Source organism: Fundulus heteroclitus, chromosome 19 (genome assembly GCF_011125445.2).
Source record: "Fundulus heteroclitus isolate FHET01 chromosome 19, MU-UCD_Fhet_4.1, whole genome shotgun sequence".
NCBI classification, from domain to species: Eukaryota; Metazoa; Chordata; class Actinopteri; order Cyprinodontiformes; family Fundulidae; genus Fundulus; species Fundulus heteroclitus.
The window spans coordinates 20038054-20110142 of record NC_046379.1 but is presented as its reverse complement, the minus strand read 5'-3'; the positions used below and the strand labels follow the sequence as shown (position 1 = coordinate 20110142).

General features: G+C 38.9%; 1 long non-coding RNA gene across 1 annotated transcript; it reads left to right on the top strand.

The window, feature by feature from the left end:
• The first annotated feature begins 35422 nt into the window (after positions 1–35422).
• LOC118566931 lies at positions 35423–35679 on the top strand. Its single transcript, XR_004933365.1, has 2 exons — positions 35423–35491; positions 35590–35679. It is a non-coding gene; the product is annotated as an uncharacterized LOC118566931 (long non-coding RNA).
• Positions 35680–72089: the final 36410 nt, after the last annotated feature.

Here is a 72089-nt window from a genome sequence, read left to right as displayed (position 1 = left end):
AAGGACACATAATTCTCAGTTTATTCTGCTAATGTATGCGTTCTTGGCTTATTGGAGCACCAGAAAAGGTAAATTGGTTCCAAAAGCCCTTTATGCTCCGCTGACGTTACAAGGACTATTTGTTTTGACTCCCCCGCATCACCTTAATCTCTTAACTTGCAGAGTCGTTTATTTGGAAAGCTGCTTAATAAAGCTCAACTATTTGTTGCTCCAGATTACAAGCCCCAGTTCTCTTGTAAATGGGCTGTTAAAGCAAAAAGGAGCATTTACTGAAAATGCAGTGAAGTTAACTTTTAATGTATGCCTCCAAAGTAAACTTTTAAAAAGTGCTTTTGCACTTGCATTATCTCTGTAAACCGGTTAAAAGAAACAAGTGTGAACTTTGTTTTTTTTTTTTTTTTTGTGGAATCTGGCCCATCTGTGCTCTCCAGCCACACAATGGAAAAAGTTGTGTGGAAAGCACAATGTTGTTGCTCAGCAGAAACAAATCCCAATAGAGGTGCACCAAAAAAAAAAAAAAAAAATACAATATCCCCCCACAGCAGTGGAGGACCCTGCTGCGGCACACCGCTCCCCCCGGCTGTAACCTGGTAGCACGTTGCATGGGAGAAGTGGAGCATAACGAACAACAGCGTAGACACTATCCGACACAACTGCCATTAATATTATATCGACTCACATTTCCAAAAGACCAGATCAGTGCGCACACTCGCACCCATCAACATCTATTACAGATGGAGTGTAGCTCTCCTCATGAATATTACACCGCTCTCCGCGTTAAAAGCTTCTCACTTAGTAGCATTGCGGGCAAACGGCTCCACAGCTGTCGAAACAGCCATGGAAGGTGGGAGAAAGGGGCCGGGCTGAGCAGAATGCAACAGTAATTTAAACGCGTGTTGGTGAGTGTCGATATGTGTTCAAAAATGATGGGCAGGAAATTATTTTTATTTTTATACTGCCGCACGCAACTGGTCACAATCGTGCTGCAGTGAAGGACAACACAAGGTGGCTCATAATATACTAATCAATCAACTACAGAGAAAAACGTTCCACACATTTAAATGTGTTAAATGGTATTTAACTTAAATGCCATTTACATAAACAAGCTGGATCATGGGATACATCTAAACCGTACAATTTTGCAGGTCAAAATTGTACAATTGTGCCTTGAAATTATTTGTTCCATTATTAGCGCCGCACTATAAATTGCACTGTTGATACTGATTATCCCTCATTTGGCCGCCTCATGTTTGTTCACCATTAATTAGTACCACGTCCAAGCAGTATTTTGCTTGCACATACCAATGCTGATATTGCGATATATTGTGCAATATATCATGTTTATGTTGTTATTCAACAATGTCTTGGCACACACAGTAAAGGAATAATACTATAAGAGACATGAAAAAGGTTTCATATGTAGGACATTTTGGTGCTGGGTGTCACAACCTGGAGGGCACCACGATGGAACATTTCTATAAAATAATATACTAATAGTAATAGTAATTAAACTATCATCCTCAATTGTACTGCAAATAAAGTAATAAAGGCTTTTTATTACTCATTTGCATGTCTAGTCGATGGAAAATTATAATCAATACAGTATGAAATATTATGTGATAAGGGCATAGACTTTGAAATCAATGGTTATGAAATGGTTTGTAAGAACAGAGAAAACAAAAATGGAGGAGGAGTAGCTTTATATGTTGATAAGAAGATTAATTATAAGTTGATTGAAACAATGTCAACTGTGATGGACAACATGTTTGAATGTGTGACTATAGAAATACTCATGGAAAAAAGGAAAAATGTCTTAGTGAGTTGCATTTATAGAGCCCCTGGATCAAACATTGAAGTATTCAACAACTGGATAGAAGAAAAATTTATAACAATTAATCAAAAAATAATATTTTTCTGTGGGGATTTCAATATTGACCTTCTCAATCCAAATAGACATAGAATGACTGAAGAATTTATTAACACCATGTTCAGTTTAAGCTTGTATCCTAAAATCACCAGGCCCAGTCGCATTACATCGCACTGCGCTACCTTAATTGATAATATTTTTACAAATGTGCTGGAAAATAATTTAACTAGTGGAATATTAATGAATGACATAACCGATCACTTACCAGTGTTCATAGTCTACGACTGTAAGTGCAAAACAGACAATCAAAAAATAGAGACGCATTACAAACGGGTTACGTCTGAAGAGACACTAAGAGCTCTAGAAGCCGAGTTGTTGGCCTATGATTGGAGATTAATATATAAAATGAATGATGTGAATTCAGCATATGATGAATTTTTAAAAATATTTAAAATATTATATAACAAGCACTGCCCAATCAAACAATATAACAGGAAAAGCAATCAAAAAAATGAACAGTGGATCACAAAAGGAATACAAAAGGCATGTAAAAAGAAAAACAAACTTTATAGAGAATTTCTAAAACATAGAACGTCTGAATCAGAAAACAAATATAAGAAATATAAAAATAAGTTAACTAATATTATAAAAACATGTAAAAAGGACTATTATTATAAATTACTGGATAGGAATAAAAACAACATTAAGGAAACATGGAATATTTTAAATAGAGTCATTAGAAAAGTTAACAATAACAAATATCCAGACTATTTTATAGATAATGAACAGAATATAACTGATTTGAAAAGTGTCGTCAATAAATTTAATAGATTTTTTGTTAATATAGGACCTCAACTAGCAGAAAAAATACCGACTACAAAAACTGCAACTCAGCAATATCTAATTGAGAATAATCCCAGCTCCTTATATCTCAACCCTGTACTAGAAGAAGAAATCATAAACATTGTGAATAACTGTACAAATAAGACTTCCACTGACTGTGATGATCTGGACATGAAAACTATTAAAATAGTAATTAAAGGAATCTCTAAACCACTAACTTATATTTGCAATTTATCATTTCAAACAGGATCATTTCCCAACAAAATGAAAATAGCGAAGGTCAAACCAATGTATAAAACTGGCAACAAACACCTCTTCACTAACTACAGGCCTGTTTCTCTTCTCCCACAATTTTCTAAAATCCTGGAAAAACTCTTTAAGAAAAGACTGGAACAATTCATAGAAAAACATTCGCTACTTATCAGCAGTCAATATGGATTCAGAGCAAACCGGTCAACATCGCTGGCCGTAACTGACTTAATAGAAGAAATAACCAACGCAATAGATAGTAAGAAACTGGCAGTAGGGATATTTATAGATTTAAAGAAAGCTTTTGATACAATAAATCATGAAATCCTACTTAAAAAATTAGAACGCTATGGAATTAGGGGAGTAGTTTCTGACTGGATGAGGAGTTATTTAAAGAGCCGGAAACAATTTGTGAAATTGGGAGATGTGGAATCTGATTGGCAGGAGACTGTCTGTGGAGTACCACAAGGATCAGTATTGGGACCAATTTTATTTAATCTTTATATAAATGATATCAGTAAAGTGTCCAATGCATTAAAATTTATCTTATTCGCTGATGACACAAAGATTCTAGCCTCAGGAGATAATTTAGAGCATCTTTTCTCAACAGTCACTTCAGAGATTAGTAAGTTAAAGATATGGTTTGACCATAACAAATTATCCCTAAATTTGGACAAGACGAAATTCATGGTCTTTGGGAACAGTTATAAAAATATTGAAATTCAAGTTCAAATAGAGGACGTAACTCTAGAAAGGGTTTTTGCTAATAAGTTCCTCGGTTTAATAATAGATGACAAAATCAGTTGGAAACCTCATATTCAACATTTACAGAGTAAACTCAGTAGAAGTATATCCATATTGGCCAGAGCTAGACATGTATTGAATGCTAAATCACTTCATACTCTATATAACTCTCTGATTTTACCATATTTATCATATTGCTGTGAAGTGTGGGGAGTTAATTACAAGAGCTCTTTACATCCGGTAACCGTCCTACAGAAACGAGCCATTAGAATCATCCATAATGTCGGTTATTATGAGCACACAAACCCGCTCTTCATAATATCCAGAATTCTCAAATTTGACGACCTTGTAGAATTTAAAATGGCTCAATTTATGTTCAAGGTATCAAAGAAGTTGTTACCTGAGCACATACAGAGCACGTTTTCTGAAAGAGAAGGGGGGTATAACTTAAGGGGTCACTCAATCTTCAAGATCCGCAATTTTAGAACAACAAGGAAAAGCTTCTGTATTTCAATTAAAGGTGTAAAGTTATGGAATAAGTTACATGAAGATTTAAAACAAAGCAATAGTTTAACACAATTCAAAAGAAGGTACAAAGAGGTAATTTTCAATAGATATACACATGGGGACAGAAAGCAATAAGGTGTGTATTGAAGATAATAACTTGGTGTAAGGGTTTAGAAAGATAAACCAGCATAAAATGGGAAAATGTATAGGTAAATATTAGTAACTGTTACTTCAAACTGCCACTTTGATTTTGATTTTTTTTTTCTAATGACAGTAGAACTCTAAAGTCTCAAGTGTTTAGGGGTAGGAGTTTATAAGTTCTCACTTCTTCCTACCCCGTTTTGAGCATGATATGTTAACTGAAACAAAAATCTGTATTTTCTCTTCTTTCTTATGCACTTCTTGTTACTGTGCACTATTTTATTTTTATATTTGTATCATGTTCGAATAAATAAATAAATAAATAAAAAAAAAATATTGCTGCACGCCACATATGACCAATGACAGAAGTCGTTTTTTAATAATTTAGTGCACAGTGAAAGAGATTTTTTTTTTTCGTTTTAAAAAGTTTTGACTGCGTTGCCCACCTTTAGTTTTAAAATCCTATAGAGATTTAAATCTGGTCAGAGTTCACCTGAATTATTCTTCACTTTACTCTACTGTCAGAAGAGGAGACAGTTAAGAGAATTTTTTTTATTCCATTTTGTAAGCAAAAAAAAACTCATGAAAAAAAAGTTATTTTGAGTGCATTTACACCGTTATGCAACTTTAATTTGAGACAAATGCGAAAAAACTATGTCTGCACTTTGACTTTTATAGTATTGAAACAAGCTGCCATTTGCATTTTAGGTCTAGTTTAAAACAAGGCGTTCATAAAGAGGTGAAAAGACTCTGATGTCTAAAAAACATAATTGCAATAAAAAGCCCTTTAATTAGGACTCTGCTTGGGGCCAGTGGGGAATTCAGAGTTTCCACTGCAAATTTCAATGTATTATTTTTTAGGTTTTGTGTGACTGAACGAAACAAAATACTACAATATTTGTGGAGTACATAAAAAAATGACACGACTTTCACTACTTTTAGAAATAAAATAAGAAAAGTATGATATGTGTTCCAATCTTCCCACTGTGTTGATATTTGAAGAGCCGCATTTCTGTCACAGTAAACATAAATACCTGTGGTGGGGTTTCTATCAAAACACAGATCCATTTTATACAATGTTTTGCTAAAGTTATTAGAAGCCACTGAGGCCTCAAAGAGACACGTATGAAACTCTGGTAGTAAATGATCTTATTCAGCGACTTTGAACTAAAAGTCGCTGAAGTAAACTTCTGTAATGATCCATAGCCAAGTCATCTTTGTTTTTAAATTAGCATTTTAATTGTTGCGTAAAAGTTCGAAAGCCGAGTTTCAAGGGCACACCGCCATATGTTTTAAAGCATCTAAATGCCATCCTTAGATGAAAACACATAACGATCATGATAAAACTTTGGAAATATTGAAGATTTCAGGGACGTCATTTCTGGGCTAAAAGATTAATTTAACTCATTTTAAAGTCACAGGGAAGGCCTTCTGCAAAGATGTGGAAAAAACGGTGGAAGGTCAGATCCCGAGTGCCGTGGTCACTGCACAATTATAAAAAAAATGAAACTAAAATGTAAAAATTAAGTTTAAACAGTAAGAACTGATAAAAAAAAATATTTTTTACACTCTGTGCTTCCTGTCCTCGTCCTGCACTTTCTCTATATTAATGAGTTCATAATGTAGGCCTTCTCATGCACACTCACACGGACTCAATTACTCCCTTGTTACCCTTTAAATAAAAGCATTTCCAAATGAAAACTTCTCCTTAGGTCTCTATAATATTTGAACAAACCTTTCCCTCCTCGTTGCCTCTCCTTGGCTCCTCTCCTCTGAGGCGTCCAAAGGCATCTGGTGGGGTGTGCCGGCCTTCTGCTCCCCTATAACCAAACTTCTTCTCTGCTCTACTGTAAATACGCTGCCGGTTCACACGGCTCCATGCCCTCCTTGAGTCCTTGGACCCACCGTCCTCTCTGCACTGGCAGCAGAGCATACGTCGGGTTCTTCAGGGATGTCCTTGAATCGTTATAAAGAGCTTTTTTAGTGCTTCCGATCCACCAGCACTGCCCACTGAATGAAAATGCGAACATAAAAGACTTCCAGAGCACTTTATGCACTGAAGGGTGTGCTTTAAAGACACAAAAGAATCTAATTTACTGTTGAATTGACTTTCAAAATAATAGTTAATTTGAATTGTAAAATTAAGACACAATAGCGGCACACTTTACCCAGCAGTGTGATTTTACGTAACCGGCAAAAAATATCCTGTAGAACGTTTCCTACCTTCAGCAGACGATTTATTTGCCTTTTCAGGGCTTCTTAAACTCCATTAGCCCTTGTAGTGCTGAAATCACATTTCATTACATGATTACTGTTTTTTTCCCGCCCAGTATATCTCAGCAATTCTGCTTTGACCAGAATATCATAACGTTTTATGGTACATTTCATAAAGCCAGAGTTGAAGCTACATTGACAATGGGAAATGTAATAGCCATTGTAGGCCTGTGTAGGGAATATATAATTGAGTCAAATCAGCACATAAAGAGGAATATTTCAGCATATTTGTGGGATTTTACATTGTCCTCTGAAGTAAATGTACACAAAAAGATTAAAGATGGATTCATCTTCAAAGCCATTTGAAGAGTTCTTTGTTTTATTATAGGATGATCAATGGTGTCATTACTTGACTAGCCTCCACAGAGGGACCTCACAAATAAAAAAAGATCTTTACAGAAGGAAAAACCAACAGATAACATGGGTGCTAAACCACGACTAACGGGAGAAACTTAATCCTTAATCCCTGACATAAACCCTGGTCAAGAGGTTTACACATCTGGGTTTGGTGGCCCGTTAAGAACTGAGTCCAGCCACAGTCCACAGCTTGTCGATTGCTCCCAAGCTCTTGGTCTGATTTTGTTTCACAATCCTTCAACCACACTTTTTCCTTCCATTAATCTTTCCAATAATATATTTGGATACAGCACTCTGGAATGGCTAACAATAACCTTTTATAGTCTGTCCCTTTTTGTTACCGTCAGCTGGACAACTCTCAAGTCAACGACCAAGGGTTGGACGTCCAACCCTTGGTCGTGTAACATGTCCATTACATCACATTTTTGTATTAAAAAAAGTTTGTTATTGGTCTTACTTAATATTCAAATTTTCTGAAGATGTGCAAGTTTGTTTTTCATTAGCTACAAGCTATAGCAACCATAATTAATATAAATATGTCACTGTGTGATGAATGTACACTATATGACCCCTAACCCTAACACACAATTTAAAAGAGCCATTCAGACCTAAAACTAAATGAAAGCACTCTTTTTAGAATCTGTCTCACTTTAGACGGAAATCTTGGCACACATTGTAGTGAATATACTGAAATCTTACTTTAGATATTTATCGTTATAAAAAGTGACCTCTGGCAGAACAAGAGAAAAACAAATGAAACACTTTATTTTTAATAAATATTAATGCACAAATCCATACTATAATTAAACACACATTTCCCCCATAGGAAATAATAGCTATAAATTGCCGGCCACATATCACAGTTTTTCACTAATCCTCTTCATCAGTCAAACAAATTGTAATACAGAATTTAATGAAAGAGGAGTCGTCCTATGAGGGTGAGAGTAATCTCACTTTACAAGGAAACATAAATCCCCGAGGTGCCAGAACACTCCTGCACTCATTCCCTGCAGTTTTAAAGGTTAAGAGCCCCCTATAAATAAGCAGGGCACCACATTAGGTTTCTGATCAAGAGATGGATAGATGAGGCCCTTGAGCGCAGTTGGAATGTGTCATGTTGCATAGATTCCCCGACTAAACTGACAGCGATTACTCCCTAATTAGTCCACAGAGACAAAAGAGACGTGACGAAGGTGAACCACTTCTGTCAGTTCTATCACAGCAGTGCTGTAGTCGACGCTCGGAGCCGAAACCTACTCGTGTCAAAAAAAGTGACTCGTTTGTCTCGTTGTTTCTGCTTTTTAAAACAAGATTTACTCAGCTGTGCTTAAATTATGGCATTTAGTGTCTGATTTTTGAGCAATTATAGTATCCTTGATATTTTTTGTGCTTGGAGAATATTACGGTTCAGCTCATTGTAGAAATATAGTAGAAATAAAGGATATTTCTATTTGTGTTGTAGAAACCATTTTACCATTTTGAAAAACAACCTTACCTGGACTGCACTGATCAGATTGAAATGTATGTAGCTGCCTTGTTTAGATGACACTTGGGTAAAAATCCAAACCAAAGAAGTTGAGGCATTCTACTAACTTAGCAGACAGCAGCATCAGCTTTACTAGAGTGGATGCCAAGAAAAACATGCTGCCTTTTCTGGACTGTTCAGTACACATTGAGGAAGATGGTAGTCTCAAAGCTGAGGTTTACCAGAAGCCTACAAACACAGATCAATATCTGCATTTTGATTCACAACACCCACTGGAGCACACTGCAAAAACGGAACTAAAAGTAGGTAAAATCCTCTTGAAAATAGTATATTTTTCATTGATTTGAGCTGATAAATCGGAGTATTTGCCAATAGAATAAGATTTTTGCACATAAAATAAGAACAATTCATCTCCATCATCTTATTTCAAGTGCAGGATGTCTAATTATCTTATCTTAGGGGTAGAAATTCTTATTCCATTGGCAAATAGTCTTATTTAGCTGCTCAAATCAAGGAAGATTATACAATTTTTAAGAATATTTTACTTACTTTTAGTTCCCTTTTTGCAGTGCACAAACTCTTTGTTATCAGAACCATGAATTATCGAGCCGACAACATTTCCTCTGCCACAGAGGAGAAACAAACAGAACATAAGCACGTCAGAAATCCCCGCAAGCCTGTGGTTACCCAAACTGGACGTTTTTCAAGACTTAAAACTGGCACAAACAACAACACTGTTTCTAACACAGAGGAGAAAACAGAGACACAAGAACATTGTCATTCCATATGTGTCAGGAGTTTCTCCAAACACAACATGCCAGTAAATTTCAAATCTAATTACACCCTCAGACAAAAACTGGTCCATCCCAAAGACAGAACACCCAAACCACAGCTGAGCGACGTTGTGTATGCGGTCCAATGCAGCGAGGATTGCTCAGACTCCTACACTGGAGAAACTACACAAGAATTACATAAACAAATGGCACAGCACAGGAGGGCCAGCAGCTCGGGGCTAGATTCAGCAGTCCACCTGCACCTCAAGAACAAAGGGAACTCTTTTGATGGCAATGATGTCCAGACTTTGGAAAGGTAGAACAGATGCTTTGAAAGAGGGGAAGCCATCTTGGTCAAATAAAAAAAGCCATCACTAAACAGAGGGGGAGGATTGCGTTTTCAGCTCCCCAGTGTTTACAGCTCAGTCCTCCAACACATTCCCAAGAGATTACATCAGCATCTCATCAGGATTCAGGTGATCAAGTCCTCCACTCACACCAACCAATAGCCTCTAATGACCCAAGACAGTAGCGGTGTGTCATTGATTTGCATCTGACTGAGAGAATGCGCCTAGTAGGATGAGCCTCCATGTCCTTAAAAACAGCAGCGCTCCAACTGCAGGTTGCTCAAGTGTGAGCCGCCAGAATTGACAAAGACTCCTGGACAGGTGTTGAAATGTTTTCAGAAAAACTGAGCGAAAGTCATATTGCTTCTGACTCAAGCCTGTTTGCTGTTGCGATGACCTTGAAAACTGAAAACTTGCTCATCTAAGGCTCTCCATTCACAGCCAGTTTAGGTGGATCAGTATGTCTAAGCTTTCAGTAGTCCTAAATTCCTTCTCATTAGTCCACATGATGGGTTAGACAGTGATCCATAAGATGTTTAATGCTGCTGCTTTAAACCTTTTCCACATCTTTATCCCCAGCCTCTCTGATGTGTTCACTGATCACCATTAGGCATTTTAGTTTCTTTGACAGACCTTTGAGACAATCACAGAGCAACTGTACTTTGCTTCATTTAAATTACACAGAGGAGGATATTTACTAATTTGATGACTTTTTAAAGCAATTGGTTGTGCTGGGTTTTAGTTAGGGATATAGAGTGATGGGGAGCTAGTGTTGAGAATTAAAAATATATCTTAGTTGGGGTTACTGAGGAAAGCAGAGGGGGGTCTGTCCTTTCCTGTTCCAGCGTAAGATAAACATGGAGTTTTATTGCCCTGAGGGGGTGGTCAGCAGGAGAGGGGGTCAGTCATCCTACCTCTGAGCCATGCAGGAGGAGTTTAAAGTTAATAAAAGGAATGTCTTGGTAAAACTTACTTCAGACAGATAGACTTATCCACCGGTGAGAACAACATCTTGTAATGGTATGTAACTCTGTCTCCATATTTAATTTCTATGAATTAAATATGTATTTAAACCGTTCTACCTCTGATCAAGGATTCCTTAATTTATTGTCAAATCTTAAACCGGGGTAAAAATGGGCCTTTAGTAGCGAAGCAGGATTAGGCCAATAATAAAATATCACAATTTGGTTAGCCGTGACCCGGATTTTGACATTAAGATGGAGGAACATTTTGAATTTGGGCACGAAGAAGTAATCACTTACAGCAAAACAGGGTCGACCCGAAAAAAAGTAAGGAGATTTTGATTCTCCTATTGGCTAAAGATTAGATGTAGGCTAAATCAAGTGTTGCTGTAAATGAGAAGCTTTCTTCTCAAAATATCAGAGGCTGAACGGTATAACTAGGTTTGAATGGAATTTATGTTGAAACCGAGAAATGACTGAATGGGATTTATGTGTTTGTTTACGTCAGAAAAACTTAGAATTGGATATTAACCTAAATGCCAAGAAGCCTTGAAATGGTGAGGCGAAAAATAAAATAAAACGAAATAAAAAAGATAAAAACATAGACAAAAAAAAGGGATATGTTCTAGGATTGGCCAAACGACAACCAGACTGACAAACTGGTAATTTTAGGGCTGAGGTGTGCGCTGCCTCTTGAGAACTAGGGACACTCAAAAAGTAGCAGGGAATAGGACGGCCGAGAATACGTATCTTTAAGTTGAGGCTAAGAGCAGCAAGACCTTAAGAGTGAGCTGTTATAGAAGATAAGAGATTAAAAAAAGGGATCCCAGGAAAGCAATAGAAGTTTGTTTTCTAGTTTTCGAAAAACGGGGTTTTTCGAGAACACGACGATTAGACGAGGAGATTTTAACATAAGGAAACGTTTCGTCGAGTGGAAGGGTATTAAAAGGAGAAGACCCTCTGCGCGCGCCAGGCTGTCTGTCTGAAATGTTATATTTGTTATGTCTTGTCTGATGTTTTGAATGTCTCGGTAATATGGGATCCATGGTTTTGAGAGAAGGAGAGATTGGTTGTACCCTGCAACTCAGCGGAGAGTGGGGGTGCGTGTGTATGTGTGTGTGTGTGTCTTCATGAGGGTGTGAATTTCTCCGCGTGCATGGGCCTCAAGATTAGAGCAATGACTGGGGTGCAGTTTAATTTTGTAAGTAAAAGTGATAAGTAAAATATGGGTGAAAATAAAAACTAAAGGGGAATTTGGAAATCATTGGAAAAAGGGTTGATGCATTAATAATGTTTGTTGAAGTGCAGGAGAATTTCAATGCAGTAAAACGTTTGAGGTATTGGCTGCAAGCTGTATGTGTGAGTTGCATTGGAGAGCATGAACTGCTGCGTCTTGGTGAGTTTTGGAGAAAACTTTTTTATTTTTTAACTGTAGCCTAAAAGTTAGAAAGTGGTTAGAAGTTTGGAAAAGTTGTTGAAAATTTGGCTGAACATTGAACATCTGTTTGAGGCATTATAAATTGGGAAAACACAAAAAAGGGAAAATGCCTTCTGTTAGAGTGTAATTTTAACTACCATTATCTATTGTAATGATCTTGGCACTGGTGCTGGTCTGATCCTGAACTCAGCACACCTGCTCCACTACACCCTGCATGCAATCATCCTTCACCAGGTTCACCTGTTCTCAACAGCATAAAATTTGCCAACAGACCTGCCACCAGTGCCAGATTGTCTTTCTAGCCATCCCGGTAAGACCTATCCAGCATTCTTTGAACTTTAATCTGCCTGCCTGTTTCCCGACCTGTGTTCTGCCTTCTGTTACCGAGTCTGCCTGATCCTCTTCTGACACTGCCTGCCTGGATTTCGGACCCCATTCTGACTCTGACTGCCCTTCTGGAAACCGGATCGGATCTGCCTCTGGACCCCTGTCTCTGCCAAGCCTGGACTGCCTGCCTGTGTGCCCGACCCTTTCTGCCCGTGAGTAACTGAGCCAGCCTAACCCCTGTGTACCTCTGCATCCAGCCTGTTATCGGACCCGGACCGGACCTTACCTTGCCCTTGGATTGCCCCTCTGTACCGCCGCTGGACCTCTGCCTTCTCGACTCCGACCTCGGACTGCCCTTGGACCACGAACCCGGAAAATCCCCACCATCTCTCGGACCGCTGCCTCCTACTCCGCTCTTCAGCTAAAGCCGGCGATCAGCATTCCCTCTTAATAAGGTTAGTGATCTAGCTCTTGCACGGTGAAGTGCAGCTTCCACAGATCACTAACCTGTGTCTCTGTCCCCAGGGGTTTCCAGTCGTAGCGCGGGCGGAAGCGCTCCGAGTTGCCGTGCTCACGCTTGTAAATAAAACGTTACTTAAAACGCCACTGACTTGTCCTGGTTGAATCTTGGGTCCAGTTTCGGTTCGTGACATCTATTGCAAAATAGCGTTTTAAAATGCCTAATGAATATATATACTTTCAGACATGAAATATAATTTGCGATTAAATAGTGATTAAATGGTTTTCATTGTTTGATAGCCCTAGTTATAATACATAAATACATAAATATAATTCATCAGACTTAAATCTGGCTGATTAATAGGGAGCAGAAAATGGCCACCCTATAAACTTTTGCTCATTTGCAGGCCTGGGAAAAAACACAAGTAAGCAGAACTACACAGAGTTAGAAGTTAAGGTTAAACTGTACCTTAATAGTGTGTGCAAACTGATATTGCGGTTGATTTGATCGATTTTGTTAACACTGCATTTAGTCATGAGTCAGTTTTGAAGTGATCCTCAAATGAACCAGCTAAAATTGAGGAATTTATGACTAATGTTATTGGTTTGCATTGTTTTATTATAGATACTGATATTGCAGAGCGCCAAAACCTAGTAGAAATAGACAATATTACGGGATCATCACAGGACGGTCCCCAAATTATTCATTATATGTAATCACATTTTCATGGTCCCACAGAATGCAGATGCCCTTGTTAAACAGTAATTTAGAGCCCGAGGAATCTTTTTCTTTGTTCATTTGGTGATGTGCAAATTCTGGTGAATGAACTTTTCAACATCAGTTGCTGGTGATTGTTTGTGGCCGGCAGAATTTGACTTCAAAATTTACTAAACACAGGCGCATTACTGATTTTAGAGCTGTTTTAAAATGTACCTTTGGTGTTTTTTATATTTTTTCCTTGATAGATGGAGTTACACAGCATTTTCTTTATACACTTTAGCAGAAGGTTCCTGAGTTTGACTGGGACTCTTGATATCTTCTGAAAAAAAAAAATCAGTAGGATGGATCTAACACACAGGTGTGGATCCTAAATAAATCAGTCCAATTTAGGGGAATTATTTAGAGTAATAGTGTTACAACAACAAAAACAACGTGCCCTCTTCAATATCTCAGCTGATGAATTTCAATCTTGATACGCTCGCTCAGACAATATTTGATACACCATTTGCCTGTGACTCAAAGGAAGGGTGATACACAATGCTTGAGTTTGTTAATTACTAAAAGTTGGTAAAATTACAGTTATTGGAAAACAATATAGGAAGGAGTGACACTAAGCAGCTGATTCCATTGAGAACTGTCTCTATTTTAATTTAAAGTGGGGGAGCTCCCTCCCCTCTGTTTTTCTTTTTCTATCTTAATTTTGTTACAGGTCTGTTCGTTCTGGAGTATGGACACGGCTGACATGAGATGCAGATCAGTGCCGATTTGGGGTTGGAAGAATGAAACTGAGCATTTACAGCCGATATGTGTGTCGTGGGGCACCCATCACATCTGGGACAGTTGCTTACGCTGGACACTGGGCCAAGGACTGTTTCACATCACTAAATCCTGGCAAGAAGTCCTAATACCACCTCACCTTCAAGAAGGTCAGTGCCCCAGAAAGGGGATAACGCTCCCATGAACAATGTTTCCTCACCCTGGAACAATGGCCAACGCCTATGAACAGCACAGATCCTAAGCTGTCAAGGGAAAATGACTGTCTGCATACACTGGAGTTGAATGTCTCATCCAGTTTCTGAGTCGTGGACCAGAACTTTGTCACTGAGGTGCATCGACAGCGAATCACTGCAACACGTGGGGGACGAAATGTGGAGTTCCATACATGGAAGCTGTGAGTGCGACGTCTAAACTCCAATCTCTTTTCTGCCTGATCTGCTGTACATGTCAGTCCAGTCCATCTCGAGGACCACAGACTGATAACAGACTTTTTGTTAAGGTAAATGGATTGGTGCAGGTAATAACTTCTTAAGGCAGCCGATTGAGCAAATACCAGCAGTACAGGTTTGCGGTTTTGAAAAATATACTACTGTCTCTTCAAATTTTTTACTATATAACTGATATGTTCCTTTTAAACATGAGTTTTAATTCTATTATGTCCAGGACCGTATTGCTCATAATTGACAGCAGAAGGTATATTTTACCATCACAATTATTAGCAGACAATCCACAAGGGTGGGAATACTTTTATGTGCTACACTTATACTTAGGTCTCTGTGAGTTCTGGTTGACAACTGCATGTCATAAATTTTCACAAGGGGGGTTGCAACGTCCTGAGGAGACAGGTTTATTACATGGGCCTCTCGGTAAGCACAGATGTGTCCTGCTTGGGACATTCTGTTTCTAAACAACATAGGTTAAACGGATCTGTAGGGTTATTTCTTAAATAGCTCTCAAGTATTGAGATTTTTCTATTGTACAATATAACTGTTGCATGCTAAAACTTATCAGATTTTCACCAGACTTTGCCGTTACCAGGTGTTTTATTCAGGTAAAACCCAATATTTTATCAGTATGTAAGTACCTTGGAACGTTCAGCATTCTCATACCATCAACTTGCTGTGAGCACATTAGAATAATCATTATTTCAATGGGTACACTGATCTTATACAACTTTTGATGGACTTCTTGTAGAACTGTGGGATTATGAAATTGCATTATGTTTTGATCTGAATCCGGGATATGGGGCAGTGTTTTTCATACTTCAATTCAGATAATTATTTGCAGTTAATTGATTCCCTGTGGTGACTAATACTATTCTTTGTTAATGTTTTGTAACAAAATTAATTTTGTTCCAAGCAGAGGGATATGACATAAACATTTATATGATAACACTATATTGTAAAGCTATACAGATCTTAAACTTTATATCAACCCTTGGCACAAGTAATTTAAGGGAAGGATTCTTGTGCAGGACACCACAGAGGTATGTAACTGCATTGTAAATCAGATAACGGTTGTTTAAACAAAAAGAAACCCCCCACAAAAGACCTTACCCATGGCTCTCCGGAATGTTTGTTAAGTGACTCCCAAAACAGAACTGTAAATTACATTTAATTAGCGGAGTGTCAGACACCACGAATCTGCTAAAGATAGATTATATGAGGGGGTTCTTGGAAAAAGGCTTAAACAGTTTAAGCAGGCCAAAAAAGTGAATGTTAAATTAAACAGAAAAACTACATAAACTACAAAAAACTGGATAAAACAGAGATCAACAGAGGGTAACTTAATGCATATTTAGTTTACTTTAAAATCATTGGTTTGTCAGGTAGGTTTGTTAAGGATTCAAAGCCACGTATATCTGTTGCAGTAAACTGGATCAGGATTTGTAACAACTGGATAAAACAAAATGAGGGTTTGCTTTTCCTCTCAGATTAAAAATAGGAACTTTTTTACAGCATAGACATCTGAGGAAATGGTACAGAAGTGAGGTGTGGTGACTGCTGAATGGTAATCTTTAATCTTTAATCCAGAGAACATTCTGACATTCTTACAGGAAAATGTACTTTGATTTCAAATTAAATTAACTAATTTTGGATTCCACAGACATGGCGATTCCCACCGGAGGTATAAAGTTTTTGTGCAGGCATTCTTTTGCAGGACAATCAGAGGCTCAGCGTCAGGAAAGAGGAATTGCGATAAAGTGTCTCATTAACTATTACATTTCTAAAATAGGTTTCTCATAGGATGGAGAAGAAAACAACAAGAAGGTTGGTTCAGATTAATGGGGAGAATTCTAAACACAATTGACTATAGTTCTGTGCACAGACGTAAATTGGAAATGGGGTGAAAAAGCTGTGAAGTGTTTTCTTGTGGGAGTGTTCAGTTAATTTCATTACAGGATATGATTCCATATGACTGAAAGGAGCTTTTCGGGACTGAAGTCAACCTCCGGAATTACAGGTAGCACACGACATTTGATATTTAAACGATTGTCGTGTAAGTTTCAGGTTGTATTGGAGACATTAAATTAGGAGAAACGGGAGGGGAAGTACACTCACCCCCGACTTCGGAGTGCACGCTAAGGTTATCGACAAGCAGATGTGGTGGGCCAGAGGTCAGGGGCCCATCAGACTCCAGGAGCCGTGTGTACCAGCCACCAGAGGGTTCCAGGGAGACATGACCGGAACAACTTATCTCGCAGAGCCACCCACGGAGGGGCAGCTGGAATTTTATTTTGTTTTCGTTTTTTATTTTTAATAAAGATTAACATACAGTTCTGTGGAGACCGCGGTTGGAACACTGACTCTTTACACCATCTTCTTTAAAGGCGAGAAGAAGACATCTTCGAGATGCAAGACATCATGACAACAATTGAATGCATTGTGTAAAAGAAAAAAAAGAAAATGAGAGTTTTGTAACCACTGCATATGTCTTATAAGTTCCATATTCATAAGGTGTTCAATATTAGTATCGTTAGAATCTTGGTTCTGCATTGCATGAAAATCTGTTTTTTATTCTGTGGTTTGATCTGAGTGTAGTGCTTTCATGGGTTATCTTTATTTCTAAGAAGCATTTTGTTAATCTAGGTTAGGACTCTTAAAGTCATATTTAGATCATATAATAGTTTCTGGTAGTTGCATATTTATCTTAGCTTTGCACCTCTCGGATAAAGGTGCTTACTTTTCTTAATTCTAGTAGGTTAGAGATTCAGATAGGTTTAGTAGCTTTTTAGCTTATACTTGGGTTGTTTTACATTTAAGGGGAACATTTGAACTTCATTTGATTTCATAAGTCGCCAACAGAGGGGACAGTGGGTTACAATATTACATCTTACTATTTACATTTTGTTTAAGGGTTTCAAGACATAGACTTAGTTTAGCCTAGTTATTGGTTTGATCCTTGAGGGATCAAAACAGAGGGGTTGTTGAGAATTAAAAATATATCTTAGTTGGGGTTACTGAGGAAAGCAGAGGGGGGTCTGTCCTTTCCTGTTCCAGCGTAAGATAAACATGGAGTTTTATTGCCCTGAGGGGGTGGTCAGCAGGAGAGGGGGTCAGTCATCCTACCTCTGAGCCATGCAGGAGGAGTTTAAAGTTAATAAAAGGAATGTCTTGGTAAAACTTACTTCAGACAGATAGACTTATCCACCGGTGAGAACAACATCTTGTAATGGTATGTAACTCTGTCTCCATATTTAATTTCTATGAATTAAATATGTATTTAAACCGTTCTACCTCTGATCAAGGATTCCTTAATTTATTGTCAAATCTTAAACCGGGGTAAAAATGGGCCTTTAGTAGCGAAGCAGGATTAGGCCAATAATAAAATATCACACTAGTACACATACATGCTGTACTGTTCATATTTTTATTTATAAAATATGTTTAAAGCCATGCATTGTATTTTCTACTTCTAAAGTAATACCTTGCTCATGTTGATATATTATATAAAATCCAAATAAACGTCTCTGATTGTTGTGGTACTAATATTTTACAAAAATGAAATTACATTACTTGCTACATTTAAAGCTAGTAAAGGTAAAAAAAAATGTTGCCCATGTGATTGTTCTCAAATTAAACCAACTTTTAGAAAATTGTACTTTAACACTGTTTTCTTTTTGTCACACTGCTGAAACTGTGCAATAAGTATGAGTTAGATCAACCAAAGAAAAAACATAGCTTTTAATGTTTTATCAAGAAAATCAAACAGAGGCAAAAAATCATTACACTGTAATGAAAGCTTTGTGAGATCGTATCCAGTCACATTGTGGTGCTGAGTGATAATTTGATTTCTTTTTAGTTCTTCCATTCGGTCCGAACACAAAGTTGAACTCTGCTTAATCAAATCAGTCCTTAATTGGTTTTCATTTTTTAACAATTTCCCCAAATGCTTTGAGGAGTATCATAATTCAGATTTTAACTTTGAAAACAAATATATTTTACAAATTAATTGGATCCTAATTTGCTTTCTTATTCATCTGCTAAGATGAATCTGCCCGCTCCGGAGAAAGACTGGTAAATGGAGAGAGGCCTGGCATGCCGAGGCTCTCAGAATCTCATTAATGCACTCGCTCTCTTACATTTCCTCCATCTCCCTCGTGGTGCTATCAGAGGGGTGAATCTGTGCGTCTTCCCTGCAGCTCTACATGAGCTCCATCTCCTCGCCCGCTCTGTCTGGCTGGAAACTCGCAACACACACTGAAGCTTTTCGCTCTCTGTTAGACACTTAGCTGCGGTCAGACGGAAAATCCATACAAAGACTGGGAATGAAAAAAAAAAAAAAGTGAGAAAACGCCTTTAAATGCAGTGTAGCCCATTAGGTTTGCTCAAAGCTAGCGGGATGAAATCCACACAGACTCACTTAGAAGAATAATGATTATTATCTCTCCTCTCATTTTCAGGGGTCTAGGATGACCTTCTTTGTCCGTACAACCCAGTGTGCTGCCGCCGCCGCTGCCAGGTTGCACTAGCCAGAGGGCACCAAGGGTCCGCAGAGGCTCTGTGATGGATGGAGCATGCTTATTTATGGAGGGAAAGCTCCGCTCGGTAGTATGTCTGGTTTGCTGTATGGTCCAGTACATGTGTATGCATGTGTGTGTGTGTGTGTGTGTGTGCTTGTGCAAAGCTGGGACGGGTAAAACAGTGCGTGAGATGAGGTGGGCCTTTGATTCGGAAGCGTGCCGCAACCTTGACCTTGCTTCTGGGCAAAATCAGGCCAAACTCTATGTGTTTTTATATATATATATATATATATATATGTGTGTGTGTGTGTGTGTGTTTGTGTAGGAGCGAAAGAGAGCAAGAAAGAGCAAGAACATAGCTGACAGGGTTTTAAAGGCCAGAGGATAGTCTAACCTTGGCAGAGAATGCACTGGACACCAGCCAGCTTCATCTTCACCTTGATCCCTGAGCCTCGTAAATCCTTCACCAGGCCCTGCAAAGACCGCGGCATATTTCACTTCATGACCTGATCATATTTCTGATAAATTTTCCCCATTACACCCCAAAAAGAGCTCACTGACTATCACCCCCAGTGAATGTTCATGAAGCAGCACTTCCTTCCAGGGGCTGTGGGTGGCACTATTGTGCCACAGTAGCCTGAGTGGCCGGATCCAGTCATCAATAGTCAGACGAAGGCTGTAAAACCCCGCCGAACAACGGTGCAATTCACTCATAGTGGGTTCTTGATTCCCAGCTTCCTGCCTCCACCCACCCCTGCAGCTGTGATGGATGTACTTGCCCACATAGGTACTTATGAAATGCTTAACAACATGAAACAACAACAACGTAACAATAATCATCTTATTTCTCACCGTTCCTCAAACCTGCCATATAGACTCTTTGGGTAAAGGAAATTATTGCTGAAAAACAGTTACTAAAATGGGAGGCATTACTAAAATGGAAAGTATGAGAACATTAAATAAAAGAGAGCTAGAAGAACAATAAACATGAAGAATTAAAAAAACTGAGCAATTACATAAAAATGTTTTGCCATATGTGTCACTTGGGTATAACATAATGCACAATACCGAAGCTGAATAATTTACTAAGCAGCTCAAGCTCCGTCAGATTGGATTGTGCATCAGTTTTTAACTCTGGCCACAGATTCTCCTCTGGATCTTGATCTGGACTTTGACTGGGCCATTCCAACACAAGAATATGCTTTGATCTAAGCTGTTCAGGCTGTATGGTTTGGGATGTCCTGCTGGTGTCATGAGGCTTTAGAGTTTTAGGTTTATTGTTCAGTGAATTCACGGTGTTTGATTAGTTGTTGTTCCATTAATCTTGGTATCTTCTGTCCATTTTTATCCAGTATTTCCTGTGTTATATTGTTTACGAAGTTTCTAGCCATTGTTTCTCCTTGCCTCAGACATTGCTTTGCCACAGCTTCGCTTAAATATTCTCACCTGTGCTACTAATCACTTACCCCTGGTGTGTTAACCCCCCAGTTTCTTTGATCATTGTCAGATCTCTGTTTCAATTGTCTGCTCCTTTTTGTTTTCTTTTCTATCTCTTGCTGTTTGCTGTAGCTCCTTATTTTTCTTTATTGAACACCCCTAACAGGTGCTACTTAACACATCATGGCAGCCAAAAGTTGAACCCCCCTTAGCTCAGTTTTATTTTTATTTTTTTTGCAGCTTCTAAAAGTTTTTCTTATAGGATTTCGCTGCATTTAGCTTCATTCATCTTCCAGTCAGGTCTCAGTCTATGAATAACAACAACATCTCCACAACAGGATGCTAATACCACTGAGTTTCATGGTGGGGATAGTGGGTTATTGGAGTGCGTGCAGTGGTAGTTTTCCTCCACGCATAGGGTTTTACATGTATGCCAAAAGCTCCAGTTTTGGCACCTCCTTCCATGACATTTCTTTTGGCTTTCTTACAATAATACCTTTCTTCTTGGCTTTACTGGGAGAAAAGGAATTAGAAGTTTTTTTTCCTTTTAACGATAAATTACTGGCATTCAGCTGAACCTATTCTTCAAAATTACGCAACATTAATAAATAGCAAGAGGATTTTTTTTTTTGCCTTGTATAATTATATAGATCCACCCTGGCAGTGAACACAAATGCATTATTAATAGCCCCATATTACAGCGTTCTGCAGGGGAAATGAACAAAGTTCCCCTGCACAGGAGGAATCAAATATGACAAATATCTTGTTTGTCACAGAGGCATATTCTCAATACTGACTAATAAAAGCTACAGACACTGTGTGTGAGTGTGTTTGTGTGTGTGTGTGTGTGTGTGTGTGTGAGACAGAGAGAGAGGACGAGAAGCTTTCTTTCCAAACAGGCAATTTTCCTTTTGCCTTAACCCTTACCATGACCCTACCTCTAACCTCCACCCTGTCCAATACCACAGACAAAGAGCACATATTTCATGTGTTCAATCATTGTCGCTGACATTATGGCCATTGGCAGTGCTGTCAGCTGTGACTATATACTGGCTAACCCTCAGGTCCCTGCAAACACAGCGACAGCAGCCCCCTCAGCCTCCCACGGCGATAGCTGCCTAGGAAATAGAAGTACAGCCACCCTGTGATCATTCCCGGACCAATCCTGCCTAACAGCTCTCGGCTTTATGGCTCTGCTTCTTCTGGTGATTCACACTCTGTCATATAGTGCAAGCACAGCTACACCAACAGACAGATTCATGAGCGCACACCTGCCTGCACACAAACACCTGCTCACAGACACATATCAGCAAGGCTCATATACAGGGAAGCAGACAAACCAGGCGAATTCCTGCTTACACAGGGGAATACATATCAGTTTACAGACGCAGGCTATGATACATCAAAGCATGGTATTATACAACATACACACTGTGTTTTCCATCGTTAGACTACAAAAGAATATTTCTTTTTTAGCTTGGCTTTGGACTGGATCATCATCCAACAAGGAATGAAAAGCAATCAAGAGGGCAAGAGAGACAAGCAGGCTTATTGTGTCTGAATGTGGAAATCTCTAGATGAAGTTAAGATTTCAAACAAAATGTTAGCCTCTCTTTAGAATCATTGCCAGATATTTTCACATGTGCAAAATTCCTTGATTGGATTGAAATTTGTTTGGATTGATAAAAGGGAGAACATTTTAAAATTCCCTAAGAAACACAGAAGTAGAAGTTGTACTTCCAATAGTGCCGAAGAAAAATCAGATTTTTTTATTTTAATTTTATTTAATTTAACAATCAAATACAATCAAACACAGAAGTGCGTTAGTTCTGTCTCATCTGAGCACCCAGGATGGACCCGTGCCGGGTACTAAGAACGAATGAGAAGTCACTGCACCTTCTAATAAAGCTACAGGCTTAATAACAACACGTTCGTATGCTAGCCTGTATTCCTGAGTCACAGGATGAGAGACATGGCACACATGCGCAGTCAGGGCCGTTTTCCTGAATGACATGATTGGAAGTGTCCCTTGCAATTTCAGTTAAGTTGCTATGTCAGCTTATCTGGTGTATTTCCTAAAAATTTAAAGTGCAACTGACGTAAAGCATGGGGGTGAGCGGACACATTTTAAAAAATGCCACCAAAGTGAAGTGTGGGGATGAGCGGTGGGAATTTAGTGGGGCTCGGGGCGGTGTTCAGGACGAGGGAAAATGATGTTAGCGGCACCATTGCTAACGTGCTAACATTCAAAGAGTTAACAGATGCAAAACACTATTGATCAACGCTCGTGTTGAAACTCCTGAATCTGACTAAATAAGTTCACATGAAAATGTGAAAAATTGCACTGTAACATTAAAGTAGCACAATTAGGCCCAGTTTATACATCTTATCTGTAAAAAATAAAGAAGGATAATCTGATCAAACATGCTTTAACCCGTTACACAGGACAAGATAGGAAATGTTAAACGATAACGTTATGCTGTGTAACAGTGTTGATGTCAGTAAGCAGTGTTAATTACTTTTAATAGCTCAAGACAACGTGCTTAACTTAAGCCTTTTAACAAGATAGAGCTGGCTGTGTTCAACATTTCCAGGCTTAGAAATCACTTTTTTTCTAACATAAACGATTGTTCACCACCAGCGAGCCACACCTCTCTCTACCTCCACCCTCCCCTTCTTACCCGTCTCCTTGCATGCGCATATTTGCAAAGGATAAATACACAGCAAAACAGCATGTCTAGTAAAGAAATAAGTAACTCGTGACTTAATTGTGCTGTTAGCAGGAGAACGTTTTGATCTGCTGGGCGTGCACTCCCCCATTTTGTGCCTACGCAACACTGCCCTGGCGGTGGCATTTAATTATTTTTTAGTTCTTTCTATCCAAAATAATGACATTTCACTTATTTCTGCTTTAAATTACAAATTGTGTTTCAACATCATTGTTGAGTTTATCTGTTTTAGTTTAATAGTTAATTTAATTTCTGACCTATGACAAAGACCAAAGGACAACAAAAATGTAGTTAATATTGAACTGAGCATGAAAGTTGTCATTCAAAATAACTTTATAGTCAAAGTCTGCGGAGGCTCTTTCTTTATGCTTCATGAATATTTGAATTAAGAATAAAAACGTTCAGTTTCAAACCAAATATTGCTTTTGATCCAAGTTATGGATTATTTTTAACTCGCTCTCAAGTAGCTTCAAAATTAGTCCCTGTACCACATTTATTTTTATTTTACTTTTTGGTTTTATAAACTAACCCAGTGTGCTAGGTGAAGCTATAACCCAACTATGTTGAGTTAAATCCACCCAGGGCTGGATCGGGCCCTATTTGACCCAGGATGTCTCCTTTTAATGCTTTTAGATACGGCATAACTCTGTGCTCCCTCTCCCTTGCACCCAAATGCTCGGATTGAACTGCAGGCACCTAACAACATGGATGTAGTCTTTTCTTCTTCATGGTTAACAACACCCCACCACCAGGATAGCATTTTAGTTGCCTCGGGCAACTTCACATCGACTTTAAGACCCCATTAAAATCAGCAGAGATGAAACACAAAAAAACTGATCTGACAAAATCCCTCTTAACCTTTACCAATCCTCCTCTCTTCCCTCCGTCCTCCTATTTTCCGGCTTCACAGACAGTGATTCAAATTCACCCACACCAGCTCACCCTCATGGACCTACTCACTTCCCTCTCTATTTCCTGTGCTCAGAGAGAGCGATATAACTTCTCACCTCGTTCCTCTACCTCCGTAATCCCTCAGTGCAAGCCCCTCCACTTTCCCCCACCCCACCCACCCACACCTTTCTCCTACAGCTCACATTTTCAGTAATACAGTCCCTTCCACCTCGGGGCGATCTCTCCTCTCCCTTTTCATCCCCACCCTTCTCCTTCATCTCTAACCCTTCATATACTCGGAGATGGTGAGGATGGGCCTTCCCTGTCTATCAGCCCCAGCTATGACATTTTATTCATCTCATCCTCTCTACTATCCCCACTTCACCCATCCTTTTGGCTGTTTTCCCTTTGAATGCAGATAGCTGCATAAACAGTTGTATATATTTTTTTTACTAGAGCCCACGCTGATTGAAGTCCAGCCATGACCAGCGCATAGATTACCCGTTATCTCATTCTAGTGGCTGCAGATGAACAGTATCCTTCACTTTTTGTGTCTCGCCGGATGCAAGTGAATGATGCATTCAGTTGTACAGATCTACAGCATCAAACCCAGGCTGCTGAATTCATACATCTACATTATCTGGCTGCCCTTGGCATGTGTCAGTAGAGACTGCAGTTTACTATCTGGGAGCGGGCCGACACCGTCCTGCCCCGGCCACTGTCACGTTGATGTACGACGGCAAATTACAGCGATAAAAGCCTAATGCAACTACTGTTACTATCCCATCGAATGCGTTTAATGTAGTGGGAGGGAGACAGGAAGAGGAAGAGGATATACATGATGCATGGCAGGCTTCCTTGTATATGTTATTTTGACTTACGAACCATTCAGCCGTCTCCATCCCTTCAGGAGGCCACTACAAGGTAAATTGGATGTATCTACAACTGTCAAAGTGCGGCTACAGTTTGTGTGCGCGTCCGCTGGGATAATGGGATAGCTGCTTGAGTGAACTTTCCTATATCTCTCGGTGCGTTTCTGCCGACAATGTCGGCGAACAGAGTTTCGTCAGATGTTACAGCTCTGAGCGATGTGCAATTCTCAGTGCAATGACAGAAAGGACTGAGATGACTTTGAAGAGACGGAGAAAGGGGAGAGGGAAGACAGAAAGGGGGATGGCAGAGGAAGGAAGATATGAGGACTGGCCGAAAGACATGACAGGAAGAAGTCGGGAGAAGGGGCAAAAATGGAAGGTGAGGAAGACAAAGGAGAGACAACTGAAGATACTGGAAAGTAAGCCAAGAAGAAAATAACAAGAAGGTATTGGTGATAAATAAAGAACTACAATTTACTGGAGACTCTGAAGAGGACTCGGGGTCATTTTAAGTAAGCAGTTGCTTCCCTGAGTGTTATGTTCCAGAAACAACTCCACTAAAAAGGGTTTGAGTAAATAGTTAATGAATTAATAATTAATGAATTATTAACAAAAAAAATTTAAGTGAACCAGTTATTTTTACTGGCATAGTAATACCTTTTTTCAAAGCACAAGTACAACAATTTTTAATGGTTGTCAACTTTAATTCTGACACATCTAACTGATGAATTAAATTAGCTCATAAAAGTTTATTCCAGTATTTTTTTTTTTTTTTACTCCATAGGAAATGTTCCTGTCCCAGTGTTTCGATGTTTCTCTGGGTCTCTTTTTTCCACTAAGCCACTGACAGAGCTATTTATGCCTTCTGTATGTGCCTTAAGATCTAATTTGTTGAGAAGTGTCATTAAAAAGCTAATATGAATTGAACTACATTGTTCTATTATTTTTTTTAAAAACATAATAATGCTTAAAACCATTATATCGGGTCATAATGCCAGTGGCGACTGGAGAACTCCAAAACACCAGCTGTAGCACTTTGCCTTTGTCGTCCCTGGTTTAAAATTAAGTCATCCAGTGAGTGGTTCAGATTAGCTTGTGTAAGGATTGCCATATTTTATTTGTCAGCATATATAAATCCAACATCAAAGTGCATTCAATATTTGAAGTGGAAAGTCCAAACTGTTTTTGCTTTGTCAATACCTGCATTTTCTTATCACCAGCTACATCGTTTCAGTAAATTCAGAAAAACATTCAGAAAGAAACGATGTTACATCTGCAATGTTTCTATAACTCATATTTGTTTTCTAGGTTTGAATCCGGAATTGGAAAACCGCATTGTTTATTTTTGTTTGCTCCCCACCCCCCCCTCCCCCTTTGGAAGGTGGAAATTTGCAGTTTACCATTTTTCTGTCAATGCTAAATAATCCAACATCCTTTGAAGTTCAACCAAAAACTTAGCAAAACAGACGGTATTAGACAGACAGACAAAGTTATTCCAGCGTTTGTGTCAAATGTTGGTGAGAGTGTCTAATCTGCGGTCATTCGACACAAATCTATGAAATATAAACCTATGATGTTGTACTTTCCATAAGCCTGCTGCACGTTCTCTGGTCAGAGGATTCAGTTATCTGGTCGGATCTACCTGCGTCTGCCATCACCTAGTTACCTGCCTCAGTCATCATCATCATCATCATCATCATCATCATCATCATCGTGTTCAGCCTGTACTGCCTGCCTGCCATCTGCATCTTTTACAAATAAACCTTTTAATCGCAAAACACTGTGTCTGGCTCAAATATCGGGTTCCCAGGGATCCAATCATTAAGTTAAAGGGATTTTTTTTGTTTTGTTTTTTCTTTCTGAATATCAATGTATTGTGGTAATTTTATTTTTAATTATGAATTACTCCCCACAAATACCTACCAATTTCTCCCACCAAACGACATTTACAGCAACCTTGCTCTTCCCCAGCAGAACAGGTATGATCCAATAATTAATCTGTCAACAATTTTCTTTAGAATAATAGAATTGGGATAAAAATGTATATGTGTTACTGTTTCATTTGCTCGTTTGTTTAGATGACAACAAATAGGATCCAGTCTTTTTTCTAATGTATAACAATGATATATTCATGTATGTCAAATGAGTATGTTATGCCATAAAACGGCTGATTGGACTACAGCTCCCAGCATGCAACACGGTTTGAAACCTGAACCCAGCCCCTGTGAGCCCACCTTTCTAGATGCACTCCACATGCATGTGGCGCCTAACTGTGGCTAGTAGTTAACACGTGGCCTGAGTGGTCGCCATCTTTAGTTTAGCAGCTCGAGGCTCTCTTCAGCTTATCGGAGCCAGTAGCAAACCTGGTGTTTTAAAGCTCCATCACATCACTCCAAGTATTAGCCAGATCCATCTCAATGTGATGTAAATGTAAACAGCATTTCAATACTGTATAATTTGCTACTGTCTTAATGGTGACTATTCAATGCTTAATCAAGTGAGGCTTATTAAAGTTACAAAATCACCTAAAGGTTTCTACATATAAGTTTCATCATTTTTATTTTCCTTTTATTATGTTGTGTTTTGATTCAGTAGTTTGTGTGTTCAAGTAGTATAGGTATTAAACAGAATAACTGCTGTAACAGGGAATTGTTGATTTACTAAATTGTAACTATTTTAATTGTGGTAACCTCTTTTTATATCAGCGATCCAATTGTCTGGAAGAGTTTATGAATCCCCCCTTTTGAGTTAACACGAATATAAAGAGACATCTTTCCTTTGCTTGAGGTTAACGATTGCACAGGCATGTTAATGTTAATGATTAGTGATCCCCACTGTAATTATAATTTAAGGTTATTAATGTTACAGGTGGTAAGTCTAATTCAGTCTTACAACTGGCTAGACATCCATCTTTCATGGCAAATAAGGTTAATAATGGTTAATTAATAAACCCAATTGCTAGTTCTAATCACAACTATTTGTAAAAATGTTTCATTTTAGCTTACCTTTGGCTAGAATAACATATTATTAATTATAATATCCAATTTGAATTATTAATAATATTCATAATCAAATAGGTTAAATTACAGAACAAGTATTAATGATTGACATATTCTCTATAAACTGAGAGAATAATAGAAATAGACATTAACTGACCTAAACCACCAGAAAACTCTTTTGACATTTGACACAAAATATAAATAATGACAATTCTGATGTGGAGTATATAGACATTTATGAGCTTTTTCAGAATAAATATAATAGCATGGCTCCTCCTCCTTACCACAGAGGAAGTAGCAGTCGTCCAACAAACATGTAGCTAGTAAACACTGTTCAATCATAGGTTTGCTGTTGTTTTGTGAGAAAACCACAAGGCTGAAGTTGGCATCTGAATAATAGCTTCCAGTTCAGCAGCAAAATAGGTAAAACAATGTTATTAACAGCTCTTGGCCCTCCAGATTAAGGGTTATAAAATCTTGACACAGGTTTTTCCCACACTTATTTAGCACGGTGAGGTCAGTACAGGGGATTGTGGCCGTCTACAAGATCTAGACACAGTTTATACAGCAAGAGTCCATAAAAGGACCAGACTTAATGGCACAGATCCCACCCACACAGACAATGCACTGTTTGTCCCACTTCCATCAGGGAAATGTTTCAGGAACATTAAATCCATGCAATGTAAAAATGTATGCTGAGCTGTTATTTGAAAAGTTAGGGTTTTCAGGATTTTTTTTTTAGTTCATATTAACTTGCCCTACATTTTTTTTTTTTTTTTTTTGTAGATATGTTTATTGATTTTTTTGTTTATTTAACAACAACAACAACAAAAAACACAAACCAAAAAGCTCAGCAGTGCAGTCCAGAGATGAAAGGGAATACAAGATGGGGGGCATACATACTTCCATCATTGTATAGTACACATCTAAACATTCATGAATGCTCGAGACAGGATGGTAGACACGTGTCCTTCAGCATAGTCCAGGAAGGGCTTCCATATGCGTCTAAAAATGTCAGTCTTAGAGTGGACGAGGCATGTTAGAAAGTCTAGAGGGATATATTCCAAAACGAGCTTCTTCCACCCAAAAATTGTAGGAGATTTATTAGAAATCCATTGTAATAAAATATTCTTTCGGGCACAGAAAATTAGAACATTGTACAACTTACTCTTATTTTGGTTTTGGATATGTTTATTTGGTAGACCAAGGAGAAGAGACATTGGATCGAGATCAATGTTAGTTTTGAAAATGTTCCTAATCTCAGCCAGAATAGATTTCCAGTATATCTGGATCTTGGGACATGACCAAAGACAGTGTGTAAGGCTGCCTTCATCTATTTTGCATTTTGGGCACAATGAAGAGGACCCCGGTTTAAATTTAGACACCCTGTTTGGGGCCAAGTGAGCTCTATGTATTAATTTAAGTTGCAATGCCCAGGAGCGATTACAAATAGTAATTTTTTTGGCAGAATTCCAAATACTGCTCCACATTTCATCAGTGATCTCAATATTCAGCTCTTCTCCCCAGGCCTGGGCCAGAGTTGGTATGTGACATTTATAGCATTTTAATGTTTTGTAGCACATGCTGAGTGACACTTCACGAGTTCCGAAGAACAATTTTTCGATGCCCACAATCTCAGTGTCCCTGATTAGAGTTGTTTCTTTTTTAATAAAGTCTCTCAGCTGGAAGAAACGGAAGAGGTTATTTTTCCCTACTCCAAAGGCTTCCATAACTTGATCAAAAGACATGAGGATCCCCTCCTTAAAAAGACAGCCCAGAGAGGAAACACCCTTAGCCACCCATTCCCCAAAACCTGCATCTAACATACCCGGAAGAAAGTCAGGGTTCTGGACAAAGGGTGTAAATGGGGATGTCTTCCCAGTTCTTCCCTCGATGTGTTGAACCGCCCTCCAGGCCTTGACTGTATTCACAGTGATTGGATTGTAACAGTATTTGTTTATTGTTTTTATATTTTTCAAAAAAAGCAGGCTTTTAAGAGGACAGTCACATAACGAGGCTTCTATATCCAGCCACACTGTGGATGAGTTTCCAGATACCCACTCTCGGGCATATAAAATAAGAGAACTCAATTGGTATTTTCTGAGGTCTGGAAGATCTAAGCCGCCCATGTTTCTTGGTAGCTGTAGTGTTGACATTTTTATGAATGCCCTTCTTTTGGCCCAGATAAAGGAACCAAACCAACTCTTTAATTTTTGGATCCATCTCTGAGTAAACAGAATAGGAATCATCCTAATTGGGTACAACAAGCGAGGGAGAATGTTCATCTTAAGAAGCGAGATTCTGCCCAACCAAGATATGGGAAGATAATTCCAGCGTTCAAGGTCTAGCTTAATTTTTTCAAATAATGGGACAAAGTTTGTTTTGAACATCTGATCGAAAAGAGGTGTGACGAATATGCCGAGATATTTAAATCCTGCCGGGGACCACTTAAAGGGGGAATTAGGGATATAGAGTTGTTTACCCAAGGGCATGGCCTCGGATTTGGAGAAGTTTATTTTGTATCCCGAGAATGACCCGAACTGGTTAATGATTGCAATGACTCTTTCGACTGAAGTGGTAGGTCTAGAGAGAAACAACAGAACATCATCGGCATATAAAGATATTTTATGGGTCCCCCGATCAGTGCTGATACCGAATACAGTGGGGTCATTACGGATTGCTTCAGCCAGCGGTTCGATTGCAAGAGTAAATAAAAGAGGTGAAAGGGGGCAGCCCTGCCTGTTTCCCCTTCCCACCTCAAAATTTCTAGACCTAACCCCATTTGTAATAACTGCAGCTAAGGGACGACTGTAGAGGACTTTAATCCAACTGATAAAGTTGGGGCCCAGTCCAAATTGATGCAGAGTATGAAAGAGATATGACCATTCCACGCGGTCAAACGCTTTCTCTGCGTCTAAGGACACTACAAGACCATCCACTGCCCGCCGATGACACAGCTGAATCACATTCAAAAGACGTCTGAGGTTATTGCTGGAATTACGACCCTTGATAAAACCCGTTTGATCTATCCCTATCAAAAGGGGTAGAATGTTTTCCAAGCGTATTGCTAGAATTTTGGACAGTATTTTCGAATCTACATTAAGTAATGAAATCGGTCTGTAAGAGCCACAGTTTTCTGGAGGTTTTGATTTCTTAAGAATTAAGGATATATTTGCTTCCCGGAGGGAAGGGGGAAGGACACCGTTACCAAATGAGTCATTCAGCATGGATAGATAGGGCTTTAACAGCAGGTCCATAAATGTTTTGTAGAATTCCGAAGTGAGGCCATCCGGGCCCGGTGCCTTCCCTCCCTGTAGGGATCTGATGGCTCTTTCCACCTCCGCCTCCGATATTTCTGCATTTAGGTCTTTTTTTCTGTCCTCTGGCAAATTGGACAGCTTAATTTTTGAGAAAAATGTTTCCATTAAAGATTGAGAATTGTCACATTGTTCAGATTGGTACAAATTTTTGTAAAATTCACAGAAAGCTGCGTTTATTTTCTCTGGGTCTGTAGAACATAAACCCCTCTGGTCAGAAATTGAAGCAATTGTTTGGGAAGTCTTCCGTGTTTTCGCAAGATAGGAAAGGTATCTTCCTGGTTTATCCCCGTATTCAAACAATTTTTGTTTAGCAAATTTGAGTTTGTCTGTAGCGTTCTGCGTCAGTAATGTATTCAGTGAGCACCGGATAGCATTGAGCTCCCCCAACTTAGACCGCGAAGGTTTTTTTATATATTCTTCTTCCGCGAGTCTAAGCTTTCTTTCTAAAATGTTTTGTTGTTCTGCAATTCTTCGTTTTTTGCTACATGTATATGATATTATTAATCCTCTACTAAATGCCTTAGCTGTGTCCCAGAGCAAGGAGGGGCTGCTAGCGGAAGGAGAATTGACAGCGAGGAATTGTTTGAATTCTGTTCTAAAATACTCCACAAATTTTTCATCTTTTAAAATTAAAGGATTTATTCTCCAATGATTTGATTGAACCCTAGCATTTTTAAAGGTATAATTTAGATACACTGCAGCATGGTCAGATATAACAATGTGCCCTATTTCGCAGGAAGCAACTTGTCTTAAAATAGTTTTAGGGAGAAAAAAATAATCAATACGTGTGTGGCATTTGTGGGGGTTGGAGTAGAAAGTATATTCCTTTCCAGCAGGGTGGAGTTTTCTCCATACATCAACAAACCCCGCCTCCTCAAAAAGATCAAAAATCTGTTTTGATTTCCCTGAAATGGGAAGGGGGCTAATGGGGAGCCTATCAATCAGTGAATTCTTAAGACAATTAAAATCACCTCCCACAATAACATTTTCAAGAGAGAGCCCTGCAAGTTTTGCCATTATTCCCGTTAAGAAGTTAATAGGGTGGCCCGGTGGAAAATAAACATTCAATATGGCAAATTCTTCCCCATGTATCATTGCTCTGATAAGTACGTACCTCCCACTTGTGTCTTTAATACATTCTATGACTTTAAAGGGCACTGATTTTTTAATAAGAATTGCAACTCCTCTACTTCGGCTCGTAAAGGAGGAGAAAAAAACATGTTCAAAACCGCATTGTTGCAATTTTAAATGTTCGGAGTCATTTAAATGTGTCTCCTGCAGCAGCGCTATATCTACGTTTTCCTTCTTAAGGGCTAAAAGGACCTTCTTTCTTTTAATTGGTGAGTGACTTCCCTTAATGTTCCATGTACATATTCTTAGCATTTATAATCCAGAGTCATAATGCAATGCCACCCAAATAATGATTACATACAAGGACTGCAATCTGCTGAGCTGAACAAGAACCAACCAAAACCAACAAATTAGAACCAAAATAAAACAGAAAAATGAGCATTCCGGGCGCGCTTCCCCCCTAAACCTGCAGGGGGCCATCCCTTCCTTAACCAAGTACGTGTGTTTCATCTCCCTGGTGAAAACACATATAGGTACACAAACCCAACAGAGAAAGTCCATCACATATCAATCGTTGCCGCGCACCACTAAACATCTCAAGAAAATACAACTGAGCAGATCAGATTGAAATGAGTCATAATCACAATTACTCACATCACTTATCCGTATGCGTGAAGAGGGGAACAAAAAGAATCGTAACATACGGTACTTAGAAATCAGAGCTCCGACACCGTCCGGTCCAGAGCGTTTGCCTCCATGATCTTCCGCTGGCGTTATTTCAGCCTAAGCTGTCCACAAACTCCATTGCTTTTTCCGGCAAGACAAAAATCTTTGCTTCCCCATCGCGTACGATCCTCAATCTGGCCGGGTAAAGAAGGGAGTATTGGATGCCTGCCTCCCGCAACCGTCGCTTTACCGCATCAAATCCTTTCCGCCTGCGCATGGTGTCTGCCGAGAAGTCCTGGAAGAACATGATCTTAGAGTTCTGATACATCAGGGGCTGGTCTCCGCTCCCCGCACGCCGCGCGGCTTCGAGAACCTGCTGTTGATCTCGGTAATTATGAAATCTGATCAGCACCGGTCTTGGTCTCTGTGTAGGTCCGGGCTGTGGAGCCAGTGTGCGGTGCGCCCTCTCGAGCTTGATCCGGCCATTCTTGGTTTCGATTTGTAGAAATTCGGGCAGCCATTTTTCAAAAAATTTTAGGGCTCCAGGGCCAGCTTCTATGCCCTCTTTTAAACCAAGCACCCGAATGTTCTTTCTCCTGCCTCTGTTTTCAATATCATCAATTCGTTGTGCCATAGTGAGGGCCTCTTTCTCCAATTTTTTTATGCGGGCCGTAGCCTGATCCAGGGCGTCCTCCTGAGCTGCAATCCTGTCCTCCGCATCTGTAGTGCGTCGGGCCAGCTCCTTTATCTCCGTGGCCTGGCTCTTAAGCATTTCAGTCAAAGTGTCTACTTTCTGGGAAATAACTAATGAAATGTTCCCAGTGATTTCCTCAATAACTTGGCGGAGAGCAGGATCGAGTGTGGTGGCCCCACCAGCCGCTGGCAGCTTAGCAGCTAGCTCCGTGTTAGCCATGTTACCTGTATCAGCCAGTTGAGACTCTACTTCGCAGGTTTTGTTAGTTTTCTTTAGGATTTTGGGCGGCATTGTGCTGGAGTGAGTCGGAAGAGCGTTTATCAGCGTTGTATTACCACGTTTAGTTGGATAGTCGTAGTAAGAGGGTGGTATTCTGCTCAGATATAGAATATATGGTGCGCAGCTCAACGAAGTCGACCGCTTGCTACGCCGCCATCTTGAAACTCCTGCCCTACATTTTTAATTTGTCACTTTTTGTTTTCTTTTTTTTTTTTTTTTTTTGGCTTTCATGTATATTGCAATGTTACACTGTTACAACTGTGTTTAACATACTGAAAAACAGCTGTGAGGGCTTTCGCCCTCCCTGCTGAGAATCAATCAACTGGCCCATTTCACTGTCTGTAACATGTTTAGAAGCATACTACTGCTTCCACATGTACTTGATGCGATTAGGAATTATTTACACTGTTTCTCACCTGCTAATGTCTATTTGAAAACGTTTAGCTTATCGGGTAATGTTTGTTTGGAGATCCATGCAAATTGCACAGTTCTGTAACTTGAACATTTCAACTAACTTGAACATTTACATTTTTGCTAACTATTTACACACTTTTTAACTTCTCTGGGAGTGTCTTGTCTAATGCACTCATGCAATTGCACTGTAATTAATATCTTCTGTAAAGTGACTTTACAGGTCTTTTGTGACTTGAAACTTTAAATCTTATCAGTCTGCATGCTTCTAGATTCTCAGGAAGTGCTGGTGTATTCAACTATTTAAACATTATGCCTTGTTGTGCCTGTATGTTATGTGTGCATCTACCAAAACGTCATTATGGTTACATATTGACGTTATGGTTTGTCACGCGGCTGGCCTTAAGAGGTTGGAGTACGTGGGGTGTGGAAGGATGGATGCAGAGGCAGAGATGTCGTGGTCCACAATTTTTAATTATTTGTTTTTTCTACCACCTATTTACAAAGTGCAAAGGAGGTTGAGAGAGCAATGTGTCCTCTCCAGCAGCAGCACAGTAAGTGATGAAACAGGCGCCTTTAAATACTGTCTGACTAACTGGTTAAAACCATAAAACTCTCCCAGGGGTGTACATTTAAAGATGACATCCTAAAACTATCTAAAACCCTCTATAAACCATAACAACAACCATAAACCATGTAAAACCCCAAGCTATCTACATAAAATGCTAAACCAAACACCAAAGATAAATAGAAACCTCATAACCATATAAAAAGCTAAACTTGGCTCCCCTACACATTTCCCTGCCTTGGTCCAGTCCGGAACCTTCTTAAGGCAGTCGTTTCAGCTCCGGCCTCTTTTAGGGGACGGACCTGGACACAAGGACAAGGTGAGTACAACCAAACATTTCACTTCCACATACAACACTAAGGATAAAATAGATATTGCACACATGTTGCCATTCTAATTTGTCACCCTCTTCTCCAGGGCCCAACCACTCTACTATAAAGTGCTGCAGTGCCACTGGATCTAAAACCAGGAAAAGGAAATGCATTCAATAAACATTTATACAAATAACTGTGTGCAATTATTTCTTAAATGTGCAAATATGCATCCATAAAGTGCTGTATGCTATCTAAAGTGCTTAAATACAAAGTTAAATGTTCATTCTTAGATGTAACAAACGGCTGTTTGTTACATGGTTACATAAGGACGTTAATGACGGTTGATTCTTGATTCTTAAACATGTGAAAGCAACGTATGTGGTATATAAAAACGTGAACTACCATCAAACCTGCTATTTTACCTACTTCAGGGTCGGGGTGGGGGGAGAATTCAAGCCTATATTAGCATTCTAATCCACCACCCATATTTTGTCTTTTACTTACAACAATTATTATTACTGTCTTTGAAAAATATATTTTCAATTAAAAGAAGATTCGAAATTGAATGTTTTTACAAATTACATATCAGTCACTATGCTAATGTAATCTACTTGAGTAGGCAAGTCTGTGTTTGAATATTAATGTTGCGCTTTTATAATGCACTTTGTCTCAAGTGGTATCATTGTAAAAAAGGCTCCATGTCAGTAATTCTTGTGCATCGGCCAAGTTATTCTCTTACCACTTCTGCAGGACTAATTGTGAGGGAACAGTGTGAGCACAAATTTTCTCTCCTCGGATACTTCTTTCAGCTCTTCCATAGAGACACCAAAGCATTTTCAAACCATATAATCTCTTCTGTGAGTCCTGGAAGAGCCCCGAAGCGTCATTCTTAGAAGTTATCTGAAGGGTATTTTTGACAGATTAAATCAGCCAACTTTTTTTTCTCTCGCAGAAGAGACTTAATGAAGCAGTGATTTTAAAGTCAGTCATTACCTTACAGTAGTGTTTTGAACACAGTGTTTGCACAAAATGGCAAAAGTAAAATAATCTTATTTTGATCAGACAGAGAGATCCGCCCAGTCAGTCTCCCTAAGGTTACATGTCAATCTCCATATGAGCATTAAAGGTGCGTAGTGAAAGTTTTGAAGTTAAATATTATTTATTTTGTTTCCAATACTTGCCCTTACAATTGCCCGATGTGTAAAATGAGTTATCCTCTATTTACCGCAGCTGCCTCCATAGGCTTGATTAGTCAGTTCATGAGAGAGTGACTCGGGCTGAATTCTCTGGGCGTTCACGTGGCTACTTTGTTGAGTCTCTGCTGTAATCAATGCATTAGCGAGAGAACATGGACTAACTTCAATATTTATAGCTTTCTTACCTCAGAAGACATTACGCCTCTAAACAAAGGACCTGTGCAGTCACAGCTGCAGATGCTTTTGCTCTTCTCCCATGCACGTGCACCACAGTGGTGTGATTTTAAATTGTTGCCAGAGGCTGCGGAAGTCTGCAAAGGTCTTAGAACTTAAACTATGCTCGTTTAAAGTTCCTGGGCTCACTGTCATCACAGTTCCCAAGAACCCCAAAAGACTGCTCCCGAGCAAAGAACTGCATAGAACTGCAAATAAAAGTTAAGTCCCATTCCCCCACTCCAAAATCACAGTCACCTGCCTGTCCTTAAAAGAAAACTCAAATCCAATTTCAGTCTCTAAGCCAGTTGACTCCAAAGAGGAAAATAGTGCAGTCCAAAATACTATGCTGCAAGATAAGCCTATATCAACCTCCAGCAGCAACTACGGCTACCATCCTCACCAACAGCTGACTCAAATGCAGGATTCAGTTCAGATCCTTTAATGCCAAAATGGGACACTGTGCAGGTAGTCAGTCAAAAAAAAAAGGTCAAATGGAAAGTTCAGAAAGAGGCAAAGATAATAAACAACTGAAACACAGGAATGAATCACTGATGTAGCAAGTTGAGCCAGAAATCCAGAGACTGAACTCACATTATACACGAGAGACGTACAGAAATAGCATGGCTGGTGGACCGTTGCTGTCAGACCGAACAGGACGCACTGCCGCTCATAACTGAACAAAACCTGGTTTATGTGCAGTGCTTGCACTAACAAGGAGAAAACAAAAGACATGAGAGGGAAGGCCAGGCAATCACAGAGGATGGGAGACATTCAAGGGCAGGAAGTGAGGGTAGCTGAAATGAGAATAAAAATAAACCAGCATTAAAGTCCCATATTATTCTGTATGCGACTTTAATGCTGGTAACGATTGATGAGGAGCAAGCGTTACTTTTGGAAAAGAACAACTGATGTTCTGGGATCCCTCTAGACAAGGGTTAATTTGTAGGTATAGTTAAAGTTAACGTTTAAAACTACAACTACAAAAGAAAAATACCTGAAGCACACACGACTAACATTGATTCAGAATAATGACAGTTAATTTGTGTCAGACGAGTATTAGTGATTGACTTATTTCTATATAAAAGGAAAAAATAATAGAAATGAACACTGACAGAAATCACCAGAAAACTCTTTTGACATTTATGTTCACATGAATTAGAAATTAAAATATACAATCTTGTGCCTGTTTGGCATCACGATGACACAACATAAAAAATAATGACAAGTTTGACATGGAGTGAACAGACATTTATGAGCTTTTTCAGAATAAATGTAATAGCATGGCTCCTCCTCCTTACCACAAAGGACGTAGCAGTCATCCAACAAACATTTAGCTAGTAAACACTGTTCAAACATAACTTTGCTGTTGTTTCAGGAGAAACCCACAAGGCTGAAGTTGGCATCTGAATAATAGCTTCCAGTTTAGCAGTAAAATAGGTAAAACAATGTTTTTAACAGCTCCTGGCCCTCCAGATTAAGGGGTATGAGATCTTGACACAGGTTTTTTTCCCCACACTTATTTAGCACAGTTGGTGAGGTCAGTACAGGGGATTGTGGGATGCCGTCTACAAGATCTAGACACGGTTCATACAGCAAGAGTCCAGAAAAGGACCAGACTTAATGGCACAGATCCCACCCACACGGACAATGCACTGTTTGTCCCACTTCCATCAGGGAAACGATTCAGAGACATTAAATCAAAAACACACATGAGTAACCAAGATTCAGAATAATGAGAGCCAAAAAAAGTGCAAAACTGTAATAGCGTACGACGTACTTAAGCACTTACAGGTCTGTTTCTATTTGGCCTTTTTTTTTTACCTGTCAATCTGTAAATCTTGGCTCCTTTAAATGAGAGAACTTTGTCCAAAGGAATGCTAGCATATTACTGAAATAAATTTTCTGATTACAGCTCCTATTGTTCTAATCCTTTCAGTGGTTTATTTTAAAGTTATTTGACTTAATGTGAGATAAGGACATTGACATGTTGAAAAAGTCGTTTATATAAGACAGAGATGCATGATGCCGTGAAATCTTTTATGGTTTCACGGTGTCTGGATTTTACAATGATGGACCCTCTTTAGCTATTGATCAAAAAAACCCTCAGATCAAGTTTGTACGAGGATGTCACTGGCCTTGAAATTGATTCATTAGCACAAGACCAAACAGTTTAACAATAAGAAAGGTTTGGGAAAAAAAATCTGAAAATCCATATATGATCTAGTAGCAACCTTTTTTATATAAAAAAATTGCATTTTTATAATTTTAGACACTTTCCTATGAGGTTTAAATCTATAAGAGTGTTAGAAAATGGATGGATGGACTAGGCTGTTTCTTTTTCCTTGCCATCAAGATCTCTGCTAACTGGCGCCAAAAAATAGTACTATTGGGCTTTATTCGTCTGGAAACAGATGCATACAAACACCTTACATGGTGCAGCCATGATGAACTGGTTGAACTTGCACAGCTGACAATACAGCGATTTGATTGGCTGAGCGGCAAAACTCGAATCACGTGACCTCTTGGACCGGAGCGCCATAGTTTAGATTTTTTTATCGGCTATAACTTGGTAATGTGCAAGTGAAAACGTGGGAACATTGGTGTTTTGAGTTCACTGCTATGTGTAGCAACTTATCCAAGTGCAACAAAGTTTCCCCTTGACAGTTCATACGAAAGTTCTTAAGGAGAGGTCATACAGATTCTGGCCCACGGACTATTACTCTTAATAGTGTCTGGAATGCATTACTTGTGTATTCAGTGCCATTGTCAGATCTAATGCATTTTACATTGCCATATGGTGCCACGTCAGCTGTGGCTATAATTGCCTTACTTTTATTTTTAAGCAGACAAACTGCCACTACACCTGAGAAATCACGTGTGAAAGAGATGGCATATTTATGCCCCTCTAGGCCGGCTGGCTCGATGGGTCCCGACAGATCTGCGTGAACTAAGTGCAGAGGTCTTTCAGCTTTTGCGGCTATTTGCTTGTTTCTGTTGTTAACAAATTTTCCCTCTGTGCAATTGCTGCATTCAACTTTTGCATCACCTGTAATCTTCATGCCCTCCACCACATCAGGTACAGTGTGCTAAAATGTCACGCCATGTTCTGGTATCACAGGTTAGGTTCACTTTGTCATTACATCACTTACTGGTTTAATACATTTTTCTTGGTTATTTGCCGTTTTCAGGTAGTATAGTCTCTCATGTTCCTCATTGTGATAGCAGGTTCCATTCTTTGCTATTAGTTCATTTTTCCCTTCCTTGAAGTTCACCAGGGCTTCGTTGGATGTGGCCGCTTTCACAGAGAATATGCTTTGTGGGTATATTGGTATGAATAGAGCTCTCCTCAGGGTCATCATGACATCTGTTCCTGTTGAATCCTCGGTACACACCTTAGCGTCTCCTCTTTTCACATTGTTCATTCAGCATCCATCTGCCAGTTCCATGTCAAGTTTTGTTGGGTCGAAAGTGTTATCAGACCTTACAAATTTGCTCTCTTCTCTTATGGTATGGGAAGTAGCTCCACAGTTCACCATAATTCCTTTTTTCTTTATATCATCTGGAAGGCTGATATAAAGGCTTGTATGACTCAGGGAGTCTCTTTAAAATCGTAGCTATCATCAGTCCATTGCTGACCACCTCTTTAGCATTTCTTAGGGCAGTCACCACCTTCTCAGCTCATATGATATAATCTGTTACAGTTTCTTCAGGTTCTTTCTTTAGTTAGGTTATTTCTGTGTACAGGGTAATATTTCTGGACTTATCCTAACTCACGTAATCGCTCTGCAGAACTTCCAGTGCTCTTTTTCCATCATCTGCTGCTTGTCTCATCACTAAAGAGAGGCTCTTGTCATCAAGAAACTGGATCAGTTCTGCAAAGCATTCTGCGTTTTTTTCCGGGTCTGGGTCAGTTCTGGAAAGTATTGTGTCTTTGAGACCCAATATTCTCAAGTGGCTGAGGAATTTTACCTCCCAAAGTTCATAGTTGTTTTCATCTCTGTCGAAAACAAGTCTCTGGCATCTTCCTCCAGCGCTCCGCCTGTGGCCATAACCTGTTGGGTTTAATGATTCTTCGTCCACCTTTTAAATTATCACACCATCTGTTAGTTTACTCTTTATTCATTTTTCATCACAGCTCCAGTAACAAATCTTCAGCAGCCATGGGAAAACAACGTGTTCACAGTTCTTCGACAAATAACCGGAAAAAAAGGTGTTGTGAAATCAGCCGACAGGAAAATAACACGAGATCAAACTCTAAGGCTGATCTAAGGCCACAATAAATGTAAGGGACTGTTGCAGTCACCCCTCCCAAGTGACTGTTCTCATAGCTAGGGGGCCACTGTATAAAGCCCCCTGGCCACGCTACAATCACTCTCTTTTGCCCGATGCTTGGGCTGCATCGGGGAGAACACTCTCAGCTGTCTTTGCCTGTTGACCCTAGAGGAGAGAGTTCTACACTGGGGAGAAGAGCCGCCCATGCCGGCCGCATGGGGTTCGCAGACTCGCCACATACACTGGCAGAATCCAAGCTAAGAACATCTTTGCCCTGTTCCAACATCAAAGCTTAAACAGCCGACTGCCACTGAAACTGTATGTTCATGATCTTTCTAAGCTGTGCAGGAGAAAAGCTGACCACACCTCCGCCGCGCAGGGATCCACATGCTGCAGCCCCCACAGCACTGAGCTTCCTATGGCCTGAGACCCGCATGAAGGAGGGGGAGCCTTTTCCTCACTGCCCCGCCTTGAGCTAGGAGCACCAGCTACACCCTGGAGCAACTTCTTCCCCAAAGTCAATTGAACTGACACAGAGGCGCAGACAGGTTTGGCAGAGTAAGGCAGGGAAAGTCAAATGGTTTATTTTTAATGTCTTTTACTGTTTTGTAAAACAGGCCAGCTAAGCCGCCTAATAACATTCTTGAAACAAAGCTTTGCTGATGTGGTTTGTGTGTTTTTACAGTTATAACAAACTTTATCTCCAGAGGGGTTTTATACAGCGATGGGATATTAATGTTTGTGTTATCCGGTCCGCTCATCCGGACCAAATAGAGCTTATAAGCATTTTAAATTAGCGCCGAATGTCTGCTAGCATTAGCCACTACTAGCTTCCGGATAACTTATGCCTACGGCCGTAGTAAACGCAACTATGGTTTGTTTTTAAACATAATGTTTGGTCATTTGACTCTGCCATTGTTTGATGTTATGTTTGGAATGAGTGTTAGTACATCATTAGTAGGGAAGATTAATGTTGATTTATTGTTTGTGTAACTTTAGGGTTACCCCTCAAACTAATAACGTCCGCTACAGCGTCTAGCTTTCCAAGTTATCGATTCAAGTCTAAGTATTTCCTAGTGAAATAATTACATTAATAAAATCAAGTGTCCAAAAGGTTTTTGATTTTATTGAGCAAATCATTCTTTAAAATGTTATTTTCTCAAATAATGTTTTGTTTAACTCAGATTTGCATTGTGAATGGGTTGAAACACATATCAAATGTTGTTCTAAATTAGTCAAGCTAATTTGATCTCATCTTCCACATTCTTTAAGATGAACCTTGGTTCTCTAACTTAGATCTGCTGTGAACCAGGATTCACTGAATCATTCTGTGTGCTTTTCAACTATTTTATTTGTCCTTTTGTTTCCTTTGTGTGTAATTAGCTTATTTTTATCTTAATTTTACATAGTAGTTTAGTTAAGTTTCACTAGCCTCGTAGAGAGGATTTGTTGATTGAAACAATGTGTTAATTCAGATAAACAGCATTCTATAGTGATGTTCTCTGGATGTTCATTTTATTTCTGTTAATAAATTCCTGTAAATGAAGAGAAGCTGTCACTCCTTTATTCTATATGTGTGCAGAGTTTGCTGTTAAAAGAACGCCAGTGCTCGAATTACCCTTTCAAATATTGTCCTAATATCAGCTGTATGGGCTGATATTCACCAGACGATACCTAACAGACGAGGGTTATTTAATAAACATTAGATAACTTAGAACAGTGCGTAAAGGCATAACCAAAGGAAATGCATAATAAAGTGCCCTTCAAAATTAAACCTAGACAACTGTAAAGCAGTTTTAATAAAATTGCACATATTTATAGACAATGTAAATAGACAATGTAAATATTGAGAGTATAACCTCAACAGACAGCTTTTTCTCAAAAGACAATAAAAATATGTAAACACCGTATCAATTTAAACATATTTTATTTACATTTTATGAAAAATGTCATGTCAGCAGTGATCAATTGAAAAATCTTTATTGGCATTACAGCAGTCAAGCTCTGCTCATAATCAATGACCAGTTTTCTGCATGTTTTTATCAGTATTTTGATGTTTTATCTTTGGTAATGAAGTCCCAGACCTTGGGGCTGGATTGCCTCCTCGCCATCACCCTCCAATTTTGCTCCCTCTACAGTTTTCCTGTCAGATTCAGGTCTGGATTCTGTCAAATGTTTATATTTCTTCCAGTCAGCAGGAACTCAGTGATAAACTTAAAGGATTAAACCTAAATCTGTAATTCATTTTTGACTTATCTGTAATTAGAAGCACTGATTGATAAATTAAACATCAACAACTTAAGGATTTTGTCCAGTGATTTATATAAATTAATCAGGTAAAAATCTGTCTCCTACATAGTTCTTAAGTGCGTCTTCAGTTTACCCTGAAAAATGTCATCTGTTTTTGGAAGATTAGCGTACTATGTTGCTCTAAGCATGACTCAATGTTCACGCATTTCCATGGATTCATTGCTAACATTGTGACCACCTCGGAAACAACCCCTGACAAAATATTTCTCAGACAAAAGCCCCGGTGTTTCTCAATGAAAGCAAACCTGTAATATGCACACATTCACAAAACAGACCACTTAATGATTCCTTTCCATGGTAATTTGATATTGGTTCTATTAGTGTTGCAGCTAATCGGTTTATTGTATGTAATGTAATTTCCTCTGCAGCCTGTTAAATACAGGATGCTTCAGTGTGTGCGTGCACGTGTGTGGCTCTGCTCTACAGCAGTAAAGACTCTGCTTCTTAATGGTCTTTTTTTAAACTTGCTGGATGTGTGATGGGTCTGTGAGGCAGACAGGTGCTGAATACCAATAAGGAGAGCGGTTTCCATAGGAATGGCTTTATCAGTCCACCAGGCTGCTGGCTCACAAATCAACCCCTGTCTCAGTGTAATTTCAGTTTTATGAGCCCAGTCGGAATGAAAGTTCAGAAACAATATTGTCTGAGCAATTAGGATGATTTGGATAATAATGAGATTTGAAAACAGAGATGGTTTATGAGGGTAATATCACAGATGAAAATTTGGAGACTTTGGACTTGTACATGCTCAATACTCGGGTATGACTCAGTTCAATGATTAAATACAGTGACTTTCAAAAGTATTTATACCTTGAACTTTTTCACATTCTGTAGCGCCACAACCATAAACAGTAATTAATGTTATTGGGATTTTCTATGATATACGTACACAAAGCAGCGTATGATTTTTTTTCTCCCTCATGATAGAAATCTAAAAGTTATTGCATGCGTATTTATCAAGCCCCTTTTACTCTGATATTCCTCAAAGAGTTCCTCAAAGATGCAAACCGTTAAATACCTTGCAGTTCGTCTACAGCAGGGGTGTCAACCATACGGCCCGCGGGCCGGTTCCGGCCCGCCAAACAATTTAGTCCGGCCCGGTGGCTAAATGCATTATCATTATTCAAAAAAAAAAGAGCTCATCAGATTTGACTTTCACAAGCGGAGCAGTACTGCTTTTGCCATAGTGCTCCGCTTGATTTATGAATGTGAATAGTTTTATTATGATTCATGCGGGGAATATCTGAAATGTTATGGACACTACAATGGGAAAGTAGGAGAGGAAGAACAAGAAGAAAAAAATAAAAGGTGAAAGAAAGAGGAGATAAAAGGAAGAGAATGATAAAACAATTATTGAAAAAAACATGTACTTCGTTTAATTGGAAATCTGCAGTTCTTATATTGTCCATGAGGGGCGCTGTGTTTTAATCAGCAGATGGTTGCACTGAGCTTCATATGTGGAAAATTGATTTTAAATAATTTCTTAATTTCTATCTGTTTGATGTATTTTGTCATGCAGGACAGTGTTTTTAAGTTCCAAAAAATGTGAATAAATGTTTTTCAACATTGTACAATGACCGTGATCAGTTCTTATGCATAATGCACTTAAGTAAATGTTTAACTGAGTAAAAGTATTGTTGAAATTGCACATACTTTTCTTAAAAACGCTGAGGTTATTCATAATATATTGTGTAAAAGTGAAATTCATTTAATATAAAAATCAACAAAAAGTCCACTTTTATTAGTCCTATTTAATCTTGCAATGAGTTTACTCGTGTGGCCCTCTTGAGATCAGATTAAGCTGAATGCGGCCCCTAAACCAAAATGAGTTTGACACCCCTGGTCTAAAGCATTAGACAAATATTAACCAGTGATGCAGCTACATCGTCTTAGGAGGTACTACAGAGATCCACGGCTCAGGTGGGAGAATCTGTTGACAGGTCAAAATATTAGTTGTAACTTCACAGATCTGACATTCGAGGGGTGTACGCATGGCAAGAAGAAAGTCATTGTTTAAAAGAGCAAGTCTCAGTTTGCAGCAAGCTAATTAGGGGACACAGCAGACATGAATGGAGGTAGCCACGTCAAATCAGACTAAAATGAAATGTTTTGGCTTAAATGCATAGGCTGTGTGTGGCACAAAACTAACACCGTGCTGCATTGAGAACATACCAAACTACAGTAGTTGTGTTTCCATAAAATTTTTTAGTGCGCATTTTGAAGTGTTGCAGTGTAAAAGGTGGAAGGAAACGGCAAAACCTGGAATTTTTATGCTCGCTTGAGGTGGTTTTGGCTTTTCTGAAAAAGAGTTAATGTGCAAAACAGGAGATGGAAACACATTTACGGAATAAGATGTGACGTAACGAACTTTTACCTCACATGACTGATAGGCAGTTCCCACTGTTGGCATCTTCCCAGATATTCCTATAACGCGCATAAAATTGCATTTCTTTCTCTATGTCTCCGGACAGTAAGTAACACTGGCAATACTACAAAACATGACAGAACAATTACAGAAAACTTCTCTCCATTTTTCTCAGATGGTTGGTCGTTGCTAGTTTGCAACTTCTACTTCCTGTTTTTTACAGCCAAACGTAACGTTAACTAACCTGGCTAATTTGCTCCAAACCAATGAATGGAAACACGTCTAATTAGCATTTTCTATTTCTTTTTTGTAACAATTTTTAAAGTTCACTCAAAATTCTCATGACAATTGGATAGAAACGTGGCTACTGTCAGGATGCGTTATTTGGCTGGGACAGTGAAACGGATCAGATTTCATGGAAAGATGGGTGGAGCTAAAAGCTATCCTTGAAGAGAAGCAGACTACAAACAAATTGAGACAGCCGTGACACCACCTGGAGGTCGCTACATGCTCCTCCAGGAAGAGTGTATCCTGCAGATGAATGGCTCCATGCAATTTGGTGGATTTCCTTTGATAAAATGTATGTATGATTGACTTTGTAAAGTGCCTTGAGATGACATGTGTTGTCAGTTGGTGCTATTTAAAAAATTTGATGTAATTGATTTGAACTGAATTGAATTGAATTGAATTGAATTGAGACTGGGGCGGAGGTTCACCTTCCAGTAAGACTATGACCCTAAACATACAGCCAAAGCTAGAATGGTTTGGTTTAGATCAAAACTTATTGATATGACAGAATGGCCTAGTCAAAGTCCACACATAAATGCAATTGAGTATTTGCTGTAAGACTTTCCGTTTACAAATCCTCACAGTCAAATGTGACTATTTCTAAAAGTATCTTAGGAATAAATTTCAGTCTCTAAATGTGCAAAGGGAGGAGAGACAGTCATGTTTGTGGTATTAATGGGACAAAATGTGTGGAAGCTCAAACAGGTATGACTACTTTCATAAGTTACAGTATATTTAACATCTCATGCTTGGATAATTTCTTCCCCCGAAGATGAGAGAAAAGCGATTTAGCCAGTCACCTGTCAGCTATAATTTAGGATCTCACTTCTTGTTTGTGGGAGACTTCTGCATCACATTTAATAACTGAAATATAAACATTCGACACAACATTTTTATCTGATGGTGTATTAAAATGATTGGTACTGTGTAAGAAAAACACTTTCTTGACTTAGAAAAAAAAAGCGTGACATACAGGTGCTTGTAAGCAACAACTCTGAACGAGTGAGCCGTATTGTTGCTCATGTGGGAGACTTGCTCAAGCAGTGAGATGTGGAGCCATCAGAGAGTCAACGAAAACCCCCAACACAGAGACTTTATTAAAGACTCGACAGGTGATGGAGGTCCCGGAGAGATCGGCTCCATCGACTGACACACACAGACACACACACACACACACACAGGCATACAATTTTCTGTCTCTGTCTCCCTTCACACTCATTGATTGCTGTCATTCTGTAATAACCTCTCTGTCCCACCAATTCCATCCTCTGACTGCCAACGCCTCTCCTTCCCTATTCTCCTCTGAATTTTCTTTTCTTTCCTCTTTCACCTCTCCCTGAGCTGGAGGTGGCTATTCTTCTTCTCTACGTGCTTTGGTCTTCTGTCACCTTCCACTGCTCTTATATCCCTCCTTTCTCCTCTTTGTGATTCACATCGTCTTAGCTCTACCTTTAAACTTTCTAACCTCTCCCACCCTTTCCTCATTTTCTCTTTTTTTTTTCCATGGCCTTTTCTACGATCCCTCACCCACCCCAGTTTTCATCTCTCCCTCCCTCCCTTCTGCTGTTGCTGTAAAGGTCAGGTTAGCTCCATGAATAAGCTGTAGATTTATGATGCTGTCATCTCCCAGGAATCACTGTGACCAGGGCCAAACAAAAACAACACTGCAATAGACCGCAATAGATCGCCCAAGCCCCATTCAGCAAACGCAAGGGTTATTAATGAGGCTATGGGCCAGCGCACTAAAGGTTGAGTGAATGTTTGAAGCTGCTGGTAGCGCACACACTTACTTTAGATACACAAACAGATGCATAAAAAGGTTTATGAAGAAGTCCACACAAAGAAGAGCTCACACTCTTTAGGGGTTTCCATTGAGGCTTACAAATAATTCACATAACTGTACACAAAGCAAAAAAAATAAATCATGATAACTAAGGGTGATGCTGGCTTTCTGTGAATGACCACAGGTTAAATATATATTTCAAAACATATGATAACAGTGTAGTTAAAACAGACAGTCCTCATTTACAGACACTTCTATTTAAGCTGTGAAAGAAAAAATAATCTTAGAATAAATTAGAACATATTAATCTAGCATCATTTTACACTGATAAATCTATAAAAATTCAACTGTGAAAGAAACTCCCACGTTAAAAACAATGGCAGTGGCACACTTAGTGGCATCTCTACTGTCAACACCTTCAAATGTATTTTATAATATTTTTCCAGGTTGGAGCAGACATGTAAAGGGGTCTTTGACTTCACTCTTTCTACATTTGCTCTAGATCATGCAAAGTCCTGGGTCTTGTGTACTGTTCTTTTTAAGCTCACCCTGCAGGTTTTCTTTAGGATTTAATTAAGTGACTGAAATTGCAAAGGAGGAAGATTGATTTTGTGTCTGGTAAACTATTTATATGTTAATTAAATGCATGTTTTTTATTAATTCAATTAAAAAATGTATATTTTATTAATCTTGAGAGGTAACTAATTGCTGTAGTAACAAAAACGATCGAAGTTTCTTTAGACAGTCATTAAAGATAGTGATGACTGTGGATAGGACTACAGCGGTCCTATCTGAAGAAACCTTTGACTGAAAAGCTCTGATGTTGCACTACAATCTCATGAAAAGGATGGTCAGTGTTGTCTGTAATGTTCTTAATTTTATGAAGTATCCGAGTGCCCAGAACAGAGTGAGTCTTCTTTATCAGCTTTATCATTCCCATGATGGAAAGCGTGTTGGACACATTCATGTTCTGCTTGAATTTAAATTCACCAAGATATAGTGATTGTTTCCATGCCATACCACAAAGTGGTCAACCGGTTTTCTGTACTTAGATTATCTCCCATCTCTGATACAGCCACCAGGCCTCTGATTTGGTGCTCGGTGCTGCTGACCACTGAGCTTGGTTAAAACTTATGGAACCAGCTGGCAGACTTTAAAAATGCAGTAGGTAACTTTTTTATAAATGTATTTTTTTTTACATATTTGTTAAAACTGTCACTATGTCCTGACAGTAAAATATGAAACAGACAATCCGTAAAAAATCCATCTGGCTCCTCCCAGAAATACACCGCTCCCGGATAGAAACAACCAATCAGAGCCAGGAGGAGTGTCTGGCTGTGATCCGTTGTTAGCAGTGTCAATCACTCTTGCGTACCAGCTGCTCATTTCTCCTCCCCTGCACGGCGTTACTGTGTTTCAAGCTCAATATTGCTGGTGGGCTGCAACTGTGTGGAGAAATGGTGGAGAAAAAAACTGTTTCACAGAAAAACAGTTTAGTAGGACCTGCTACGAAAACAGAGATGGGTAAACATGGCAGGCTCTGCTACGGGGAAAGAGCAGTGGAGGGAGGGCTGCAACATAGTAAAGAGCAGAGGGGAGGGACCTTTAAGGTTTGCTTGGTCACATTGTCAGGCTAAAGGCTTGATGAGCAAATTTTGTCATTTTGTTCTCTCAGTCCTGTCTGTTTATTCTCACTTATTCTTGACACAATGTCTGAGCAGAACTTTTTTCTTGCAGGGTGTTTGATTCAGGAAAAGCAAAAATATTGCATCTGTGAAACTTTATTGCTGTGGTGGACCTGTCCAGGGTGTACCTCGCCTCTCACCCATTGACAGCTGGAGATAGGCACCAGCATCCCTCGTGACCCCAACAGGGATAAGCTTGTCGGAAAATGGCTGGATGGATGAAACTTTATTGTATCGCTCTGTTCAACTCTGGTGGTCGAACATGCCAATCCCCTCACTTACAGCGTTTCCTCCATAAATGATCCTAGCGGGGTAGTCTTTATCTCGTAGGGCCCCTGTTGTTTGCAGTCCTGTCCTTTTATTTCTGTCTGCTGCTCGACTTTCAGCACTCCACCTGCTCCGTGCTCGGCTCTTTCTCTGTGCCCCCCTCCCACGCCCACCCAATCTCCAGTGGCGTGTTATAGTTGGGCGGATTTCTGCAGCTGAGCATCTCATGAAGTATGAATAGACAGAGACAAAGCAAACTTTTTTTTCGTGTTCTTGCCACCTCGACTACAAGAACAAAATTCTCTTTCCTTGTGGAGTATGTGACAAGCTTTAGTCCATGGTTTTCTCAAAGCTCCCTATTTCAGCTTTAACAGGTCTCGGCACATAAAATGCAGGCAAACAGAGATTTCAACAGCTGAACTTAGGAAATGAAAGATCAAATCCTTTCCTTTGTCTTGACTAAATCTTTGATCCTACGAGTCCATTTGATGAGATCTGCAAAGGAGTTTGGTAGGTTAAAGTTTCATGTGAGGTGTGTGTGCTGCATTAAACATGAGCGCTTCAGAAGTCTAATTACCACAATATAAGGTAAGACCCAAAATATCAAGCCTCTACCCCAGTAAGGCTCAGTGCTGTCTTTCGCAGCAGGCTACACATGTATCCACTGCTGCTGTTAACCAATTTAACTTTGCCTCAAATGCCAGAGCTTTGAGAACAGGACTGAAAATAAAGTTTATAAATTGTATGCTGTATTTGTAACCTAGCTAACCTTCTTTTATGTCTGCAAAGTCTGAAATATATCTATGGTAACACAAACAGCAAGACAACTGTTAATGATAAACATCAAGGATGAAAGATGCAGAGTTCAGGCATAAGCATGAAAATGCTAAATAAAAACATCAAACTAAAAAATACAATTTACATAGCTCTGCCTGATCATCATGTGCTGTTTGTTTAGCTTTTGCAAATATGAACATCTTTTGTTTTTCAAGCACTGCAAGACATTGACGTCCCAGGTATGGTCAAATGCTCTGATTATGTATGAAAAAAGAAAACAGAGATTTTTAGGTGAATGCTTAAAAGATTGATCCCTTTAAACTTCCTACAGTTATTCTGAGAGTTTATTTCTGGAGTTTGTTGTTGTTAAAGTGTGTTTTTTCTAGGAACTTTGATGTAGATAGAACCTCCTTTGTTCACATACATAACATCAAAAAATATTTTACCTCTGTGAAGAATCCTTAGAAGGCCTTGTAGATATCCCAGTTTCTCTTGTAGTAATGGGACACTTAGACACTCAGGCACTCAGACAGATAAAATTACTCTACAGCTCCTGTCGGCCTTATTACACTCTTCCTCCTCACAATTTCCTCTCTCTGCTTCTGCATTCACTGCACCCCTTGAGCCTCCGTCTGTGGACATTTTCACCCCCCCCACAAGTGTTGGGTCAACACAGGGTCAATTTTTTGTCAACAGTCTGGATTAAAATTTCACTAGAGCCCTGATGCATATTTTATTGTTCCATGGTCGCTATCTATCATGCTATATCATCCTGCCTGCCTGTCCCTATTCGCCTCTTCCTCCAGTGATGATTTGTTTTCCATATTTGTCCATCTCTAGAGTGCAGACCTCACAGCAGCTTACTGCACTCATAATCTGGGAGTGAGAGGCATGCAGGGAGCCCTTAGACACTCTTGATTGGCACAGGAACAAATAACAAGAAGCGGAAAAGATTACTCATAGTAAAGGTCAAATATAGTCGCATTTGAGATCTCTCTCCCCTGAAAAAAGTGTAAAAGTGTGAAAAAAATAAATAAATCAGAAAAGCGCTGCTATTTTTCAAAGCAGATAAGTGATTTAAAAAAAAAAAAAACACACACTCTATTGACATAAAAAGGGCATTTTGAGTTACTTTCTTTTTGCTCTTCTGTAAATGTATGATGACTTGGCCTATCTCTCTACAACATGTTGAAGCTCGTAATTTCTAACCGGAATTATGTCCAATTAGTGTGTGCGCATTCATTGGTGACACACACTCAAAACAAAATACAAAAACAAAACAAAAAAGCAATACAGTGAGCCAACATCCTTGGAAGAATCATAAAAGAGCTCTGTGGCAGTAAACAGGTGAAGAGGCTAGATTCTCTGCATTGAACACTCTTTGTGACCCGCGTTTTAAGAAAGGAACAACCTAGGCAATGTCACTTGAAAATAAAATCTCTGATTTTATTATACTAAATGTGATTAATCACCCCCCATTTCCTTTCATAAGAACAAATTACAGAATATAAAAAAACTTGACCTGAATTCAAAGTGCAACTAAATATAAGCCAATAAACAGGATTGTAAAATAAGATGGCAAGCCCATCATGTAAACAATGAAAATTTAACTGCTAGTGGTATTACACAATTAACTACTTCTGAGTGTACATCTGGGAACAGGCTTTACTTCACTTGTGTAACTTCAAATTAATTTGAAAAAAATAGTAAATGGCTTCCTCCCACAGTCCAAAAACATGTCATGACTGTTAGGTTAATTGGTCTCTCTAAATTCTCCATAGGTGTGAGTGTGTGCGTGAATGGTTTGTCCTGTTTGTCTCTGTGTTGTCCTGCGATGGACTGGCGACCTGTCCAGGTTGTACCCCACCTCTCACCCATTGAATGCTGGAGATAGGCACTAGCACCGCTTGTGACCCCATGAGGGATAAGCGTGCATAGATAATTGATAGATGGATGGATAGTAAATGAATAAATTAAAGTGGCTTGTCTTAGAGTTTAAGGTTTCCTCTTCAGAGTATTTTAATACAATAACTTTTCCAAAACATACATCGACAAGTAAAATACAGATTTTCCAAAAATTTAATATTCATTAATTGCAAATTCAATTGAATCAATAAAATCTATTTATTGCTCAGCCCAAAGCTGTGGAAAGGGAACCCATAATTGATGCTATACTACTACAGATGACTCGGGCAGGGAGTAAACAGCCAGACCACAGAGGCAACAGTAAATGTCTCTTTTGAAAATAAAGTTGGTCAGGTAAGAAAATACTTTTAATGACTATGTTGATTTTTGTATGTTTTTTCCTGCCAAAACACAATGCCAGCAAATGTGTGCAACTTGCATTATTAAATAAATCTGAATTAAAAAAAAATCTGAATAAAAACACAATTTCTTTCCAAACAATCATCCTGCATAGCTCAGTAATATAATGTTGACTATGTTGATGGAAAAGCTGCTGAGATGAACCTACTGGTACCCTCCTGTGTGCATTGAACTAACAATGCTGGTCAGAATTGGAGCATGTATTTCAATGTCCATCCGAAAGATTCCACAATTGTAGTGTTTTGAGTTACGGTTTTTGCTTCTCGAACGGTTGCGGCGGGAGTGGGACAAGATGGATTCTCGTATGTTTGTGAAAGCACAAATACCGCAAGAATTCAGCTTGCAGGAAGAATGATCTTGTCACAGAGCAATTTTAAATCCTGGCTAGAGCGCTGGTTTGTTATGTCTCCAAGCTACTGCAGTCAGACAACATTTCTCCTGATTTCCTGCCCTATGCTTCTATATAAATCTTTACTTTATAAACTCACACTTTGCTATCACTACTTTTGTCTTTGATGGCCATTGTGTGTCCATTATGGTCAGAGTTCGGTGTTTGTTATGTGATGACATCTCTTTTGCTGCAACATTAACATATTTCTCAATTTTAGTCAGAAAAACTAATATTGCTATCATGAGCTCCAGGCCCAACAACAATAGAAGAAAAATATGAGCTAGCACCTTTCACTAAGAAAAAAAAAAAGACAATTCTCATAGCAAAACACATTTAGCAGTGTCTCTTGAGCACAAACTGTAAGGGTTACATTAACACAAAATTAAATCCAAACAGCTTTAGAAAAAGAATCAATCAAGCAAAGATCAAAATATTCTTCCATGAAGCGTCTTTGCTGGATGAGAAAAAGAAAGATTGCAATCAATAGCATACATTTCAGGAGCTGTTTTTCATCAGCTTTTATGGATTCATGTTCACAGGTCACTTAAGATACACAAAAAACAGGTGCTGTAAATCAGGCGCCCTTTCAGTTAGGCAGAGAGAGAGAAAAAAAACACTCCAATCCGAACAAATGCTTTGTAGTTACACATGCTGCTTAATCAAGGAATCAGGGCTGTGGTGCTGAAACACTCAGTATTCCAGTTATTATAATCAAAAAACTGTGAGAGATGGTAGTCATTGTATCTGGCAGAAATGTTTTTTGATGCAGGTAGTTTGGTCAACCAAAATGTCCGTATGAGCTCAGATTTAAGCAAATGCATTGCATTATGAAAAAACAGACCTACTGTATGTTACTCACAAATAAAAACAGAGCAGACAGAGAAGAATATGTTGAATGTTTTATTTATGATTCACAGTACGACACTAGGAAAGAACTCGGAGATCAAAATTATGAATCACATTAAACAGAATTACTTAGGGGAAAAAAACAACATACATAGACATATCTCTGACATCTGAAGTCACAGACTAAAAGAGTTTTAGTCTTGATTTAAATTAACCCATCTAGAAAAATGCTAATTTGAAAAACCTCTAATAGGCAGCAACTTTCTAACCTCAACCCAGATCATTTATGATATGAGAAACAAAAGAAAATACAAACCAAAACATTATGTTGGATTTTATGGAAATTGAAGGGGAGAGGACATAGTAGATTAAGGATGTGTTGATGAGTGAAAACAGCCGATATATGATCAACATGCGTTAATTTTAGAAACAATATCTATTAATGATATTGATGAATTATAATATATTCAAATATATATATATTAAACAATGATGGAATTATAGTGATACACATGCAAAATGAGTTGCTAAAATATTAATAACATTTTTTTTTCCAAAAATCCTGTTTTGCTCACATCATCTTTAAAAAAATGTATTTTAAAAAAATTTCTTTTGGTAGGAGGACTAATACGTCCTGGCCCTGTACTCAGGGTATTATAAAGGTTCTGTGAGGAGTCAAATGTGCCCGTGATTCACAGCAGTGTTGAATGGCAGCTTGTGACAGAAATTGTGCTTTTAAAAAACTGAAAGTTCTGCTAGAATTCAGATAAAAGTTGTAATCTCTGATCAGCATTGTTACTTTGACATGCATGGGCATGAACTATTACCGCCGTTTCTCCTTGACAACTGACACTTTGTATTAGCCTGCCGTGCAGTAGTCAGGTGAAACATAGCGGCAGTGAATGGAAGGAGCTAAAAGTCTCACTTTTGAACACAAAGGGTCACTGTTTTTGTAGTTTGGCTTCAACTGCAATATAGGAACATAGCACTCAAACGTTATTCAAATGAAATCGCCTCTCATCACACTGGAACTCTCCAAGTCCTATTATATATAGTTTTCCCACAGCAACATAGTCTTTGTGTTAATAAGTAACATCAAGCCAGTCCAACCCATGTGGTGAATGGGAAAGGAGTGCAACTGATACTGCTGTCGATTTTCTCCCAGTAGTGCTGACTCTGCAGAAATGACTGTAGCAGCACGTGCCTGGGATTGGCTCTAAGGACACTGGACCCGCCTCCGACATACTGAGTCCCTGTGTGGACCATTTCCAGAAGCCATGGACTAATCAAGACCTTCCTCTACCCTTTAAAAGACTCTCTGAAAGCCACATTCAGTGGAGCTGCATTTGAACAGTCAACACTGTTTGTGCCCATGTGCTGTTTTAAGCATTTTGTAAATCACTATTGGTTTGGGAACCTTGTGAATGCTCTAACTCCTAAAATTGTTTTCAACTTTAACAGCTTGTTAAAGTTGAAAAGCTCAACTTAGATATTAGTTTTGCCAAGGATTTATTTTTTTTGTAAACCTGCCAATATTGACTTTAGTGCTTCTTCCTTTTTTTGTTTTGCTGAGAAGCAGTTTTATTTGTTAGAAGATGGTTGATTCCCTTTTTTGTTTTCATCTGGTTTAAAAACGTGTAAGATGTTGTCTCTTGTTGTTTGAAAACCTTATAAATAAACCTTAAATCAATTTTACCCCCTAGACTCTTTTATCTTATGTTACCCTGTTCTTCCAGCCAACTGTGGGCGTAACAAAAATATTAAAGTACCATCAGTCGCTGAATTTGTAAGGCTACTGTCACAATCCCCAGGTCTTTGATTATACTGAGGTTCCTGGGGATCCCGCATTCTATCATTTTCCTCACCTTTTTGTGTATTACTCTGTTGATTCTGTTCTCCTTCTTGTTTCCTGTAATAATTTAGTATTCCGCTCATTATGGATTTAGTTAGTTTATTCGTATTTCTGTTAAATCTTTGTTTTACTGCCTGCCTTCAGTTCATTTAGTGGGACTATCTTGTCATTGTCTGTTAATTCATTGTGCTGTTTCGATTATTGTTAGGTACTGTTTTCCTGCTTTTCTCACCTGCCTTTCCATCTCTCACATGTCCTATTTAAACTGCCAGTTTCCTCTCACTCCTTGTCAGGTCCTCCGTTATGCTACCCCTGATCTTGTCAGCTCCTTTTTTTTTTCATCCCTTGTCCTTGTGTTCGACTGCCCAGTCTGTAAATTTGCTGTTTTGTTTTGAAAATTATCATCCGCTTCATCGTGAAACTACTTAGCTTCTGTCTGCACATCAGTCCCTCTTCAACTCACATTATGACAGATACTTAGGAAAAAAAGGAGCCACCTCTGCTGCTAATTATCACAGTGAAGCATACTGGAGGAACATCTGGAGAAAATGATTATACATGTAATTTATTAATAATAATTGAAAATCATCAGTTTTTTATACTGACAGAGGACACATAAACATATAAATCACTGTAAAATACATTTTCTTCCATGAGATATTTTATACATACGAACAAAAATTACAAACGTCTGCCTGCTAAATTTGTGTCTTGCATTAATTGCCTTTCCGCCTTGTCGCTCAAACTTCATTATCTTGAGAAGGAGATCCCTGTCGTTTCATAACCTCGGGACAAAAAGTGTCATAAACAGACGTTTCGCATAGACTTGAACAACAAAAGTTGATAATTTATTTTCTTCCAGTTGTTACACAAAGCCGCAGCGTGCCAAATGGCAGCCTCAACCATCTCTCCGGCCATACCCAGCAGTCAACCTATATAGGTACTGACTCCACCTTCTCAGTTCAAATTAGCCCATCACATTACGGGAAGGTGAAAAACAGCAAAGAAGTATAAGCAGCAGATAAATAAGTTTAACAATATCAATATCAGACTTTGATTGGTTAACTCAGGAACTTAGTTCAGGGGCTGCATCCTTCAAAGATCGCATTTGTAGCCCGATTGAAGCATCAGCGCAGCGACGAAGGCTCTCCCAATTGACGACTCCTTCATAGGATCGTTCAGATGCACACAACAAATGTGTCCTTCTTTTCCCCCATTTCAAGAGAATTGTTCAAACGGAAACAGCACAGAGGAGCTAAATGCTGTGAATAAAGTTGGATATATTAACACTTTCTATGACATAACTTTTAAAATGTTTTTAGGTGAAAGTTAGCTATGTAAACTCAAAATATCTGCTCGGTGTACTGGAGCTCGGCATTCAGCTGACCGGGTGGTCGAGGTTTTCTGTGCCGAGAGAGGACACCTTTCTCTCGGCACATTGCTTTCAAAGTCCCCCTGGCTTTCCGCAATTTGTTAAAAGCGGAAATATTTCACTCATTATCTAATGTCAGTCTTTGGTTAGTTCAGAATTATTATTCTTTACAACTAAATTGATAAACTTTGCTCAGAAAGTCATAGGGTTAGTGTTTAAGTTGTAAAAGGTTTTACTGATAAAGTAGACAAATAATTTTTGCCATCAATGGATTTTATTTAGTGGCACATTTTGATATAAACATAAAATTTCTTTAAACGTAATATAACGAAAAGGTGATAAATAATACGATTTTTTAAAATAAACTTTGTGAACCATCATAAACATGTAAAGGAGAAAATAAAAACGCTGTACAGTTATTCACAGAGGAGACAGTGGGGTTAACTTTTGGGCATCATGTGTTTGGATTCACTACTGCTTCACGCTGTCTCAGGCAACAGGAGTGACGATGAGTTAAGGGCAGGGACAGCCGGTGAAGGCTAGCCTATCCCAATCCACAAGCCAATCTCTTCCGGTGCCACGTAGTATGGGTCCTTTTGAAGGATGCAGCCCCTGAATTAAGACACACTGTGAATCAAACACCCCAATGGGACATAGATGCGCAACGGAACATTCAGCAATAATTTTACAATACTGATGAATAATCACAAAGTAGTTAGAAAATAACCTGTGCTTCCAACCAACAGAGAAAACAGTTTTACTTGGGTAAGGGAAAAAAATCTATCTTCTGTTTACCTCTTTATTTGCTTTAACTAATCTCAGCGAAAGTGAAAGTGCTCTCTCCATAATTTTTGTGTTGCCAATAAGCGACCACACATCTATTCAGTTTATTCTTGTTTTCTGTTGCATACGGTACATAAACATTCATATATGGTAATAGTGAATTTGTTTCAGAAAGGTAGAGCTCCTGAAGCAGTTTTTGGGTGAAAATTAATTTTTTTTAATAATCGTTGCGCTTTGAAACACAATACAAAGATGATATGTACTTTATGATTTATTTGTGTCATAGTTAAGATTTTTTTATAATTACATTTGGCCCTTAGGCATCGAGGTTTTTGAAGTTGACAAATACTCTCCTTTTGATACAAGGTTCTGTGATTACCAGAACCAGTCCACACCTGCTCATCAATCTGCTAGTTTACCGTCTCTGCATTCTGTTGGTGTTTAGACATTTGAATTTAACCTTCTTATGCATTTACACACTTGCTACTTTCTCCTCAAACTGTTTTACAACCCACTTCCAGTCAGCTCCTCTCTTTTTTTTTGAAAGCATGCCTGTCTTAATCAGCTTCATGTTTGTTACTGATGCTGCTGTTTGCTTTTTGCCTGAGGTATTTTAAACTGTGTGAACATATATGGCTGAACAGCAGCAGATTTACACCACTACTGTAACTAAACATGTTTTTAAGAATGATTTTGATGAAAAGTGGTTCTGACTGGATTACAGGTGGTGTCTAAGTAACAAGGTATTATATAATATTTGGTCAAATAGCGTTACACAAAGGAGGAGTAAAACAGACACAATATTTACAGCCTGCAGAAGGTTTGACTGAGTGGTTGTATCTCTGTTGAGAGGTACTAGTAGGATTGTAGACAGCTAATGGGTTTTGCAACGTGAGCTAAGGCAGAAGAACTATGGCACAAAAACACAATTACAGGTCCAACAGAAACTACAAGATGAGTAATGATCAGAGAATCTTTTTTCCTTCACCAGAGTGCTACCTAACTCTGCGGTGGAGAGATAATCAAAGAATTATGAACAGTACTTGTGTCTTAGAGACTGCTAGATGTTCACAGTAACACCTACCATTTTTTTCTCACAGTTTTCGAGTTTTAACACCACATCCGCTGGTATTTTTTCGGGGCAATTCGGACAGATTACACTATGTACTATTTAAAAGAATGTAAAGTAATGTAAAATGGATATACAATGAATGTAAAACTCTTTTAAAATGTCATATCTTTTTAAATGAGACCAACATAAATCATTTCAGAAGTTTTATAAACTTCAGTGGGATTTATGTCGATTACAATTTAAATGAAAAAAAAAAAAAATCTGTCAGAGGAATAATGTGAACAATAAAAAGGTGTATAGCCTTGCTGAATAACTATGCTCATTCTTAAACTAACTCTTTACTGACACCAATTGATTAAATTCCAGCACTGAGTTGTCTTTGTTAAAGATCTGTCATCAATTTTAGTGAATCTGATTTACTAGTAATAAAGTTCACCTGACCTGCAGAGAAGCTGCAAAGGATCAAAAGAGAAGAGTGCTCAAAATACCCAGTATAATACGTACGGCACAGTAAAGACAGTCATAAATGCTGACTTTAGGAGAATGTGTGGCAATTTATATTTTATCACTATCTATTTATCACAGATACAAGAGAAGAAGGAAACCTGTCAGAGAAGCTGTCAAGAGCCTGTCAGTACAACCAAAGGAGCCACAGGAATTTGTTGTGCTTACAGGTCGTGTGTTCTGTATGTTCTCAGGACCACAGGGTAAGGGTTGAAAAACATAAGCATAATCTTTTAAAAGAATTGAAAAGCAAAAAAATAAATTTTGGGTAAAATCTGCAAAAACTTTTCAGGAGAACATTTTGTGGTCTGATGAAGCGAAACGTAACCTTTTGGCCCCAATTAGAAAATGTTAGTTTGGCACAGAAACAACACATATGGAAGAATTCAGCGTTCTAATGAGACTGTAATTCTTCCATAAACACAGCATATCACTGTATTGAGAGTCTGTTTCATAGTTTTCTACCATTTCCATAATAAAAAAATTATTCGGCACCTACTCTCCAGACAACAATCAGTACAGCATTGATAGATATCCCGATGCTGTTCGAACATCAGATTTAAATACGACCGCCTGTGCTGCCTTAATACACGGGCTAGCCCTGGCTGAAGCCCCGGGGCCTAAAGTGTTATGGGTGCTGCTGTTTTGACGTCACATGACATCTGTACTCACTTACTGGGCGCAAATGAGATTGAAATTGTGACAAAATTAACACATTAACCTAAAAATAGGCTGCGATCAAGCAAGACGGTCAGTATACCGCACATTCATGTCAACAGAGGTGGGTTGAGTAAAGCCAAAAAAAAATTTCAGGTAAGAGTAGTACTACACATGTCTATTTTTTTATATGTAGAAAGCAAGTAAAAATCTTGATATCTCTCCATACACTAAGGGAGTGTAGTCATCTCAAAAAGAGCTGAGTAGGAAAAAAATAGGACAATTACCTGCTCTGAGGTGGTTATTTGGGGAACTCTCTGTTGTCCTTGAGCACCACCGCTGTGGGGTCACTTTGGTCTTTTTTAACCTTGTTAAAAATCACTGACACAAAGAAGATGACTGGTGGAGTTTGTGGCAAGTTTAAAAATAGCAGCGTTGCCTCTGAACTGGTATCATAGTCTAGGCTTACTGAGTAATGTTTCCTGATATTTTTCGTCTTTATTCTTTCATAATTCCTTTTGTGAATTAGTCTTTTTGTGTGATGTTGTAATCTTGGGTTGTCTTTTTTTAACATCATGAAAAAGATATTTGAATAGCAGTGTAATAAACTGTGTGCACAGCAGGATTAATAAACTCTGTGGCCCCAAGGCACTAACGCTAAAGGGACGTCATTATCATATGTATCAAAAATCATTAAGCTAATTCTTCTGATGAGGTGGACTCTATGTCAGACTTATTCGAGATATTCTAGTCCCAAATACCTCACATCAAAAGTCAATTAAATTAATTTTAAATACAGTTTGACTTCTGATTCTGATGATATTTCCACTCGGTGAAAACCACCCTTGTAGACAACACACTAACATCTGAGGCGGATCAGAAGGTCATAAAACCTCATCCAGAGCTGTCGAAACACAAACCTAATGAACAGCAAACCTTGCTGAGATATTGACACCCCAACAAAGCAAAAATAGCTACACCAAAGCACTGACAGTTTTAGAGTGCTTACTGTCAGGGCTATTATTTCCTGATATACTTGTCTTTATCTCTGGGCCGACTCTGAACTCTTCTCATATGTTTTATTTACCTTAATTGCTATGTCGAGCTAACCAGAGGGAAGCAGATCACTACTGAGTAATGCTAGGGATCACGCCTCCAGCACATTCCTGCTAGGAGCTAGCTCGCTAGCAGTTCTCCAACAAAATACTGTACCTTACCTTTTAAAGAAAATTTTTCTTTGCAGTGGCAAATACATTTTTAGACAATTTATTGCTTTCTTAATTGTGTTTGCTCACTTTAATTATTACAATGTATCTGGATTCTAATCTGCTAACCAGTTGCAGATATTCTACATATGATTTAGTTAAAACTAACACTTTGTATGCTTTTCTTTTTCACATATTTCATTTTGTCCTGTCTTTGTTTCCAAGACTGAACAGTGTTAAGGAAAATATGGAAGTTGTTTTGGGAGAATGTGTAGCCTAATGCTGCAGGAACTTGCTCAAAATCTTCCTCTTTTGAATGTTGACATTGCTAATGTTGTCACCACCATCTACTAGCACAGCGTAGATCTTACATTATTATTGAGTGTAATATCTCAATTAGTCTTCTTTTAAAAACAGAAGAAAAATATCAGTTTAAAGAAAATCCAGAGTCATGTAGCTGAAGGCTGATTGACAAAGAATGAAGACACAGAGAAACACTAGGATAAGGGAAACTAACTGAACATTGGAAAATTAACATATAGGAAGCACAACTAAACATTAACACAAAGAAAATACCTGTAAATGACATAAATACAAGAATAAAACACAACTGAACTGTTGCAAAGGGAATGGTGAATTATTTTCGTTCCACCACTTGTAAGTTCTGGCTGTCGCACAGAGACAATATACTGTGGGAAAAAAATGCAGGTACAATTTTATTTCTTGGATTTTTCTATTACTTAATTCCCCTGTTGTCATCAGTTGGTGCTAACATGATGAACTCTGATTATTTTACTATTAGTAAAGGTAGTGACCTACCATGTAATACATGTCAAGGTTGCCCACTACAACTTTTAATCTTCCCCTTTAGCCTCTCTTAGCTCTCAGACCCTCTATGCTCCAAAGGGTGGTCTAGACTCTAGAGCATAGGATTGCATTATATGCAGATGGTTTAATAATATATGTTACAAATTCAATATATCTTTCTTCTATCCTATAAAACAAACTTCTTAAGTTTAGCTCTTTCTCTGGGTACTAGATTAATGTACAAAAAAGTGATCAATGTCTCACCAACTTAGCTGCAAAGGACAAACTGTCTTTCTGATCTTTCATCCCACCTAGATTTTTAAAGCTTCAAGTTATAAGGGTATACGTTACCAGTTCATTGAAAGCTCAGCAAGCTGAAGCAGCAAATACTATTTCTTTGCTAGCCCATGTAAGATCTGCCCTCCAAAGATAACCAAACCGCTAGCATCACTTCTTGATAATATTCAGTAGTATCAGCGTACCCCATTGTTTCTTACTTGAATTTTTTTTCAAATCTGTGAATTGACTGATGTTTTTCATTTATGTGGGCAAACAAGAACCCCAGGGTTGGTGTGACATCAATACAGCAGTGTTGCCTCAGCTGTGGTCTGTCTTTACTCAAATTAATGTTTTATTATTGGATAGCCAATGTTCAAAAGCACATTTATTGACTGAATGCCCCTCATGCCACTTTGTGTCATCTTGAGGCTCAATCATGTATTTCTGCATTATTTTCATCTCTTCTTATTCCCAAGTCCGATTATACTTACAACCCTGTTGTAATTATTTATGTAAAAATATGGTATCGATACCAGCATCAGCTCGTTTCTGTCTTTTCCACTGTGTTTGCCCAAATATTTTAGATCTTTTAGAGTTCAAAACCCCACAGTAAGGCTCTTTTATCATAAAAATATTATGTATCATAAAACATTATTGCATGGGGGGGAGGTTAGCAGTTTCCAAATAGGTTCACAAATATGTTTGACTGAATTAGTGAATAGAATTGTAATATTTGTGTCTTTGTATCACTTGACTTCTAAGCTTGACGTGTCTATATTACATGTGAAAAAAGTATGGATGTAAAAAGTAACTTATAAGAAATTATGATGGTTTCTATCTTGTTAGACCTGTGCTGTGAAATATCTGCCTATTTACTGTTATATAAGGCAGGGGAAAAACAAACTGTTATCAGCTTGAATTGCTAATAGTAGTTAGCACTAAAATGATTATACAATGGTTTATGATTTTCCGATTACGGCTGGAATGCTGTCAACTGAGATATGATGTCATTCCCAGCTCTGAGCTCTGACTTTCAAGACAAATCAACAGCACTATAAGTGTCAAAGATTAATTCACCATATATGATCTCATATCAGTCACGTTTAATCCCAATTAAAGACTGGCGTTCCTCCCGCCATCGCCACCAACCAAACGTACCCTCCAAAAATCCTCAGATATTAATAGTTGTGTCTCCTGCTGTTCCGCCAAAGTTTCTGCGGTGAGGAAGACAGCGATGTTATGTTGGTTGATGAAAAATTCAACATTGTTTTTCTACTCCCTGAAAAAGAAGCTCTTGTGCTTGTCTTTCATTTCCATGGGATTAGCCATCCTATGAATTTCATTACAATTCCCTGAACACACCTTGTATAACTCTCCGTCCCTGTGGGGGGATTCCACAGTCAGCGGTCTCGTCGGCCTGAACCGCAGCAGTCGTCACATCTTCCCTTTTCCGCAGTCTGCTGCTTCCCAGCCTCTGAGTTACTGAACTCTGGCTGACCTGACAGTAGTCTGGTTTAACCCAGCAGTAACCCCCCCCCCCTTCCTCCCCATCTGCCCGTCTCATCACCCACTACACCCTCAGCCTGACCGCGAACACACAGCCTCAGCCAGACAAAGTGCACCCACACAGCATATTTATTGAAGCGCCACAGTTCACGAGAGTGGACTGCCTTAGACTAAATAGGTTTCTCATTTAAATTTAATCTGTTACAGAGTATGTGAGAAAAGGGGGGGGGGGAGCATGTACACAAGATTAAAAGTACAGTGAATATGAAGGCAAACAGCGATCTCACAGCAGGGTGACGGAGCTTTTTAGCAGGACAACACAAGAGAGCTGTGGCTGCTTAGAAACTGAGCGGTAAATGGAAGTCAGTGGAGATTTTTTTTTGGTCAAAATGTCCCCATAGAATTGAATTCGTTGATATGTTATAATGATTCCCCTGCAAAAAAAAATAAAATAAAAAGATCACCTTTTCAGTTTTCACTTGCTTGACAAGCCCCTCAAATCATCCGAACCAGTCCAACTCCTCCAATTATGAGGAGGCCACCTACTGTATGATGTGCTTTTATTTCACACAGAAGGCAAAGGATTTACATCCAACAATGTAATGATTCACTATGTCTCTCAGTCATATCTTGGGGAGCATATTCTATTCAACAGTTGCCATTTTCGGCTGTGAGATAACTTATCTCTTCGAGATTTACCTCACGTCATCTTGTACAAACTGAATGATTCAGGCTCTTTCACAAATCCATGTCATCAACAACTAAAAAAAAAAACATTATCTGTCTCTTAGAAGGATGTTGTCAGGATGCCTCATCTTGAAATGCCATTGCTTTTACAAAAAAAAAAAAAAAAAAAGGAAGATAAGGGAGCTGAGGCTTTTGGCACCTGATCAAAATAACAACAGCCTGCAATTTAAAGGGGAAAAAGCCAGAGCATAGTGCATCATAGAAAAACACAGAGGACGGCATAATGCCTGCAGAAGCTGCATTAAGTAGTCATTACAGTTAAACCAATTGAAGCTTTAATGTTTCAAAGAAAATCTGAATGAGCAACCCATTAGCTAAGTGGAAATTGGCCTCTTCATTGTTAAATAAGAGGTAAAACTCTAGAGACATGAATGATTGGTGCACTAAAAGAAGACAGAAATGCAATGCAGTGAGATCACTGTAGTGGCTGCATCACTACAAAATAATGTTCACATTGAGTCTTTGTCAGCAGTAAAAACAAAAAAAATTTGCAAGATTGAAATTACATGTATGCATTTTAGTGAAGCTTATACAGTGGACTGAAAAGTGTTCATACCCTTAGATTTGCACACTTCAATGTATTTTATATAAGCTGTAACTTTCCATCCTTTCCATCAGAGAATGAGATTTCTTCTTTTTTCTTTGCAAAATAGCTTAAATTGTGAACATCCGCTATGTCATTTTTCCAGCCTCTTCTACTTTAGCTGTGGCTTTATGTTTAGACTCAGTCTCAAGTCTCTTGCAGTCTCTTACACGTTTTCCTCCTATATTGTTCTGTTTCATCCATTCATCTTCCCATCAGTTGTGACCAGCGTTCTTGTTAAAGTTAAGAAAAGAAATGCATTCCCACGGCATGACGCTGCCCCCACCATGTTCTGTGCTAGTTTTCATCTCACACTTAACATTTCGCATGGAAGCCAAAAAGTTAAGTTTTGCTCTCATCTTACCAGAACGTCTTCCACATGTTAGCTGAAGGGTTTCCTTCATGAACGCTTTTCTTCTTGCCACACACCTGTAATTTCAAGGTTTGTGGCGTGCACATCCAATGGTCATCTTTTCATATGATTCTTTCACCTGAACTGTGGCTCTCTGCAGCTCCTTTAGAGTTATCAAAGGGCTTTTGGCTACTTTTCTGATTAACGCTATCCGTGCCTGCTTGGGCTGTTAAAGTGTACAGCCGTGTGCTTTTAGGTTTGCTCCAGAAAATTTATCTTTGAACTATTTGCTTGCTCCTTCATCCTCCTGATGCGCTTATGTCATGGTATGAGGTTTTTGTTGAGGACCAGGTGTGCAGTGAAGGCGGCACGGAGACATCAGAAGGTAGGTAAGTGATTTTAATCCAAAGGAAACCTAAGATAGGTTACAGACTGAGACAGAAAACAAACTAGAGATACGAACCTGCTGGGTATAAACTGACTGGGAACTGAATGGTAATCGACTGACAATCCAGCGAAGACTAAACAGAAACCCGGAACTTAAATACACAGGAGATAATTGAAACTAAACAGGACACAAGTGTGGGATAATCAAAGGTAACAGAACAGCTGGGAGGCAACTTAGGAAGAGACGTGAGAAACAACGAATGAATGAAAGCAGACCCAATAACAGAACAAATGCACGATCCCAAGGATAAAACTCATAAATAATCACAAAGGCCTAGGGATCGTGACAGCTTAGTTCACTAATGTTCTCTAATAAACCTCTGAGGGCTACACAGCCGCATCTATACTAAAATTAATTGCACTAGATTTTATTTGAGCGTATCAGAGTAAGGGGGTTGAATGCAAATGCACACAAAACAGATTTTTATTTTTAACACTTTTGAAAACCATTTTAAACGCTCAATTATGCTTTACTTTGTGTGGGTATGTTTCAGAACCTGCTAATAAAACATAAATCTTTAGCTGCAACGGGACACTAAGTCACAAAGTTCAGTGTTGGGAATACATTTGCAAAACTGTGTGTCTGTGAAATTGTGCACATCTGTGTCTGCAGAAATGGTGCCAAGAGTAGTACATGCCTGAGCACTCAGTTCTCTCCCAGCAGTGCTTTTGGACAACTTAGTATCTATTGTTTTTTTTCTTGTAACACACCGATGTACGCTCACTAACACCTTTCCAGGGTCATTGTGAGGTTGCAGGAAAATGTTGCGGCCAGATGTCTTTTTATATGTGATGACAGGCAGCTTGAGACCTAGTCAGGACACAGCAACACAGTGTATCGTTCTTTTATTAAAGTCAACACAATGAAAAGTAATTTTCAAAAAAATTTATTTTTAAAGTGGTTCCTTTGCAAATTAAAGTCAACACAGGAAGTAAAGCCATTTCCAAAATATTCCCTTTTTAAATGGTTCCTTTTGCAATGACTTGACAAATAAAATTTAATTAGTTTGATCAACACAGATTCAAGCTTCAAGGGCAAAAGCTGAGTGACATCTGCTTTTCAAATATATAAACAGGATACATAAAATTAGACAGAATATTGAGAAATAACAGCTTTGTGTGACAATCAAATTAGCCGTAAATATCAAATGCGCCAATCAGAATCAAATATTTCAGAGCTTTTAAAAAAAGTTTTAAAACAAGTCAATATATTGACTTCAACTTTATAATAAATTACGCTTTCAAGCAAGTGAATATTTAACCTTGAAGAGTCAGTTGGTGATGCGTAGGTCGTTGTAATTAATCCCAAAATAATGAGGATGACAGCTGTCTCTAACTACGCCGGATGGCCGTCCTTCACTTTCAGTGTTCTTCAGCTGTGTCACATTAGTACATACTTGGTGCTTGCTGGATCTCGCTACTATTTACAGCTGAGCTCTTTAACACTAACATAACCTCCTGCATTTTAACCGTAACTCTTGTTAATGACTCCTGTAATATGACTGAAACACTTCCCACAAAATGATGGAAGGAAGGAAAGACACAATGTGGGAAAGAAGAAGTGCTTATTGCAGCAAAAGGGGAGAGAAATACTTCTCAATGGGCTGGGTCGCACACCTGGTATGGTCCCATTGTTGCACAGCTGGGGGGATGCATGTTCGGTGTAAGACAAACCTGTTTGGTGCTTTTCTGTTTGGTAAGATATCAACTCTTTTTGAAGTCAAAGGGTTTAAGTCAAACTGAAGAGTCTAAAGTTATTAATTGGTGACTTAAGTCTGACTCTATTCCAAGTCTCATGACTCGAGTCCACACCTCTGGTAGGAACCAGTGACGTGCAGTCAGGGGAGGCAAGTGTGGCCAAGCCTCACCTGTCATCATGGAAAGAAAGAAAATATATAATGATGATAACATAATATAAATTGTGATTCACTCAGTCATTTGTAATAAAAGGTTACATTTTCATCTAATTTCACCAATTCTGATCATATTTTCTTTAAAATCGGAGACTTTTCGCTATTTTTCATGTAAATCATTGCTGGTGCTTCATAGCGAAGCCGGTGAGGCCGCATCGAGCTTGGCCTCCCCTGGGATTGCGCAATCCCATGTCAACTGCGCTGGTTTCTATTCTGTGAATGCATCTTCTTGCTGTCTCTAGATCATAAATTCAATTGTTCAAAAAGTTATGAACTGATTTTCCACAATTTAGTGTATGTGGATTATGAGTGGTGTTTTGGTCATCAAACTGTGTGCAGGTAACATATTTTCGTGCTGCTGCGTGATCATAATCGGCAAAGCACGGGTTGTAGGTGAGGCCGGCAGTTCCTTGGCCTCTAGGCAGGGGGCGCTCAAGGAGCACCGCTGGTGATCCCAAAGCTGTAAAGTAACAGCAAGTTATGGATGTATTATTAGCGAGTTTTGCTAAACAAATAAAGCACTAAAAAGACTCCAAACATACAGCCAAAACAGGACTGATCAAGTAAGGCTTTCCTCCCTGGCAGTGAGCTTCACTGAGACTGAGAGACTTTTAAAACTGAAGAAGATAAAGAGAACTTTTACCGGAAAATTACCGATATTTTTGTTCAGAAAGAGTGCCTCGTGGACTTAATTTATAAGTAGGTAAGACAGCAATAATTATTCATGTTTTGTGTTTGTAATGAAATGTGCGTAATGTGGGTTATATTTTTTGAATTTATTACAAATGCAGAAATCCATCATAACTCATAAACTGTTACCAATCAAATGACAAATAAATAAATAAAAATTTCCATCAAAAAATCACGATTTTTTTCCATGTCTCTTGGTGATTTGATTTGGCTCAATCAGTCTCCTTCATCACTTTGCAATGAGCCTACTCTGTAGAGTGTATATATTTGTAAATCTGACTGATGACGTCAGTGCCTCACCAGCTATGAACCCTACCGCACGTCACTGTTAGGAACACAGTAATTTGTCATTCTTGACTTCATGTTTTCATGGGGCATAAATATTATGTAGCACAGAGGCCAATCTTTTTGAGTCCTTCTTCAAAATGGGAGCAAGAAGTAATCATGCCACTCAAGCAATGCAGATCGGTGGTGATTTTAAAAAGTAAAGAAAAAGCTGAAATAACCTTTCTCCTGAATGTGTCAATATCTACACCCAACAGGAGCCAATAACAGCAGGTGCTGCGTCTATTGACTCACCTTCTCTAGTTTCTTTCCTGGAAACTAGAGAGCACAGTGAGTTAGTAATAAAACGGAATGGGTTATTACGTATTTATTAATGATAAATGCATTTCTACTAATCCAACTGCCAGACATCTCAAACCATTAAAGATAGTGCTTGTTGACTGGGAGTCTTTCAGGGCTACTACTAAAGTAGGTACTTTGTCTGCTGATTACTAATTAATAAAAGGTCTGCTGGTGAATTAATGTCTTTACTACTAGAACACTAAAGGGCAATATTCACTAAAACTACTGGCCATCTCCAGAACTTAAAGGTCTCCTATTATGTTGTAGTTTACAGTTACTAAAAATGTAGATGCATTAGTCTCAACCTTAATCTCTGATTTTGTTTGTGTTCTAAACTGAAATTCTCATTTCCTTGTCAACCTACAGACCTGAAGCGTCTTCTCCTTGTGTGCAATTGTGCTGTGAGGAATGCACCATATTTATTCTATTTTTCTCTACTGAAATAAAGCATTTAACTCGGAAAAATATAGTTTTCAGCAAAGCTTCATGGGGACTGATTACGCAGTGGTTTATGCAACGTCTATTCTGAAGAGAAGAAGAAAATAACTGAAAAGACAGAATAAAGTGATTTCACACCAGGGAGCCAGTGCAGTATTGTGTTCTTGTGGTTCCTGGAGGATAAATTGTCCAAATGGGGAAAACAGCAGAGCTCACAACATTGTAAATCTTAAAAAAACAAACTCTTGTCTTTGTTGTTCTACTAATGACCTGACCCACTGTTATCTTTATCTGCAGTGTGTTTGGAGCCATCCTATGAACAGGAGCATTATTGTTGCTGATGGCATGTACAGTCGGAACATCCCAAGGATGTTTGTAGAGAATCCTAGCAGACATCTCGCAAGCTTTATGGTTGAGCAGTGAGTAGAGCAGAGAAGGAGATGTGAATCCCTGTCCTCCATTTTTATTGCATTTGAAGACACTGTAAACACAATTAGATCACAACCTATACCAGGCAAAAACTGAGTTTCTGGATATTTGAAAAAAATGCAAGGACAGGGTTTTTGAAACCAAGAAACACCACACTTTAGTGCCATTCTAACAAACATTATGTATAAGTACTTAATCTCATGCTACACCACGCAGACGGTTTGTCTGCACTGATGAAGATTCTTCTGTGGACCACGGGTCTGTTGAATAAAGCAATCAATCAATCAATCAATCAATCAATCAATCAATCAATCATCACCTGCTGAATGTTTGAAGGGGATGACAAGGCACGGGAGTTGTACATATTTTCTGATTAATTAAACTTAAATCTGTCTGACAACTAGGGTGGATTCATAGACTGGGTTTAGAGCTTTGGACTTGTCTCTGAAAAAGCTCGGGGGATAATTAAGTAAAGAAAAACCAGGATTACGACATCAGAATAAAGCTACTTAGAAAGTAACTTAAGGCCGCACATACTTGCACGGTCATGAGTCTGCAGATATCCACGCGGAGTCCGTGCAGAGTTACATTTTTATAACTGCATAGGCAGTGTCACATTATAAACTGCTCGGCGGAAAGAAGTCTTCACATCGACACTGAGCTTGATACACTAAGCTGCTCCACGCAGGAAGTTGCAAGGACACACAGCATCACAGTCCGTCCTTGTTCTCACTGACAGGTGTGCGGTAGGTGCCTGCTGGAAAAGAAATGGCTCTAGGTGCTCAACTCGCTAATCAAACATTTTACCATCCCTTCTCCTGCTTCATCCCACTGGCAGCAAGTGTGGGAATTTGCCACAAGAAATGTAGGCAACATGTACGCTTGACTGTGAAGGGTAAAACGTCCACGGAGAGTCAGTGCAGAGTGTGCGCGACTCAGAGTATGTGCAGTGCGCCCAACTATATGGGAGCTTTGGGAACTTTGTTTTACCTCAGTTAGACAACCTTATGCCTTCGTAACTGCCTTGATTCTGCATAATGGGCCTTCCAGACGCGCACCGAGACCCATTATTTTCAACGGATTGCGCCACACAAGAGCGCTGCGCCATGCAAAGTGCTGTGCACCGCTTCACGAGCTCCGCACACCCCGCAGTCAAAGTTCAAATATGTTCGACTTTGACAAAGGCACACAGTGACATATACACATACAGCCAATAGAAAATTGACCACCTGACCGTCAGCTGGAAATATCAGGAATCAAAATGGGTGAGAATTCCCTGAACTGTATCATACAAGTATGTGATATCGCTGTGAAAATGGAGCTCAAGCTCCCGGGGCCTGAGGGTTTTGTGCACCCACAGCCTAATCCTCCTTGCTGCTGTTTTTCTCTTAACTAGCAGAGCTTACTACTTCGAACATGGGACAGATGCATAGTTGCTGTTGACAACTAAACAAATGACCAGCACAGCGGCGAACAGCCAGCATAGCAGCAGCGCGCAGCGCCAAGCCAGCATGGTGCTGCGCTGAACCCCACGGCAAGCACAGCGTACACCGTACCTGTCTGAAAGGCCCATAAGCCAGATTCACCAAAGTGTCTGAAACATTCAGCAGCCATCGCTA